Source organism: Cibotium barometz, chromosome 17, assembly GCF_041138505.1.
Source record: "Cibotium barometz isolate CiBa-2024 chromosome 17, ASM4113850v1, whole genome shotgun sequence".
Classification (NCBI taxonomy): Eukaryota; Viridiplantae; Streptophyta; class Polypodiopsida; order Cyatheales; family Cibotiaceae; genus Cibotium; species Cibotium barometz.
The window spans coordinates 35648645-35720733 of NC_141062.1; the positions used below are offsets into that span (position 1 = coordinate 35648645).

General features: G+C 43.9%; 1 protein-coding gene across 4 annotated transcripts; it reads left to right on the top strand.

Moving 5' to 3' along the window:
- Positions 1-8473: 8473 nt before the first annotated feature.
- LOC147629933 (Acyl-CoA N-acyltransferases (NAT) superfamily protein) lies at positions 8474-46777 on the top strand. 4 transcript variants are annotated; one of them, XR_015267770.1, is made up of 8 exons: positions 8474-8643; positions 37036-37138; positions 37277-37356; positions 43918-44262; positions 44518-44594; positions 44689-45222; positions 45320-46209; positions 46294-46777. XR_015267770.1 is itself a non-coding variant. In XM_086811465.1 (8 exons), the coding sequence occupies exons 1-8, from the start codon at positions 8593-8595 to the stop codon at positions 46321-46323; spliced, it is 801 nt and encodes a 266-aa protein (XP_086667591.1). In that variant the 5' UTR covers positions 8474-8592; the 3' UTR covers positions 46324-46777. The 4 variants fall into 4 exon arrangements, 3 of the variants coding, with proteins under 3 accessions (XP_086667591.1, XP_086667592.1, XP_086667593.1); XM_086811465.1 differs by having other exon boundaries at positions 44689-44731; positions 46141-46209; positions 46291-46777; XM_086811466.1 differs by having other exon boundaries at positions 44689-44731; positions 46141-46209.
- The last annotated feature ends 25312 nt before the right edge of the window (positions 46778-72089 follow it).

Here is a 72089-nt window from a genome sequence, read left to right on the forward strand (position 1 = left end):
GGTTCATTGCGGAGGCAAGTAGCTACAAGAAGTATCAACACAATAGAGAGGAGGCAGAAGTAGAAGTACCAACGTGTGTGAGACAAGGGTTCAAGGCGATCAAGAAGACGTCATGGAAGCTATACATAGCACTAGAAGTGGCCAACACATTTCACAAAGAAGTAAAGTGCATGGAGTCTGCAGGGGAGATCTACACAGCTTGGAAAAAAGTAGGCTAGCCGTCAGAAGAAGCACGTAGCTGTAGAAGGATAAGGGCTTGCAAGAGGTACTGTTTGCGAACACAACCCTGAGGTGTCCGCATGTAGAGCATTGCCAGTCTGCCAACATTGCTAATTCCATACATTGAAGGTTTGGCATTTTGCTGAATAGAGGCCACTCAAGGTAGCAAATTATAAGGAACAATTTGGTGCACAGTATGCGAATGATAAAAGACTTTTTGCAGGCTACCAGCGCACTGCAGAAAAGTCCTCTTTTTTTTAAAGGCTTTAGCCTTATGAAGTAGAGGGCACAAACAAAAAGGCTTTTTTCGCATGGATCTAGAACTGTAATTTAAAAGCCCTATTCACACACACTAGTCAACTAGATTGCTCGAGAATATTTTATCTTGAGCTAAGGTCACACCTATGATGGTACCCAACCCGGCTTCGATTAAAACAAACTTGTAACATTTTCTCACCCATGCTACGAGGGTAACGGTACCCGAGCTCACTAAGAAGCTCAAAATGGTTTTGTAGTACTGTGCATAGGTGATGCACATGCAAGGTGCATGCGCATGGGTTGATCTAGAACTGTAATTTTAAAGCCTTATTAACACACACTAGTCAACGGGATTGTTCGAGAATATTTTATCTTGAGAGATGAGCTCACACCTATAATGGGTACCCTGCTTCGCTTCGGCTAAAATGGAGTTGTAACATTTTCTCACCCATGGTATGAGGGTAATTGTACTCGAGCTCACCAAGAAACTCAAAATGGTTTTGTAGAAGTGTGCATAGGCGATGCACATGGGTTGGTTCCCTCTCGAATATTTATGTTCAAATTGGACTCAGTGGTTCCACTGAGTGGGCTCAAAATGGACTTCCTGTCTAGGACGATAGACAGATGCACACATTCTTTGGTTAAACACTCCAATTTTCTATTGAGGGGGAGTGTTGAGAGACATGTTACATGAGGGCAATGCTAAATTGTATGGGTGAGTGAGAACACCTTGCTTAAGAGGGGGTGTTGAAATATGTAAGCTCGGTTTATGCGTGTGTGGGAAAGTACCCTAGAGGTGAAAGATATCGTGGAAAGATAAGAATGCCATATATGATATTGTATGGTGTGTGAGTGTTGAACAAAAGAGTGGAAAAGAGTGTGTGAGTGTTGAACAAAAGAGTGGAAAAGAGTGTGCCACATAGATGCAACATGTAAAGTGAGATGAGGGCTATCTATATTAGAAGCCTCATTGTATGTTTCATTGTGATATGGTGCTGCTGACTAGATCTCTCTCTCTCTCTCTCATGGAGTTAGACCAAACAACCATACCCAAGTATTTATTGAACATACTTGGGGTATTTATAATGTGCATCTCCACATGAAATAAAACCATAGGAAATATAAAATATTTTAAAAAAGAGCCATTGTCGAGGGAGCCGTCAAAAGCCACTGCATCACCATGTCGTCACGCACATTGGGGGCGCCGCAAGCTTCACCAAAAAATATATAAAAGTACCAAATTAAAGCTATTAATTTTTGGCATCACATCTTTCCCCCTAGTAGATCTCCATGCATGATACGGGGTTCGTTGGCCATGGAACATGGTAAAATGTCTTCAATTGGTACACAATTGCATGTCCTAGTACTTCTTGACTACTTGTATATTGTAAAAGGTAGGTGTTATTTTTGAACTTTTGCTTCATCCTAAAAATACCTTGCCAATGTCAAAGAAGCTTTTTGTCCCAGTCACTTCTCTATGCATCCATCAAACCTCGCCTCACCAAGCTCCCTTTCTTAATCTTTAGCTTCTTCTTCTTCTTGGTCCAACATGTCATGCCTTGCCTTACACAATTGTTGTGTTGCCTCCAAATTTTAAAGTACTTGACATGCATACCTACAGGATGCATTGGGAAGAATAATGAGGATGAAGTCATAACATCAAGGGGAAAAGTGGCTTTTTAGTACCACTCCCCCCGATGCCTCTTGTTCCTAGAAGATAAAGAAGTTAAGGCCAAGTTGCAAGCAATCAAGGACAAGCGCAATGGAGAAGCTCATCAGCCCAAAATTATATGCAGAGTTTGTAAATTCTTATGATAAGCCTCGAGAAGTAACTCTACCACGTGGGACCAAGAAAAGAATCATGATTCATGAGGAAGACAAATAGGATCACACTTCGGCTCTACTTGGACTCACATTGTTTAAAAGAAGCACCTAGTTTTGAAGAAATGCTCACAAAAATCAAGTACAACAACAATGGGATGAAGTATGAGATTCAAGGTTCCAATAGATGAGAAGACATACATGGCCCTTTCAATGATCATGTAAGTAAAGCCCATGGATAGGTATAACTGCATTGACCTCCACAAATTGCAAAAGGTACACATGAAGTTGATAGATGGTTGGGAATATTACATGTACAAGGAGGAGAATACATACCTCCTTGTACAAGGAGGTGGATACATATCTCCAGTCCCACAAGAGTAGCACCATAGTGAACCCCTAGATGTTTATAGAAGTCTTAAGCTGCCTCCCAATACAAGAAGGTGACCGTGTTAGCCCCCAAAAAATTTGATGAGAAGGAACCAAAGGCTTCAATGGAGGAGCCTAGTGCAATGTTTGCAAAAAAACAAAGGAACTTCTAGCACATATAGCATGGGAAAAGAAAGAAGAAAAGACACATGAAGAAAGCCAAAAGGAGGCCAAACCACTTTGATCCAAAAGATATGTAACTAAAGTCATCAAAAGCAGCGGAAGAAGCAAAATGGGAGGAACATATGCCTTGCCGCTATAAGACCAACCCCAATGGTAAGCAGAAGTATTGATCCCACAATATTCCTTGAAGTAATGACCTTTCATGAGACAAATCCAGAAGCAAAAAAGGTTGAATTACTCCAAGCTAACAAGAAAACCATAAATAAAGTTCATGCCCAAGCCATCTATGCATTCCATGACAAAATCCGAGCCAACAAAGAAGAGATGGAGTTAACACTTCAAACACACCAACAAGTGGTCGCTCATCTAACCGAAGGCATGAAGGTAGTGCAAGATGGAGTTGACACTTCTAATGCACCAACAATTGGTCGCTCATCTAACCAAAGGCATGAAAGCAATGCAAGAGGAAGCCACCATAATACAAGCATAGCTTGTACATGCATATACGAATCTAGGATAGGCTACCCAAGAGGTACTTCAAATGGCAAATATGTAAAGCTACACACCACAAGGGGGGCCGCTCTCATTAAGAAGAAGCACTGTGGTGCTAAATGAAAATGATGCTAGGATTGTATAGTTGTAGCTTACATGAAGAGTGAAGCCACATGTTATAGACCCAATGACAAAATAAAGCAACTCATTGACCGATACGCCCCCTTCTCAAACTTTGACTTTATACTTTTATAGAACTCTTTTTTTGCAAGACGATATCAATGTCATTGAGGATATAACAAGGGGGATGTAGCACTAATACAATAAAAAAAGGGGGATGTAACACTAATACAATATAAAACGCATCTAGGGATGCTAAATCGAATTGTCATAATGGCCATATTTCATAAGGACTTATATCTTATTAATTATACGTCCATGTATACATGGGCATTAACCAAAAGGTGGGCCTATTGTGGAAGCTTCTTTTAGTGGGCCTGTGTAGAAGGTTCCTGCCAAGTTTGGGAAGGTTTAGGCGATGAGTTACCATGGGCCATGGGCCAAGCATGCGCCCCGGCATGGTCCCCCCATCCTAGTGTTACATTTTTAAGGAAACCTAACATCAATTCTTCTCACCATGGGTCGAAGAGGAAAAGGAAATTTTGAAGAATCATTTTCTTCATAATTCCATCCAATTACTACTATTTTTTTGAAAAATTGGAGGCATCATTTTTCCTTTTCTTAAATTGAGGTGGATTTTCCAAAAGTTGAGCATGCTCCATGATAAAACGAACCTGTCTCTTTGCCAGCCCCATCCTGAAATAAAAAGTGAAGTTAATGTCACATACGCCAACAATCCAAAGGTAGGTGGAAGACCCTTGATAAGAAAAGGAGGCATAGAGCCCATGCTCCGCATATGCTGTAATGCCACAGTAACCAATCCCCAATCTTGTCCCATAAGAATATCGATGGGAGGGGGAATTGAGGAAGCTCCCTATACTACTATGCAAGTCCCCTCCCTACTTGAGCACCTTCTACAGGCTTCTTGCCTTCTCCATTCCTACCGCTCGGCCTCTCTTGCCCGCCTTCTCTCTTGCCCTCATGCTTCTACCTGTTGCTAGTGCTATTGTTGGCTTTCTCCTTTCCTGACCGCCTTTTATATCTCTCTTGCTCACCTTCTCATCACCTGCCCGCCTTCTCATCTCCTCCCATCTACCATCTCCTACGCCCACCTCTCTCACCCACCTTCCGTCTCTTTTGTACCGTCTCTTTTGTAGTCATCCCACCTTCCTTCCTCTTCCACCCCTCTTCGTCTCTTTTCTAGCCCTTCTTCCTCCCCCCCCCCCTTTGTTGCCTGTGCCAGCTTACAAAAACTCCTATTATGTTCAAGTCGGCTGCCCATCCCTTGATTAGAATTATGGATTTTGCCCAAGCATATCCTTCTCCACTCCCACAGGTCATATGTCTCCCCCTACTGCCACTCCTACACCTTAACATGCTACACAATGATGGGTGATGGTTAGGGATGGCAGACATCCCCATACCACCATCGTTGAACACCAGCACCTATGCACTACTTAGTGGAACACCCCTTTCATCCATTGCTATACATGATGATGACTCTGAAGAAGATGAGGATTTGTAGTTGGGTTTTCACAATTATTTTTTTGATGGCCTAGGGAGTGTGGCTTTCACATTGTAGCATGTCAGTGATTTTTACCATAGGATGGCCTTACTTAGGAGACAGAAGGTCATTGACCATGAGAGGGGTATTAGATGTAGGTTATTAGCATTATAAAGGGAACATGAAAAGCACTTGGATGCCCAATGGATTGTAGATACCTTGTGTATTGTTAGGGTTGAGCTTCAACACTTCCTAGAGAAAAGAGAGGAGTATCGTTACCATGCACAGGAGTCCTTTTGGACTTAGATGCAATAAGAGAAAGTGTTAGGATACTCAAGGCACACACTTCGCTCAGATCCTACCATGGTAAGGCGGATTGCCTCTGACTTTTATTGTTGCCTTCTTATTGTAGAGCCCTATACACCCAAAGGGTCAGAGCACAACAAAAGGTTTGGGATTCTTTGCATTAGACGATCAAGGAGGACATGTGTACTTCACTTGATGCTCCTTTTCCTCTAGAGAGTTTAGGTAGGCACTCCATGCATTACCACATGGTGTCTAGGGGATGACACCACCTTTTTTGTGACATTTTTGGGATGATTTTGAAGAGGATATCACTATGGAACACATGGATTGTGCCTTCTTCTCTTATTGAGGGTCTTATTCACCTTATCCCAAAAGGTGGTGATAAGATGAATATTGGTTAATGGAGGCCTATCATATTACTTGGGATTGCCTATAAAATACTTGCCAAGACAGTAAGCATGAGGTTGGCCAATTTTGCAAGATGTGATTCATGATATGCAGAATGGGTTCCTTCAAGAGGAAGAAGCATCTTTGATAATATCTTCTCTTTTTAGGAGGCGGTTGAATGGGCCAAGGAAAGCAACCATAGCCATCTTACTGCTAGATTTTAAGAAGGTATATGATAGTTGATTAGGATTTCCTTGAAGGAACTCTTAGATGTATGGGATTTTCTCAGAATTGGATCAGATGTGTCTCATGCTTGTATCGAGATGCTCACAAGAGTGTGCTTGCATATGGTGGTAGAGGTGATTGCTTCCAGATCTCTCACTTTGTATGATAGGGATGCCCCTTAACCCCCATGTTATATCTCATTGTTGTCGAGACTATGAGAATTTTTCTTTGCTCCAATGTTGGAGTTTATGGTTTGAGTCTGCCCTTACACAATGAGGATGGACACTGAGCTTGCTGATGATACTGCTATGTTCCTCGAGGCCTCACACATATGTTTATGTTCCTTTCAGATTACTTTGGAGGAGTTTTGCTTGGTTCAGGGGCTCTTATTAATTGGCATAAGTCGGTTGGCTTTTGGATTAGTGACTCCCAAAGAGTTAATTGGGGTGTAGAGCCTAGGTTTACTTGGATTGATAGAAGTTATACTATTAGATATTTGGGGTGTTTTGATATTTTGCATGCACAATAGTTTGCACCAATACTTATGATCATTAGGAAGAAACTTCTTCCTTAGAGTTCGAGGAGATTGGATCTAACCTCCAGAGCCTTGGTGGTTAACTAAGTACTGCTTGCCTCAGCCTGGTTCATTGCCTCTTGTTTATGCTTCTCTCATGGATGCGTTGGCCAACTGCGGAGATTGGTATGTAACTTTCTTTGGTCATGTTTCGATGGTTCATTAGACACTCAGGCTAGAGTGGCTTGGGAGATTGTTATACGCCCCAGACACGAAGGGGTGCTGAACATTGTAGATCCCTATATACATGTAGGGCACTACTTTGCAAGAGCATTGCTTCCAGACACCGAGCCTTTGAAGGATTCTTTTATTTTTCACATTTCCAGGTGTACACCTCGGCGGTGGAATGACCTCATTAGAGATTAGGTTGGATGACCCTTGGGTGCGTCTAGATATATGCAGTGGCTTGGTTGGGAAAGATGTGCATCGACAATTATTTTGCAGAGAAAACTTTTAAAAGTATCCGTATGGATCGAAGGCTTGTATCTACCCAGTACCTGAGAGGGAGTCTTAGACGAATCAATTAAATTAATGCATCTATATCTCATGAGTGGATTACTGGCACATTTCACGAATCAACATCATCATAGGTGGCTGGGAGTTTTCTCCAGGATAGGAGTGCCATTATAGGTGTTAGCCTTGCTAGATCAGGATGAGGAGGGAGATTGTGTTTTTTTTCTATCCAGCCAAGATGGAGATCGTTAAAATGTGACACGTTGGAGATTATTCATAGCACTTCCCTTCATCCAATGAGAGTTTATAGCTGCTCAAGAAAGTAGGCATGTTGACCCTTTGCCTAATATTGTGACCCAAGGGTCTTGGTGGTGCTTATGGTTGTTGTATGGTGGATGTCCTATTAGATATCTTCATTGGGACCTCGATGAGTGAAAGTGGATTGATGTAGTTAAATTTATGAAGAAAAAGCCTTTTTTCAGCTACACTGTCCGTAATGCTAGGCTCCTTCTACTTGGGCAGATTCAGAGGACTCCTACACAGTTCATAATGCTAGGCTCCTTTCTACTTGGGCAGATTCAGAGGACTCCTACATTACGTAATGCTAGGTTCCTTCTACTTGGGTAGATTTAGAGGACTCTAAACTGTTTGTAATGCTAGGCTTCTTCTACTTGGGTAGATTTAGAGGACTTCTACACTGTCTGTAATGCTAGGCTCCTTCTACTTGGCTAGATTCAAAGGACTCCTACTCTCAGGCCGCTAGGAAAGCTATAACATCACCCCATTGGTTCAAAAGAGATTTTGGCACTCATACATGTGGAGCTAGATATCTCTCTTTTTTTGGTTACTCTTACATGGTGGCCTTCCCTGTATGGAGGGATATTGTTTTTGGAGTAGATCCCACTTGCCCCATATTCTGAGACAGTGCAACATTGTATTTTGGGGTGTAGAGATGCTTGGAGGATTTGGGACTCTAAAGCTTAACCTATGTACATATTGAGGAGAGAGACCATTTATGTTACTTGGCTTGGCTCACTTAGTCTGATCCACATATATTTTTTGAGGACAAGGATTAGGACAATGCCATAATGATATGCAGAGGTGTGGCCCAATGCTACATGCTATAGGATATTTCTCATACCTAGTATAGACAACCTCTACAAAGGATTTATACCACTTGGGAGCTCATTGTTGCTAGTATCATAGCTTGGCAGATTTGGAAGGCCAAATGCACAGAGGCTTTTGAGGGCAAACGTATATACGACACTTAGTGCATTTGTACTATTTTGGGAGATATTATTCACACTCTTATGGCCACATGGGCTCGTATACAGGGGCCTTCCAGATCTGCGCTCGCAAAGCACACTTTTTTCATGAGGTAGTACAATCAAGGGATATTTTTCTCGAATCAATGATCCTGAGAGGACTCTGTTGATACCTTTGTACCCGAGATCACATATAGAACTCTCCTTTTTCTCAAATCCACAACTAATTAATTAATGGAAGGATAAAAAACGTTTTGGTGGCTTATAGAACTCCCCTTTTTGTTTTTTTCCAAAAAAAGGGTGTCGTTGGTAGGAGCTTATACTGTTCCTCCCGCCATCATTATCATTATTATTATTATTTGATATATGAGTGTGCGTACTTACCGCCATCAGTCTTGTGTTGGGCTCTGCGATCCATGGATAAGAGGAAGCTTAGTGCCAAGGAAAAGAAGCTTAAGAGGAAGGAGGTAAGATCCCTCTCGATGTTCTGCTAATCTCACGCTTATACAGTAAACGAGTTGGTTAATATGACACTAGATGAAATTCTTGTGCCTTCTTTTCTCTTGAAATGGAGATATTATGCTAATTTTCCTGCTTATGTTTAATTTATGCGAAATGATGGAAAATATGACAAGATTTTGCTGGCTTTAACATGTAGTTATGAGGGAAACATGAGTCGATTTGGTTGATTTTCTGTGGTTTACGCTGGTGGGTTACTCCCCAGTGGCCACATGCATGTCAGCATTTGGGGTAAAATGGCGTATATATGGAGTAGGAGTGTCATGGCATCCAAGCTATGTTTTTTATGGTGGATTTTATTGTTTTAAGAGTAGAGACAAGTTTTTTTGCTCGAAAAAGATGTCCAAAAAATAGCTTCTTGTTTCTAGACTGGGAAAGGATTAGCAAGAGAGTCCGGACTCTTTTGAAACCCAGCAAGTGTGTGTGTGTTATTCACCGCTTCATAAGTCCTACTTGGTCACCAATGAGAATCCACTTCATAAGTCCTACTTTATTTTTTTGGGGTGTGTGTGTGTGTGTGTGTGTGTGTTATTCAGCACTTCATAAGTCCTACTGGGTCCACCAGTGAGAATCCAGACTGGACAGATGTGTTGAGTACTTTGGAGGTACAAGAGTGCTTTGAAAACCAAAATTGGACTTAGAAAGGTAAGGTTAATCTAAGGCCAAAGAAGCTAAGGGCAAGGAGCTACCAAAGCTAAAGATGGAAAGGGAAATTCTAGTGTGCTTCTTTGATAGAGACGCCAAGTGAGTTCCTTGGCAATGCTTTGAAGATCATAAGAAACATCTAGAGCTAGTGTTCTCTCTTTTGAAAGAAAACCAACTCTATCTCAACCCCATGATGTTTGGTTAAACACAATGCTAATCAATACACTTAAATACACACGGACAATAAGCACAATACAAAATGTAATTTGTTGAATTGACAAGTGACGGACAATGAGCCGGAACATGTCCCCCTCCCCCCCGGCTCCCTAAAATATTATTTATTGATCATGGGAGAATCAAGTACGTAGTGTATGAATACAATATTGCAAAGAATATGGTTTTCGGTGAAGGTCTTCATCTCACACTACTTTCTTAAGTGCCCATGTTCCCTACTATGTGCTCTCTATTGTTCTACCCAACACGGAGTCCTGCTCCTCCCTCTTGCTACTTGCTTCCATAATTGATCATTAAAGCTTACCAATTGCAAGTAGAGTCCATGTTGGCGGAAGTCTTTGCGATAGAAGCGTCTGGGATGCTAAAGTTTACAATTTGTCGCGATCCTTCGTGACAGAAGTCTTCAAGTGGTTGCAGGAAACCTTGGGAAAGCTTCCCCTATGGTTCAACTTAAGAAAGGAAGGCAAAAATTAGGATTTTCAGTCAAAACACTAGAAATATTAGCAAATTTAAGGATTGTTTTGTTGAATTCGAGTCTTTGGGAGTGTGTAGGAGGGTGAATATGACCCAGAGACAACCCTGGATACAAACACTCAAACAAGCTTGGATATGGTGTAAGGAAGGTGGAAGTGGAGAAAAATACATAAGGTCTCATGAAGAGGGCACCAACTTCTAGAGAAAAAGGGGGAGAGTGATGAGGTGTCTTGCATGGGTGTCAGGCAGAGGGGGAAAGTGAGTTGGGTCTAAGTTGGGAATGACACATGGTTGGTTGTTTGGGCGGTGAACATTGAGCTTTGTCCACCTCGGGACATTAGTGTGTGCGAACATAGGGCTGGTCATAATTTATAAGTGATTTTTGATCGCCCAAAACTTAATAAAGCTTGTACACACTCACTTATAAATTAATATAGATCCTAAGGCTCAACTTTGACTAATACTTGTCATCTGTCACATGCTACATAACCATGTAAGCGCACTCACATGCACGGTTTACGGGTGGACTTCTCCTTACCTTACACTACATATCGATCAAGTAGGCATGAAAACAGTACGCAAATTCAATTTACAGGCAATACATAAAGATGCTATGCAATGCAACATTGGTATGGATAATCCCTGTTCATGAGACTATACCAACCAAGTATAGGAGGTACCAGACCCAGTGGAACACCAATCCTCCAAGCATTTCCGGGCATGTACACACATGCACAAGTCCCAATTGAAAGCCACAGTATCAAATGAGTGGCATCGATCCTCTACATAATAGCCTTGGACACGAGTCCAATGTATACATATAATGAGAAAGCAAGGGTGGACCATTTGGGTGGCCAAATGGTGACATTCTCTCCGGCTTCTAAACAGTTATCTGCAACTGAAAAGCAGAGAGGGAAAGTGAGTTGGGGTCCAAGCTGGGATTGACACATGGTTAGTTGCCCTCTTTGAACAAAGGGGATAAGGTTTGGGTGTTGAACATTGAGCTTTGTCCACCTCGGGACATCAGTGCGTGCGAACATAAGGTTGGTTATAATTTATAAGTGAGATTTTGTCGCCTAAAACTTAATAAAGCGTAGACACACTTACTTATAAATTAATACTAGATTCTAAGGCTCAAGTTTGACCGATACTTACCACTTGTCACATGCCACATAACCATGTCAGCAGACAATTGCACTCGCACGGTTCACTGGTGGGTGTCCCCTTACCTTGAACTACACATTGGTCAAGCAAGCATGAAAACAACATGCAAATTCAATTTGCGGGCAAGCACATAAAGATGCTATGCAATGCAACATTGGTACGGACAATCTCCGTTCATGAGAGTATACCAAAATAGACGTGTTCCAGGCAAGTACAGGATGTACCAAACTCAGTGGAACATCAATCCTCTACGCATTTCCGGGCACACACACATGCATAAGTCCTAGTGTAAAGCCAAATCCACAGTATCAAATGACTTGCATCAATTCCTTGTATAATAGCCATGGACGCTATTCCAATGTATACACATAATGAGAAAGCAAGGGTGGACCATTTGGGTGGCCAAATGGTGACATTCTCCCCGGCTTCTAAACAGTTGTCCGCAACTGAAAATCATCCAAATACATCTAAAGCAAGTGTGGGCAATCTCTAAAGAACTCTTCATCTACCCATTTAGCATTAATAGTTCTTGAACTTCACAAGGTAATGCCTGATAAGTTTGCCTCTAGTAAGCTTGCGTTCCTTGTGATCTGTTCAGGTTGCAAAATCTCCTCAAGCTTATCCACTTCTAGTGGATTCTCAATGACCGGTTCACTGGGCTCCGGCCCTACGTACTTGCAAAGGAGACTCACATTAAAAGCATTGTGTATATGCCAATGACTAGGCAATGCCAAAGTTGAAAGCCATTTCATTGATCTTCTTGACCACTCGAAAAGGCCCATAGTACTTGGTTGCAAGTTTAGGGTATGCATCTTCTTTGCCAGGCCTGCATCTCCGGAGGTTTGACAGAAACTCAGTACGAAGGGCTTTGTGTGAATATATGCTCTTATGTGTGTGTGTGTGTGTGTGTGTGGAGTGCGTGTGTGAGAGCATATCTTGATACAGAGTTCTACACCCACTATTGGGCACTGATGATGTTAGTGGGGATGTCGTAGTATCTAGTCCATACTATGCATAATGGAGTTGATAGTTATATAGTCTTGTGGGTTGACTACCATGAGTATATAACATGCACGTTTCTAAAAGGTGAATTTGGGCATGTTCCTGGATTCATCTAGGTATATGCATCTTCTTTGCTGGGCCTCTTTCTAATTCTTGTTTTCTGAAATTTTAGCAATACCCAATCATTCTCTTTGACATCAAATTGTCTTCTATGCTTATCGGCAACCTTTTTTATGTTTGTCCTAGGACCTTACAATGGCTGTCCGCACATGAACAAAGGCAATATCCAACTCATGAGTTGCAAATAACTCATCCTTGTACGAAGGATGGGTGGCAAAACCACCTTACCATAAACAATCTCATTTCCCGTAGATGCATGCACCGTGTTGTTGTATGCAAAGGATTGCGAGCAATGGACAGCTTTAAAAGGCCTTGTTTGAACAGGAGAAAGCCAAGCTAGAGGCCCACACAAAGTTACTGGAGCGCCAGTTGAAGGTGGGCAAGAAAAAGAAGAGTGGCTTTGGCAAGATGCCGATGAAGACTGGTGTTGGCAACATGAGGAAGCGGGAGCACAAGGGAGGCTATGCCTCTAAGAAGACAAAAATTAGGACCTTGGTGGCAACCTGTTCCTGATTAACAGCAGCCTGTCTTTTCTGGGAGCAACTCCATCGGATAGGAATATTGAAGTTGATAGTTTTGGGCTTTCTGTTTGAAGATATGCAGAAGAGAATGTCACATGCATCAAGTGTGAGATGCATGTTCCACGACTAGTGAGGACATGAACAGGGGAAATCAAGCGAGAGAGATAATTGTGAGCTCTAATCTATATAAGGGCAGGTGATCTGTGAGTAGAGGTAGTACAGTTGCATGTGTGATGGGAGATATCACTGCTGGAGGCACAAAGGTCTATCAAGGAGAATACGTGCTGGGGAACAAAAAGAGCAAGATGGACATCAATAGCAGCCAAGATCATAGAAGCCATGGGCAGGAGTGTGCAGGATTATGCTGCCAGTGTGGAGGCTTGAAATAGCCCCAGCAGGGACCCGAAGCTTGGGCAGCCTCACAACCCCCCTCACCATACAATCCCTACAATGGTGACATGGCAGCTGCGCAGACGGCCGTACAACCTTGGTCGTACAATTCCAAGCGATGGGATGAGAGAGAGAGTAGGCGCCATCCAGTCCCTCTAGAAATGCTGGCAAAGCTTACAAGGTGACTCAGAGGTGATGCTGGGTCCCTTTTTCATCCAGTATGATGGCGATCTCTCTTGGTATGACAAGCCCCCAGTGTGGCTCTCCCCCCCCCCCTCCTCTGCCTACAAGGATTTAGTTCCCCTTTGAGAGTGGCCAGCCCCTCCCTCTCTTCTTTTACTATTATCTTTACCGTTTTGAAGGGTTGTAATCTGCCCACGGGCAGAAGTTTCTTTTTCTACTAATTGAAGGATCTTTTCTTGGAAAAAAATGAAAATGTAACATGCGGAAGCTTCGGGGGAGATCGGTAACTTCAATGCTCAAAAATCAGCACACTTGTCGTGACGAAAACAATGCACAAAACTGAATGTAGATGTGCAGAAAGAGAGAGAGAGAGAGAGAGAGAGAGAGAGAGAGAGGGAGAAGAGGACATAGTATTGGGTCCCGAATACTCTCTGTATGGCCCCTACCACGAATGGTGTATTTGCTTTTATTAGAATGATGCAAATCTGAAAATAAAAGACTGAACTTGAACCTTCTTGGCTGAGGAGGATCCTCTGCCCTTGACCTTCAATTCTTCACCCTTTGCGTTAGCTTCTCCTTGGCTGTCCTGGCCCTTGAGTTAGCTCCAGCACTTTGTGAATTATGAGATGAGTGAACTGATTTATGCCTTGGGTATTTATACCCGTAGAAGATGCTGGTTGGCTGGTTATTTTTCCCTCCACGACTTGTTTAAATAGCTTTAAATGCTGAAAAGTCATGCGCATTCACACCTGGCTGTCTGGCCAGCATGCGCTTTTGTTATGGGCTTCTGGGCAGCCTGTGTGGGCTGCCCCACACCTGGCCGACAGGCTTTAAAGGGTGTGATGCCCCATGCGGCTGCCTGTCCAGAGGCCCTAGGGCTGGCCGACAGCCCTTCCAGCCCATCCCATGGCTGGTGGGCACAGCCAAGGCCCTCCTGGCCCTCTGGGGGTGGGTCTACACCTCCCCCATGCCCACATAATTGTTCTTGGGGTAGCCCTATGGGCTGGCCCCATCCCTACATTCAAATCCTACATGTCTACACAAAGGTTTGGCGTCCAGTGTTATACCAGATACACAAAACCATTGACATCATTCCAGAGGGAGACTCACAGCACGGACTGGCATTGTTTCATGTGTAGGACGATGCACACTTGACCTCGGACGACCGGAGTGGAACTCTGGCTTACTCGTCTCGGACTGGGCTCACATGGGACCAGTTTTCCATCCCAGGTCCTGCACCTTCTGTACAGATATGTCTATGTGGCATCCAAGTGTGGGATGCACGTGACATCCCCTTTTGCTTAATTTGACGGAAGCTGCATAGCCTCCAAATAATCCGTCAATAATGCTGGATAGTTGTCGAAAAACTCTTTGTTAGGCCATACTGCTTCGTGGGTCCCTTGGTCTTGAAACTTTGTGAGGAACTGTCTGTGCCTTCGGCCTGAGCCATGCTTGAAGCGGTGCAAAAGGATCTGTTCTGAAACCATAACTTCAGCTTCATCAATGATATTTGGTTCCGCCTGGTCTTTGACTTCTAAAGGGATCGGACCTACGTATGGTTTTAACCAACTGACATGGAACACATCGTGCATAGTCCAACTCGGAGGTAGCTTCAACTTCATTGAAACCTCGTTAATCTTTCTCTGGATGGAAAAAGGTCCGAAGCTCCTGAATGACAACTTTGGGCATCGCCTACCCACATGTTTCAACCTTTGCTTCATAATCTGAAGATGAACCCAATCACCTTCTGAAAACTTCATATCCCTTCGATCTTTGTTGGCCTGTCGAGTGTAGGCCTCCTGCGCTTTAGCCAACCTGTCTTTAACTGACTCCAAAATCTCTTTGTAAGACTCCGTCAATCTGTTCGCTTCAGGTACTGAAGACGAGATTCTGGTCAATAGCGACTGGAATGGTCTTCCAAACGCTGCCTTATATGGTGTCCTGCCAATAGCTGAAGAAGAAGAATCATTCAAAATAGCTTGAACTAAAGGCAAATACGATTCCCACTTACCTTGCTATAACACTTCAGGACATCAAAGGCCAAATGATTGTAGATTTCTGTTTGGCCATTCGTCTGTGGGTGAAATGCACTGGAAAAATTCAATTTAGTACCAAAATTATCAAACAATGCCCTCCAAAAATGACTGGTAAACTTGGCATCTCGGTTTGACACTATGGTCCCAGGGATCCCGCCAATTGGGTACCAACGCCGAATGAACAAATGGGCAACATCTTCGGTGGTCACATTAGCCCTGCATGGAATAAGCGTAACAAATTTGCTAAATCTATCAACTATAGTTAAGCACTGAGTATTACGCTTACTTGGACTGGGAGGTAGATTCGTGACAAAATCCATTGAAATATCTTGGAAAGGTTCCTTAGGAATTGGCAAGGGCTGTAACAACCCTATCTTCTTCCCACGAGGAGCTTTCACCTTTTGACAAATATCACAGTGTTGAACATATGAAAACACATCTCGCCTCATCTTTGGCCAATAATATTGCTGTTCCAACTTCTCCAAAGTCAAATTCATGTCCCTATGACTACCAGTAATGGCGTCATGGGTGTCATGGAGAAGAGTTGTCCTGAACGACTTCATGACACACAGTCGGCCTTTGTAAAAAGCCAACCATCGTGTATCAAAAAGTGGCATGGTCCTGTGGCATCCAATGCTTGTTCTCACTGTGTACCAAATTTCTCGGAATCTGCATACATATGCTTCATGTCGTATAGTCCCATACCAACAAGGTCGAGTCTAGTGGTCTGAATCAAAGTCACTTGTCCCTTCCTGCTCAAAGCATCAGCCACTGGATTGGCCTTTCCCGGAAGGTACTCAATCATACCACCAAATTGTTGGAATATCTGGCTCCAGTGGTGCTTTCGGTCACTCCACTATGCACTTGCATTGTCTGAATCCAGTGTAATGCCTGATGGTCAGTGCGAATCTCAAAGTCACGGCCATAAAGAAAATGTTTCCAAAGTTTCAAGGCTTGTATAACTGCGAGGAGTTCTCGATCGTAGACTGAGTAATTCTTTTCTGCGGGCAATAGCTTATGAGACATGTAAGCTACTGGATGACCATTCTGTTGTAATACACCTCCAATTGTGATGTTACTCGCATCGGTGATCACCTGGAATGGCTCGTCCCACGAGGCAAGTGCTAGACAAGGCGCCTCTGACAAAGCCACCTTGAGGTTCTTGAATGCCTCCAACGCTCGTGGAGTCATTCGAATCCGTTGCCTTCTTGTCTTGACACCCTTTAGCAGATTGGTGAGATCCGCCGAGAGGTCAGAAAACTTGTCTATGTGGGTGGAGTATGCCTGGCATATACCCACAAAGGATCTGATGTCATAAGCAGTCTGTGGTGCTTCCCAATTGACAATCTCGGCCACCATGGCCGGATCAAGTCGAATGTCTTCTGCACTAATTATATATCCAAGGTAATGAACCTCGAACAAATAAAATTCCGACTTCTTCTCATTGACGTAGAGCTCGTTGCTTTCCAGTAACTTCAGGACTTTCTCCACATCAATGTCATGCTGCTCAACCGTAGCTGAAAATACCAGTACGTTGAGAAGAAATATGAACACACACTTTCCAATCAATTCCCGGAACACCCGTATCATCATGTGGTTGAATGTGGCTGGGGCGTTCGTTAAGCCAAAAGGCATGACCACAAATTCATAGTGGGTCCGTTCCGTACGGAAGGCTGTCTTGGAGATGTCCCCCTCAACAATCCTCACTTGGTGGTACCCACTCTTCAAATCGAGTTTCGAGGACACCTTAGCCCCATTCAGCCTCTCGAGAATATAATCTATTCGAGGCATCGAGAATCTACTCTTGATAGTCAGCTTATTGAGTGCACGATAATCGACACACAAACAAGAAGATCCATCTTTCTTCTTGATAAACAGGATCGGTGTTACAAAAGGCGACACGCTGTGCGCCTTTCCTGATTGTTTGTTTAGCCTACAAGTGGCTTATGAGCGGAAAGTTTGGAATTCCTGGCTCACACTTAATGGTCATTGGGGCGTTTGACACATTCCAACTAATCTGGAAAGTGTGCTTGTCCCACTTGACATCAGGAAGGAACTTGTGAAACCATTGAATGCCCAATATTATGTCTGCTTCTACAAGAGGGGCAACCATAAAATCACACACAAACCTTATGCCTTGAATAACTAACTTAGCACCTAGAGCTTCATACTTGACGCTCGTTGTCATGCCTGTGCTAAAACCCTCAACTTGCTTGTCCACCGAAGTCAAGATGAAACGGGCACTCTGAGCGGCCTGTTTCGTGACTACGTCCTCCGTGCTACCGCTGTCAAACAAGACAACAACTCTCTGGCCACCTATGTAGCCAAAGGTCTTGAGCAATTCGTTGCGCTCATACTCCTGGTCATGGGCGCCCTTTTGCTTATCTTCAAGCTCCCGGCTAACGATTGCTCCAACTGAAGCATTGGGATTTGAAGAACTAGGGGCAGCCACAGGAGTCTGTGTGGGCTGGGCTCACCACTGAAGCCGTGGAGGCTAAGGTGGCGGTCTTTGGAGCGGTAGTCTTCTTAGGACACTCCCGAGAAGTGTGTCCTTTTGTATGACAAAAGAAACACCTACCCTCCTCCTTGTACCAAGCAATCTCCTCAGCACTCAACTTGCCACCGGTCTTGCCTGCCTACACTTTCTGGTCTAGAGTAAGCTTGGGCCATAGTCACAAGGAACGGGGGACGGTAACGGGGGACGGGGACGGGGACGGGACGGGGGACGGCCATAAGTAGGGAACGGGGACGGGGGAGGGAACGGCACTCAAAAAATACTTTTTTTTAAGTTTTTCCACCCTCAGGTAACTACGCAGGCACCGGCTAACTCTACTTTGTGAGTCCCCCCTATATGAGGAGAAGGCATTTATGAGTAGCACGGGTCACCTGATAGGTCCCGGTTTAAACACCGGATGGTGGCCGATTGTGGCCAGATAGCATGAGACGATTCTGGAGAAGGTTGGCACACTGCCAACCAGGCTACATGCATATGCGGTGAGTTATTATACACCTACTGCATATGGGCTGTAAATTTTGAGTCCGTTGCGGCGCACAGTTTCACACCAGCCTACTTGGGGGAAGGTGCGGAGGGGGGCGTGAGCCCCTCTCTGCAGGGGGTCCGGGGGGGAGATGACTCCCCCCCGGCCCGAAGGGCCGTTTACGCTAAACTCCATGTTTGTAGCCTTGTAGCCTTGTTCTATATATAGATATTAGATAGGCAAGAGAGAGGCAAGGGCAAGTGAGAGAGAGAGAGAGAGGCAAGGGCCAAGCCTCAAGGGCCAAGGACTCCCCCCCGGCCCGAAGGGCCGTTTACGCTAAACTCCATGTTTGTAGCCTTGTAGCCTTGTTCTATATATAGATATTAGATAGGCAAGAGAGAGGCAAGGGCAAGTGAGAGAGAGAGAGAGAGGCAAGGGCCAAGCCTCAAGGGCCAAGGCCCAAGGCCCAAGCCTCAAACTTAAGCCTCAAGGGCAAGAGAGAGAGAGAGGGCCAAACAAGCCTCAAAGAGCCAACAAGAAATGGGAAGCGCAACGGCCAAAAACGGCAGGCGTCTCTCTGCCGTCCCCTCACAGGTCCGTCCCTCACCGGCGTCCCCGTCCCTGTGCCGTCCCCGTCGCCGTCCCCTGTGAGAAACGTGCCATGGGGGACGTCCGTCCGTCCCCGTTCGTCCCCGTCCGTCCCCGTTGCTGGTCCGTCCCGAATCGGCGTCCCCGCGTTCCAAGCTGCCGTCCCCTCCGTCCCCTGTGACTATGGCTTGGGCGCATTGGTCGAGTTCTTGGAGCCAGAGGCTCTCGTGCTTTGTCCCGGGGAAGACCCGGTCTGGTTCTGGCATTTTCTCCCCGAGGTGGTAGCCTTGGGAGTAGGGGAAGTCTTGGGCTTTCCGCCATTGTGCTTCATTTCAGCACTTTGCGCAAGCGAGAGTGTGTCTTTGAAGGTGGTTGGCCTAAACATACGCACCTCCCACTGGATTTGTGTGTCAAGGCCATACATGAATTGCCCTTTCTTATTCGTATCAGGTAAGCCTAATTGCAAACATAAGTTTAAAATTTTGTTGGCAAACTGAAGGATTGGTTGCGCGTTCTGACGCGCTCCCCTAAACTCGTCTTCAAGTTGCTCAAGGTAATGGGGCGGTAAAAACCGTTGCTTAAGGTCGCGAACAAACTCGTTCCAAACATAAGCTGCCATACCTAATCTGGTGTGGGCATGAGCCCACTGGGTCCACCAAGGAATGGCCTCACCTTCCAAGTACCAATTGGCTAAGATCACCTTGTTAGTATCATTTTTTCTAATTGCGGAAAAGTAAGCTTCAAATTGATGCAACCATGAATAAAAAGTTGTGGGGTCGAGTTTACCATTATACTTACTGAAATTCATTTTCTCGGGAAAATGATTTGAGGAAGCCGTTGGTGTCAGTCTTGCATCCAAAGCCGCAAGGTATCGCTCATGTTCCATGTGTCGCATGGCGTCGTCTTCTCGTTGTCGGATCTCCAATGCACGCATCTGCAACTCAAGCATCGAACTCGGTTGCGGTCGTGACCCTTCAGGAGGGTCCTTTGGAATCTGGGAAACGGAAGGAGAGGGAGGAGGAGATGGAAAACGCGGAGCTGGAGAATGGGTGCGCTCTTCGAGAGCGAGTATCTGTGCCTTCTGCTCTTCCAACTTGGTACTATGGTCTGCGATTGCTGGCATCATCTGTTGGCCAGCACTGAGAGATGGGTCGAGCAGCACTAGATCAGTCGGGCAGCATCTAGGGCAGCCGACAGCCCACACAGCTCCAAAAAAATAGGGAAAAATATGGAGAGTGAGGAAAAATGGGAAGACACTAAATACGGGCGGGCACACCCACAACAGAGGCCCTGACAGTGTGTACTGACAAGAGATGACTGAGATGACTGCTAACATCCCCTCTCAGCTCCTGGATGTGGAACCAACCCTAGTGAGTTGGAGTGCAGCTGGAGCATAGCCTGAGGTAGAGACTTCGTGAAGAGGTCCGCCGCATTGTCCTCCGTCGAACAATAAAGAAGCAAGATGTCACCATCCAAGATCTTCTCACGAACAAAGTGATATTGTATCTCTATGTGCTTGGTCCGGGCATGGAAGACCGAGTTCCGAGCAATAGCGATACAGCTTTGGTTATCGCATTGGATGACCGTGGGCTCCTTCTGTGGAAACCCAATCTCGCCAAGCCACCTCCGCAGCCACACAACCTCGCAAGCAGCACCACAAGCAGCCCGATACTCTTGCCTCTGTAGGTGACAAGGCAATAGTTGGCTGCCTCTTTTGCTGCTCCATGAAACAGCTCCTGAGCCGAGGGTAAAACTGTAGCCTGATGTAGATCTCCTCGTTTCTGGATCTCCTCCCTAATCTGAGTCACTCCAACCTTGGAGTCAAACTCGTTCCTTCGTTTCACCTCCAACTGTGTAGAAGAGTCCAAGATCCTTCGTACCTTGCAGATACCGCAAGATCCGCAATCCTGCGTCCCAGTGAGACTTTAACGGCGTCTGCAAAAACGAGCTCAACAGCCCCAAACCATTCCCTTTGATCTTGGCCTCCTCAAAGCTTGGAGGTTGCTCAACATACACCTCCTCCTGCAGGTCACCATTAAGGAACGCAGATTTAACATCCATCTGAAATACGGGCCACCGCTGAGAAGAAGCAAGGGCCAGAACGGTCCAAATCGTGGTCATCCTCGTTGTCGGTCCAAAGGTATCCTCATAGTCGATACCTGGCCACTGAGCATAACCCTTAGCCACAAGTCTGGCTTTGTGTTTGTCCATTGATCCTTGGTCTTAAAGACCCACTTGACACCAATGACAGACCGTTTTGACGGCCTTGGAACCAACTCCCAAGTGTTATTCTTCTCTATGGCATACAGTTCAACCTACATGGCTTTCCTCCAAGTATCTTGTGCAAGGGCTTCCTTGACGGAAGTGGGCTCTTAAGTAGACTTGAACACAGATGTTTGATTGATTGATTGAAATTGTGATACAACAGGCTCCTTATATAGGAGTTCAAGAGACACGAATGAAAAGACACATCCCATGACCAATAGTCATGACTCTAGGCGAAGGGACACATCCTTTGGACGAATAGCTGCAACCATTGGGTGAAGAGTTGCAACCCTAGAGCGAAGGGGTGTGACCAGTCGTCGAAGGAGTGTGGTTCTTGATGAAGAGGCATGTCTCTAGAGTGAATAGTCGTGACCATCCAAGTGTAGGGGTCCTCTGTAATCATGTCACTTCAGTATCTGTAATCATAAGGAGACTGTATAATGAACTAAGTCACAATCGTGACATTCCCTCCCATTTAAAATAAAACCCATGTGATTAAATGAGAGTCGGTCGTCTGCCAAAGAATTCTTGGAGGAGTTGAGGATATTGTTGCATTTCTTCATCTGTCTGCCAAGTAGAATCTGACTCATCCAAGTCCATCCACTTAACAAGAAATTTTGTAGTAATCTTCCGTCTTGTTTCTTTCTGACGAACGTCAAGAATCTTCTCAGGAACAAGAATAATATGATCATCTTCAATCTCAGGAACATAAGAAGATAACTCCGGAATAGATGAATCTCCTTGTATGTATTCCTTGAGCCAAGAGATGTGAAATGTCGGATGAATTTTTCCCCAAGATGGTGGAAGATCCAACTTATAACTAACAACTGAAATCTTCTTTATAACTTTAAATGAACCATAGAAACGCGGTCGCAACTTCGGAAAGACTGACTTTACTGTCTTATATCGATGCGGTGCAACATAAAGCAAAACCAAGTCACCTTCTTGAAACTCAGTATGCCTTCTGTGCTTATTCGCATACTTCTGATACTTCTGTTGAACATGAATCAGTCTGTCTCGAACTTGCACAAGAATATCTTGCATTTCTTGAATCAACTGATCTGCTAATGCCACCTTGTGTTGAAGAGCAAAGTTTGTGGGCACAAGCGGAGTGTGACCATATGCTGCTTGAAAAGGAGTCATTCCAGTCTGAATGTGGAGAATTATTGTAAGCAAACTCCACAAGAGGCAAATATTCTTCCCAAGAAGCTAATCTTGTCTGAATATAATGTCTAAGCATTTCTTCCAAAATTTGATTTACTCTTTCTGTCTGTCCATCTGTCTGAGGATGATAAGCAGAACTGAACAAGAGATTCGTACCAAGGGATTTGAATAAGGAAGTCCAGAAATGTCCAGTAAACTTCGGATCTCTGTCAGAAACAATAGATCTTGGCAATATGCTGTACGAACAACGCTGCAAGATCTGGAGCAGAAACTGTCTTCTTGCAAGGAATAAAATGTGCCATTTTGGAAAACCGATCAACCACTACTAAAATTTGAGCATTGCCTTTCTGCGAACGCGGCAAAGTAGTGATGAAATCCATGCTTATGCTTTCCCATCTTTCCTGAGGAACTGGCAAAGGCTGAAGCAATCCTTGAGGAAGTTGTCGTGAAGCTTTCATAATTTGACAAGAGTGACAAGCTTTAACAAACTTAATAACATCCTGTTGCATCTGAGGCCAAAAGTATGTTGCTGATAACAGACGATATGTCTCGTTAATTCCAGGATGAGCTGCAAAGGGTACTTCATGATGCTCTTGAATAAGGAGTTTCCGCAAAGATGCATTGTGAGGAACACAAATGCGATCTAAGTAATAAAGTAAATCATCTGCAATTGTATATGCGGCAAACATATTCATTTCTGCAACAGTAGGATGAAGAGATTTGAGAGCTCGAAAGACATCCCCAAAGTCTCTATCTGTCAAATACTCATGCTTAAAACATGCTGGAATCTCCATCTACACATTTGAGATGGCAAAGTTCGTAGCTCGAGGCATGCGGCTCAAAGCATCTGCTACCACATTCTGTAATCCAGGAACATAGAGTATCGCCATGTGAAAATTCGCCAAAAATTCAACCCATCGTCCTTGACGAGGATTCATCACTGGCTGAGTAAAGATGTAAGTCAAAGACTGATGATCTGTCTTAACCACTGAATCTGCACCAAGAAGATAATGCTTCCACGTTCTATAAGCATGTACAATTGCCAAAAATTCCTTGTCATAAACGGGATATCGCATTTGAATAGCCGAAAATTTATGACTATCAAAAGCAATAACATGATCATTCTGCATAAGAACGCCTCCGGATGCTCTATCCGAAGCATCCGTCATGACGTCAAACGGCTGAGTTGGATCCGCAATAGCCAAAACAGGCGTAGTTGTCAACGCATGCTTAAGATCATTAAAGGACTTTTCAGCTTCAAGTGACCATTGCAATTTATCTAACTTTGTAAGGGCCGTCAAAGGAGCAGCAATATCTGAGAACTTGTGAACCTTGGTGTGGTAAAAATTTGCTAATCCCAAGAAAGATCGCACATCTGAAATTGTAAGTGGCAAAGGCCAATCAACAATGACATGCATCTTCTTAGGATCAACTGCAATACCCTGTCCAGAGATGATGTGTCCAAGATATTCTACATGATCTTTGAAAAACTGACTCTTCTTCTTGTTGATGTACAAGACGTTCGTACGGAGTACGTCGAAGACAATCTGCAAATGCTGCTTGTGATCTGCTAAAGTCTTACTGAAGACCAAAATGTCATCCAGATAAACGATGACAAACTTATCCAAGTAAGGACCAAAGATGTCATTCATCAAAGTCATGAAAGTAGCTGGGGCATTGGTTAACCCAAAAGGAATGACCAAAAATTCATAATGTCCATACTTTGTTCTGAAAGCTGTCTTATATTCATCTCCAATTCGAATCCTGATCTGATGATAGCCTGACTTCAGATCAATCTTCGAAAATACCTTTGCACCAAGCAACTGATCAAAGAGCTCATCGATGCGAGGCAAGGGAAACTTATTCTTGATTGTCTGCTTATTAAGGGCACGATAATCAATGCAAAGTCGCATAGATCCATCCTTCTTCTTGACCAATAAAACTGGAGCACCAAAAGGACTTTTGCTTGGACGTATATGACCTTTATCCAACAACTCTGCCAATTGTCTCTGAATTTCTTGAGATTCTGAATAAGAAACTCGATAAGGAGCTCGAACTGGCGGTGGTTGTCCAGGGATTAGATCAATCATATGATCTACAGAACGTCGAGGAGGCAATGTCGTTGGCAGCTCGTCAGGAAATAAATCCTTATAAGGTTGAAAGAAGGGCTGTTGTAAATAAGAAATATCTGATGGCGAGGATTCCGATTGATCAACTGTATTGTCTTCTGCTTCTCGCAACATAACTAAGGCAGAAGTGCTGTCGCGTTTACGCACTAAGCGTTTGACTTGCATAGCAGAAACCACAGTAATTGGTTTAGAATTAAACAGACCTCGTAATTCCATTTCTCGATGATTAAAGTCGAATGGAATGATCTCGAAAGCTGATCAAAGGATCATACTCATATAACCAAGACTGTCCAAGGATCATGTCATAGTGTGACAAAGGCATAATAGAGAAGTTCAGCTGATCCTGATAGTCCTGAATCTGAAAATGCAACTGCTGAATCCGTTTGCTGCAATGCAAGAAAGAACCATCTGCAAGTTCCACTTGGAAAACTTCCGCACTCTGCTGAGTAGGTAATCGCAACTTGCTGACGAGAGTAGTTCCCACAAAATTAGTTGAGCATCCACTATCAACAAGAACATTGATAGGATGTTGGCCAATAAATCCCAATAAGCTCAAAACTTGATTGGAAAGGTTAACAGGCACTGAAGTATGGTTGTGGGCATTCAGCATCAAAGCACTGACGACTTTAGAAACTCGCACTGCATGAACCACCTGCTTGCCTTTTTCTGGCGTAGAAGGATGATGATGTCCATGTTCACCTTCTGGGAAACATTCCATGTTGGAATTCTGGCGAGAATTACGCTTTGGGCACTCATACCACCTGTGTGGTCCATTGCAAATTGTGCAAAGACCTGAAGGGTTGGCTTGAGAGGTTGAAGGTGCCGATGTAGAGGCTTGCTGACCTGCTGAGGTATCGCGGCGAAAATTGCGGCGATTGTTGGGTCGGCGATCTTGCCAAATGCGTCCTCGATTCCGATTGTTGTTGTTGGAAGAGGATCCTGTTTGTGAGGCTGCTGCCTGACCTGAAAATCTAGGCCGAAAGGGCTGTTGCCGAGTAGATTGCTGACCAGAGGATTGGGAATATTGAGACGCAGGTTGAGATAAATTTCCTCTGCGATTGGGCTGGGAGAAACGAGCACTGTTTGAGGACCGATTGCCAAAGAAGGATGTCCTGGGTTGTCGTCGTAAATCTCCAAGGCGCTCTGCGTAGGCAATAGCAGCATCTATGGTGAGAGGGTTAAACTTCTGCACATCTTTCTGTAAGTTGGGTTCAAGCCCATCGATGAAGCTGTGTAGCTTGTCAGCGGGGCTGAGGCTCTCAATTTCCAAAGTTAAACGTTGGAACTCTGTGATATATGCGGCTGAGGATCCTGTTTGCCTCAGGCAGCGGAGAGCAGACCGGGCATGGTAGTCCGCACTGGCAGGTTCAAAGGCCTTGCGGAGGGCGCGCCAGAATTTATCCCAAGTAGGAGTGTGTTTACCATCTGCAACACGTCGTTGCCACCATAGAAGTGCTGTATCCTTGAGTAGGGAACTGGCTAAAGCAACCTTCTTGCTTTCGACCAAATCAGTATTGGTCAAATATACCTCCATTTTGAATATCCATTGGTCAAGCACGCGCTTGTCGTGGCGACCATTATAAGGGGCAGGCAGTTTGACATCGAGTTTCTTTTTTTGTGCAGCAGTTAATATTTTATAAAGAAGTTGGAGTTCTGCATTGTTTACCTCGGCAGTTGGATCTGGTTCATCTTCATTTTCTGCTACCGAAGTCTCTGAAGAAGATGGTTGTGGATCACTGGCTGATGTGCGCACTGGATGGGGCCGCTGCAACTGGTCGAGTCGTCTGCTGATGGTAGAGAGACTTGTCGAAAAAGTCTGCTGAAGTGTCTCCATCTGCTCGCGTAATAATGTAATGGCCTGCATTTGCTCGTCTTGTTGCTGGCCCTCTTCCTCTGAGATAGATGGCATGTTGGATCTGCTAGAGGGAGTAGCGCGGAGAAGCCGGTGAAATATGTGGTACTGCTGGAGGAGAGAGTGACAGTGAATCGTCTCCCAATTCTGCTAAGAAATCGGAGCCTAACTCCGAAGGCTCGAAGTCTTCCACCTCGTCGAGAGGAGGTGTCTCTGCAGGGGTTAAGGGAGTGTAATCGGGCACAATGAGGGCTGGAGCGAGATGATCCGGTTCACTGCATCCACACGGCACTCGTCCAGGAAATATGCAAGATGTGGGTACCGTCCCAAAATAAACTCGTAATGAGCAAGATGGTGTGCTGGACACGTCAAGTAAATATGCCAGATCACCCACGCCTGGAACTGAGTAGCGTGGCGGTGACTGACGTATAATAAAAAGTCCAGGGGACCTGGTACATGAACTGGAGCCGGAACAGGTTCTGCAACAGGTTCGGGTAATGGGGCGGGCTCCGGTGTGGGTGTCTCGCGAGGATTTTCGGGCAATATGGCCTCCGGGACCTCGTCTATGTACGAGATGTAAGGCACGGGCTGATTGCTGTTGGGTTCCATTGGACACCTGGTTGAGAATGGAAATGCGTGCCAGAGTGGATAGAAGTCCCTGGCGTGGCAGAGTGGGAGAGGAGCGCACCTTCTCTCGAACGGCGTGCGAGTGAAACGAATAGGCTGGCCGGCGGATGAAGTCGTTGCGCTGGCCCCATTCGCTCTTTTATATTTTTTTTAAATTTTTTTTTATGCGCTGGTCGGCGGCTGGGTTTCCTTGCGCTGGCGGGCTTCCTTGCGCTGGCGCTGGCCGTTAGGTGCTGGCTGCTTTACGTGGCTGGTAGAGCCACGTGTAATAAGGCTTAATTGTAAGCCTTTAGTTAATAGGCGTTGGTATTATTTTTTTGTGTAAAGGTGACGGGCACGTCGCCATGAATCGATGCGCCTCTTCGAAGGGCCTCGCCGACTGGATTGCGCCGCGTTGAAGAGCACCGGCAGCGACTAAACGAGGAGAAGGTGCTCGTCGGCGGTGAGGGCTGCAGGCCGGCAACTGGCAGCGAACGAGGCTAAGAGGAGGGGGGCTCCATATTCAGCAGCGAAGGGGTACGTGGGTTAATAAAAAAAAGGGCCGCCCAAATTTATTAATGGGCTGGCCAGCTGGTCGTCTTTATTAAACCCACGAAGGCTGAATTATTGAATCGTAGCGCTTATGCGCTGGCGGCCAAGAGGTGCGCAGCCGTGAGGATCAGCGAAGAGGTGCCATGCGAGGAGGTGCCATCTCGTGGTGCCATCGTGCGTGTGAAGGGATGCGAACCCATACATGAAAGGGCACAACCCGATGAAGAGGCTCACGAAGGGCTACCAGCAGGAGATCGCTGCATACTCACCGGGTACGCCACACACACATCTGTGCATCTGTCTTCTATATGTGAATTGAGAAAGAAGGTTTAGGTTACCTCATACTCGTAAATGCAGGTTCCATCTTTCTTCTGCTTCCATACAACGCCGGGTAGGGGAGTAGAGCGGAGAGGGTGAGAGGCTCACAACCGTAGGCCCGGGAAAAAATTTTGCTCTGATACCACTGTGAGGATTACTGTTATTACTTAGTATTTCATCCACTATCTGTGTATTAAGACTGAAACTGAAAGTAGACTTGAACACAGATGTTTGATTGATTGATTGAAATTGTGATACAACAGGCTCCTTATATAGGAGTTCAAGAGACACGAATGAAAAGACACATCCCATGACCAATAGTCATGACTCTAGGCGAAGGGACACATCCTTTGGACGAATAGCTGCAACCATTGGGTGAAGAGTTGCAACCCTAGAGCGAAGGGGTGTGACCAGTCGTCGAAGGAGTGTGGCTCTTGATGAAGAGGCATGTCTCTAGAGTGAATAGTCGTGACCATCCAAGTGTAGGGGTCCTCTGTAATCATGTCACTTCAGTATCTGTAATCATAAGGAGACTGTATAATGAACTAAGTCACAATCGTGACAACAATGAAATCAACCAAGTCATAGGACTCCAAAACAGATTCCATCATTACCTTCCATATGCCATAGTTGTTCCCGTCCAACTGTCGGTCCACCGGGAACGTGGGGAGTGTCGGGATCTTCATGTGCTCTTCAGCCATCTCAAGCAAATCTGCCATTTCAAGGGTTCACAAGGTCTTGTGAAGGGAGGGGGGGTGGGAAAATCTGTCTCTCTCTCTATTGCACACTTTTGCGAGATATTGGTAATAGTTGCTTCCATACTTGAGACATTGAATACAAAAATGCAAGGTGGCTGTCCAACGGTGATGGCCGCCTTCTACCCGATCTCCAAGTCCCGTACAGCCTAAACAGTCTCCAATCAGCACCTCAATCAGCAAACCGTCGATGTCCCATTGTCTCCAAGCTTCAAGCCACCTGGGGTTTTGATACCCTGTCAGAATGCACAGCGGAAATGAAGACAACTGCTGTAGAGAGCAATACATAGATGAAAGAGAGAGAGAAGCTGTGTAACTCTGCTATATACACCAATAAAATCCCGAAAATATACAAGTGGGAGTGTGGGGGCAAGGGGCCATTTTATATGGCCACTGCCTGCTGGTTGGCCAGCCCAAAATCAGCCGACAGCTGCCTTGGCTGCCCACGACCAGCAGATGTCCAGTCGGCCAGAAGAAAAGCAGTTGGCCAGCACTGAGAGATGGGTCGGGCAGCACTAGATCAGTCGGGCATCAAGAAAACTCAGTCGGTCAGCATCTGGGGCAGTCGACAGCCCATACACAGCTCTAGAAAAATAGGAAAAAATATGGAGAGTGAGGAAAAATGGGAAGACACTAAATACGGGTGGGCACACCCACAACAGAGGCCCTGACCTGGCTCGCTCGCTGAAGCTCCCACCTCCCCTCTCCCTACTCGCGTTACTGCACTGCACCTGTCGCCCCCCCCCCCCGCCTGCTCGCCCCCCCGTCTTCCCCTCGCTCCTTCCCCCCTCCGCCTTCCCTGCATTGCCCGCCGCCTGTCCTTTTAGCCCCCCCCCCCCCCCCCCCCCCCGCCTGCTTCCGCTGCTGCGCCCCCCCTTTTTTCCGCCTGCTGCCGCCGCCTTCCTCTCCTCGCGCCTCCCTCCCCTGTCTTCGCGCCCCCCTACCCTCTGCAGCGCCTCATCCCCCCCCCCCCCCTCCGCCAGCTCGCTTCCTCCCATCCCTCTTGCGCGCAGCCCCCGCCTTCCCCCTTTTTTTGGGTTTTTTCTTTTTTTCTTCTTCGCCTTCTCCCACCCCCCCTCCTTTTTCTTGCTTCCGCCCCCCCCTTGGGGTTTTGTTTTCCTTTTTCGCTCCGTATCCCGCCTCTCTGTGTGTAACTCGGTTCCAGCAGGACCCCGCCTTCGCCTCGCCTTCGCCGCAGCTTCAGACTCTGATGGAGGCTCCTCCCGCCCCGCCTCAGAGGGACTCATCCGCAGCCCCCTCGCCCGCCCCCGAGGTCACCCCCATCAGGCTTTCTCTTTCGCCGGAAGAGGAAGCGAGCCTCACTGCAGAGGTGGAACGCCTCCAGGCTCATTCTACCATCTGCCGTATAGTCGGCACTCGCCCCAGCAGAGGGGAGATCAGGGATCTTCTTCAGGCCCGCCTTCTTGCAGATGTGGGCAAGATCCTGGATGTACAGCTCCTGGGCCGGGGACATTATCAGATCGAGTTCGAGGCCGCCCAGAGCGTTGCCAAGGTCCTTGCCATGAGTCCCCTTGACATCAGGGGTGCTCGGGCTTTCTTCAGACCTTGGCAGCATGGATTTGACCCAGCAGCGGCGGAGCAGGGAGAGCGCCTCTTCCATGTTACAGTTTGTTTCCCTGGTCTCCGCCGGGAGTATCTTCCGCTCCTCTCCAGGCTCGGAGCATTGGTGGGCTCGATACTAGAGACGGGCCCCTCAGCAGCTTCAGTGGTGGCCAGAGCAGCTGGACTACCTTCGGTCAGAGTGTTGGTGTCTGACATCTCCTCCCTTCCTAAGGTCATTCAGCTACCTAGGATGGGGGGGGGGTGGATAGATCAGAGAGTGGAGTTCTCGGGGCTCCCGAACCAGTGCTTCATTTGCAGGCAGGTCGGTCATCTGGCCAGGGCCTGTCCTCGTAGGAGACCCCGACCCTCACCACAGCAGCAGGCTACCGATGGCCCGCCCACAGATTCGGCTCGGTAGGCTGCCTTCGGGACACCTGCTCAGGCCTCAGAGACCTCGGAGTGGCAGCCTGGACAGGGGCGCCGCCGAGGGAGACAGCCACAGCAGCACGCCCAGAGACTGCTGCAGCAGCAGCCACAGTCTCAGCCTCACTGGGTCCCCGTGAGGAACAGCTTTTCTCCCCTCCAGGAGGAGACCCCCGCGGCGACGTCTGAGGACCAGGAGATGCTAGCACCCCCTCCTTCACCCCCCCCACCCCCGTCCCCTCCCACCGCCTCGCTTCCACCATCGCCTCCTCCCGTCTCCGCTCCGGTTTCGGCAGCGGCTCCCTCTCCACCTCCCTCGCCTCCCCCCCCCCCCCCCCCCCCCCCCGCCCGCCTCACCTTCCCGGGAGACCCTGGCAGTTCCCTGGTGCTCACCTGCAGTCTGGAGAGCGCTGAGCACTGACCTTGCTCGAGCATCACAGAGGAGACCTATGCCGATTAGGGCTTCACGGATTTCATCTATCCGGAGTCGGCTGAGTCGCCTTGGCATTAGACAGCGCTCGGAGGCTTTTGATTATACCTTCACACGGCTTTTTGGAGCAGAGGGCCCCCATGAGCCAGCACCCATCCGAGTTCATGTAGTGATACCTCCGGCCCGCGGGGAGGAGGCACTAGACTTAGCGGTGGCCTTCTCGTTCCCTCTATGTGGTCCTTGCGACCGGGAGTGGACTCTAGAGCTCGCTCTCAGCACTTTGAAGACTCAGGCAGTTGAGTTTTCTCATCACATGAGCGATCTGGAGGTGACAGATGTGATAGGCCGACTTTGGGAGTTGGCTCATTTTTTCTTGGATCCCGGGAGTGTGGACACCTCAGGGATTCGGCATTTGGTCGTGCGCATAGTGGCAGACTTAGCACGCGACCCTGGATATGTGTGTATACACGAGGTTGCTCTGTCAGAGCGGGAGGCAGTCGCCATGGGCCACAGCCACTGGCGCCTGATCCGGGATTCTTGCAGTACACCGGGTGGGCAGATTCGCAGCCGTTCGGATGGGGACTACTCTCCATCCAAGCCGCTTGCGAAGGCCCGCCGTACGGCTGAGACAGCATCCACCTCAGCAGGGCACCCATGAGGATCATCTCATGGAATGTACAGGGCCTTGGCGGAGCACACTTTATACGCTATCGTGGTTGCTTGAGGCAGGAGCTTCAGAGATGCCTGGTTGGTGGCAGCATTGATATTTTGATGATGCAGGAGCACCACTTGGGTGAGAGTAGGATCCGGAGATATGGTTCGGTGATGCCTGGTAGATGGGACACTTTTTGGTCTGCAGGGTTTGGTCCTTTGGGTGGACAGGGAGGAGTATGCATGGTCATTGCAGATGTATGGCGGCAGGCCATTGTGGATCGAGGGATCATTGTGCCTGGTAGAGCACAGTATGTCATTCTGAGGATGCATGATGAGCTATTGGGTGTGCTCAACATCTATGCGCCCAATCATGCTAGTGCCAGTGCAGAGTTCTGGACTCAGGTTACAGATGCATTGCCAGAGGCCGCACATTGGTGTGTCGGGGGAGACTTCAACATGCTTGAGGACCCGGCAGATAGGGTGGGAGGCAGTCATGTTACAGTGCACGGCACGGAGCTTGCAGCTTGGGACCGGTTTTGCATGTCACTGAGGATCACCGATGCATGGCAGCATGGGGCTTTCTCCCGGTCTCAGGACAGTCTTAGTTTCTCTCGGTCGGATCGCCGGCAGGGAGGGACTAATCTATCACGGATTGATCGCTTTTATGTGGGCGACTGGTTAGGGGAGCGAGGGGGCTCCGTCGGCATTCTCGCTGGCCCCTCATTTTCAGATCATGCGCCAGTTATATTGACATTGGAGGAGGGGACACGGGAGCCCAGCTTGCAGTTGAGGATCCCAGAGAGGGTACTTGCAGATCCCAGTCTCGCTGAGGACATTGAGAGGATCTGGCATGATAGTCAGTGCTTTGACCAGGATGCAGCGGGCCAGTGTGCCCAGGGACTCATTGATCTTAGCTCTTTTCTACACGCTGCAGCTTTGACACGACTGGGAGAGATTCGCGAGCGGGAGCAACGGCTGAGACGCAGCCTTGCTTCGCTACAGCGCCTTCAGGAGCAGCAGCCTGCATGTGAGTGGGTGGCGTCCCAGCTGAGCCAGGCACGCCAGGAGGTTAGAGAGGTAGAGGAGCAGAGACATGAGTTTTACTATCGTCGTCAGGCCTCTCAGTGGACGCAGCTTGGTGATAGAGTGACTGGGGAGTTTTTTTTGAGATCACTGGACCCCGTCATGCGCGAGCAGGAGTTCGCCAGCTTGGTAGACCGGATGGCTCGATAGCTACTGAGCTCGGGGAGATCAGAGCCATTGCCACTGCTTTTTATAGTGACCTGCTTTCAGCGGAGCCAGCCACTGAGGATCGAGATGTGTGCAGACAGACTGTGTGGGCCCATGTGCAGAGGAGGGTCACAGACCATATGCGCACAGTTCTAGGTGCGCCTCTGTCAGAGATTGAGCTTGCCGAGGCCTTGAGGGTCCTGCCGCGACATAGTTGCCCAGGGGAGGACGGACTGACGCCGGCCTTTTTTATGCGCTATTGGGACCTTTTGGGGCCAGGCCTCCGCAGGGGCTTTCAGCATGTTTTGGACACTGGGGTGATGCCGCAGAGCTTTTCAGAGGGCTTGATCTATCTTATCCCCAAGGGGGAGGGAGTATCGGATGACATTCGGCATTGGAGGCCTATTACGATCCTCAATACTGTCTACAAGGTCTTAGCAAAGGCCTTGAGTTTGAGGATCCAGCCCTTCCTGGGGGAGTTGATTCATGCTACTCAGACAGGATTTGTCAAGGAGCGCAGTATCCTTGACAACATCTTTACTTTCTGGGAGGTGACGGCCCGAGCTAGATTTCTTGGCGAGGACTTGGTCGTGATGCTTCTCGATTTTGAGAAGGCATACGATAGAGTTGATTGGGGCTTCTTAGAGGGCACTATGCTTCGCCTGGGCTTTGAGCCAGGATGGATCAGAGGGGTGGCAGCTCTGTATTCCACAGCTCGCAGCCAGGTGCTGATTGCAGGAGGACGGGGGCCGAGTTTTGAGCTGACCAGATCAGTCCGTCAGGGGTGTCCTCTCGCCCCTTTCCTTTTTCTCTTCTTTGCGGAGGCTATGAGTATGTATTTGACGGCAGAGGAGGTTGGTTTGAGAGGACTTCAGCTCCCAGTCCGGGGGGAGGACCTGCTTGATGCTGAGTTTGCAGACGACACGGGTTTATTTTTGCATGGCCAAGAGGCCAATCTTATTCGGGCTGAGCAGTCGCTCTAGGTTTTTAGTGCAGCTTCGGGAGCATTTATCAATTGGCGCAAGACAGTGGCCTTTTGGATCAGTAGTGCTCCCACTTCGGCATGGAGCCCGGACCCCGGTTTTAGATGGATTCCTCCAGGCACAGCAGTGCGGTATTTGGGATGCCAGATTGGCCTAGATTTGTCACCTGAGCAGCAGATTGCCCCGCTTCTTCTGAGCATTCGGAAGAAGCTATTGTATTGGAGTACAGCTCGATTATCCTTGGCTGGGAGGGTGGTGGTGGCAAATCAGGTGCTGTTAGCGACCATGTGGTACATTACGTCTTGCTGGATTTTCTCGAGCTCTTGCATCAGCTAGGTACAGAGGCTGATCAGGAACTTTCTGTGGTCTGGGCGGGACGGTCAGCCAGCTCGGGCAAAGGTTGCATGGGCAGTTATTACACTTCCGCTGGCTCAGGGAGGTTTGGGCATTATAGATCCAGTCGATCAGAGTAGAGCCTTATTGGGGAAGCTTATTGTTCGGGGGTTGCTTCCAGGCGTTGAGCCTTGGAAAGAGCTCCTCTTGCAGCGGCTGCAGGCTCGGGCGCCCCCAGCAGGGGGTACTTGGGCACCAGAGATTCCCTGGATCTTCATAGAGATGAGGAGGACAGGCCTCAGTAGAGGATGGGAGGACAGATTTGCTTTGAGTATCCTGAGAGCTTGGGAGCTGCTGAGACCGGGGCTCTCTCAGCGACCTCCTTCTTGTGTTGAGGAGCGGGCCAGACAGCCGCTCATCTGGAGCCCAGCGGTTCGCACGGAGCAGGGTCATATGCTGGGTTCTCGGCCTCGTCTAGCCTGGGGACCTTTAGCGGCAGGCCCAGCTCGTAGTTTTGGAGACTGGCAGGCTTTCTGCAGTCTACCAGAGGAGATCCAGGTGGAGAGGCTGAGTCACTTCAGAGGGGGGTTGATTATGAGGGATGATATTCAGGAGGCACTCACAGAGGAGTGGTTCACGCCTCTCGAGCCAGTGGCCCCACGGTGGATGGGAGCCTTTACACAGTTCGAGATCTTGATTGCTGTCAGAGCTTGCACTGAGGATGGCAGATGCCTCTACTATGAGATTCAGGATGAGGGCAGACTCCAGAGAGTGGAGGTGGAGTCGCCTTTGGTTGCAGAGTGCACCTTTCAGAGGATTCGGGTAGTGGCTGCCGCTTCTCGGAAGTGGCATATTGACCCCGACCCTGCTGATGTGCTCCCGGATTGGCGCATATGGGCATATGCAGCGCGCCCCTTGGCCCGGCTACAGTGGGACCCCGGGGAGTACGAGTGGCATGATCCTTATGCATCCCTTGAGGCCACCGAGATCACCTTTTTCCAGTATACTGTTCGGCTGGGGCGGCATATTTTGATGGCGAGGAGGACGGTTTCTCCAGCGGCAGCGGGGCATTGGCGACTACAGGGACTCTCACAGGAGTTCCTGGAGGATTTCTGGGCTTGGTTATGGGCTAGTCGACAGGCACGCAGGATCTCGACTTTTCAGTAGCTGGTCGCCCACAGGGGCCGAGCAATTGGCACTTGGCTTGTTTACAGCGGTCTTCCGGCGGCCTGCATCCGATGCGGCCACCCTATGGAGACACAGAGACATTGCCTTTGGGATTGCCCTCAGGCACAGCAGATTTGGCTGCGGATGCTGCGTATTCTGGCCCCCCTCTCTCCAGAGGGTATGTTTACGTGGGGTGCCGCTGCTTGGTCGACTTCGTCAGGGCCTGCTATGGGCTATGAGATGGAGCAGGGCAGTCAGGCCATTAGATTTATTAGGGGCCAGCCTCGCCTGGTTCCGGCACCGGATTTCTCGTCCGCCAGCTGGACACAGGAGAGGGATTTACGATGGGAGCTCCTCAGCAGCCTCACCATCTGGTTCACCTGGAGGGCCCGGTGCTTTACGGCCTTTGAGGGGAGATTGGAGCCACCAGCAGAGACTGTACGGGGGATCTGGCAGGAGTTGATCCACACCCTGCGAGGACAGTACGACCGCATCCGAGGAGACTCGGATGAGGCGATCTTACGGCGCCAGGCCTTTCACACCACTTGGCGCTGTGGCCCTTTCTACACCTTACACACGGGATCCCCCCGTTGGCACTACAGGCCACCTGTTTGGCTCTCCCCCCCCCCTATTGTATGATTTAGCCGCTCAGTTCTTTGTAGTGATGCTTGTATTTTGCAGCACCTAGGGAGAGTCTCCCGGGTTGCCATGCTGTATTCGCTGCTCTGCCTCTCTTAGGAGCAGGAGAGATCTTTTGTAGCCCTACGGGCGTTTTTATATAACTAATGAAAGGATCTTTTCTCGGGAAAAAAAAAACAAAAAAACAGAGGCCCTGACATAGTGTACAGACAGGAGATGACTGCTAACAAGCTTCGGCAGCCTCCCCCCCCCCCCCCCCCGCCCTCTGTTTTTTCTAATAACAGAATGCAGTCCTGTAGTGTTTCTTACATTTGTTTGATTAGGTTTCAAATACTTGTGAACTTGTTGTAAGAGCCTTCATGACAGAGCCAGCTTGGTACATTGTCATTTTAAATGCTTTGCTAGTATCCACCATACTTTGAGATGCTGGTATGCTTTAGTTGTGAAGTGAAACAGAAGCAGTTGTGTACCATGTACATAAAACTTAGTTGTGAGTGGGCTTTGATTTGACTTATCAATCCTATTCTATTTGAGTCAGGAACCTACCAAGTTATGTCCAGCTGGTTCATACTAATTCTTTCTATCCAAAGCAGTGCAATTGCCCAACCGGGTAGCGCATGTGAACGCGTGCCTTGGTCTTCTCTTTAGCGCTAGGCTTCATCATGGCTGGGTCTTCCCTTCACCTCCACAGAGAGAGGTGATTGAAACTCAGCATGGTGTCCTCTAAGGCAGACTTATCTTCATGCATGAATGTGCACCTACTCTTGAGCAGTGACAACTTGAGTGGGGAATGCCAGAACACGTAGTCTATGCTAATCCATGGAGTTGATGACTTGATGCTTTGTGAATAGACTCTCATGGAAAGATCACACTTTGATTTTTGTAAAGTTTGGGAACTAACCAAAACTTCCCTTTGGTAATTTACATATATATATGAGTCAGGAACTTGCCAAAAAGAAGGTTATTGATGAAGCTATAAGAGGGGCTTATATGAAGGAGGACCATCTTGTAGACTTTCCAGCTTTTGTTAAGTTCAATCGTAATGGTAAGGGATTAAAAAAACAAGTTATTTTTTGACATTGTGGTGGCGCCTGAAGTGACATGCACACCATGAATCATCATGTCCATGGAGTTTGGAATATATATTTTCCTTGCTTTGACTGGATTCGGAATACATGTGCAGGTGTTTCCGTTACCTTGGAGTCGAATATTGGGACATCCCTCTCCACTTCTCTGAAGCAATTCATTCAAGACCTTTTAAAGGCAAGTAAAAATCCTTCTCCAGACTTATTGCCATTTTTCTTAAAAAACAGTGATAACTGGTTTGTCTTTTGGGCATATGGAGCACTTTGGGTTTGTATCTTCAATGAGAAGTGATTATGAGTGGCTCATTGACCTGCTAGAGGCATTAGAACATAAGAACAGCTGAATGAAGAGTTTATCAGAATATTCTGACAGGCAGGAATTAGAGCTTCAAGAAGCCAAACTCATTTCCACCAAGATCCGGGGAGTTCATCCTGTCGAGTGCAATTGTGTCAACTGATTAATTTGCATGTTCTGTTTCAGTAGTAGCATGAAGTGCTTAATGGGTAAATTTGTGCCCATTGCAGCTGCCCTCAGTTAATACTAGGGCAGGTTCACCCTCTCTACATTAAAACACCCAATTTGGTGTGCCAAGAGTGGTGAAATTGGCTGTTGAAAGAAGGGGCTCCTTCTCTAATTCTAGGCTTCAATCCTGTGAACGTCCCTTGTCGATCTTCTCCGGATGGGCCCAAGCTCCACAGCAATGAGTCAATGCTCCTGCTGTACTTTGAAGGTGATTGAAAACAGAAAGGTCTATATACCTCAGGATACCACTAACCTCTCCATAAGATGCCTAACCCGCAATCGTTGGTTAACCTAACCTAAAGTTAGACCATTTAACCCTACTTAGGGATTAGGGACGTAACATATATCTTCCAAAGCTCTATGCAATGCATAGCTCTAGCTGCCGAGTACCCAGAGGATCTTCTTTTAATAATCGAGTCTACATTGATGCCGGACTTGCACCCAACCTCTACATTAAAACACCTGATTTGGTGTGCCAAGAGTGGTGAAATGGGTTATTGAACGAAGGTCTCCTTCTGTAATGCTAGGCTTCAATCCTTGAACATCCCTTGTCGATTTTCTTGACATGGGTCCGAGCTCCACTCCAATGAGTCAATGCTCCTACTGTACTATGAAGGTGATTGAAAACAGAAAGGTCTATGTACCCCTTTGCATCTCAGGATACTTACGACATATTGTGGTTTGATCAACCCAGTAGCAAAGTGTTCCATATCAAGGGCTGCTTTTGACACCTGTCCAAGGTGCTCAGAAGGTGCTGCAGTGATTCTGCCAAGATCTATAAGGTTGGGTGCAAGTCCAGCATCAACGGAGACTGGATTATGAAAAGAAAATTCTCTGGGTACTTGGCTGATGGAGCTATGCATTGCATAGAACTTTGGAAGATATATGTTATGTCCGTAATCGCTAAGCAGGGTTAAAAGGTCTAACTTTAGGTTAGGTTAAGTAGGAGATCTCCTCAGACTTGGACTTGAGGCCTGTGAGACTACTGTTTGCGTACACCGGAGGGGTGTGTTGTGGTGGTATGGGACGCTAGGGCTTTGCACTTGGAGCCATGTCTTGGATGCTACTAACCTCCATGCCCGGGGAGTGATCTTGATTTAGGCTCTATGGTTGGGCGGAGTCTAGTGAGCTTTGATACCAATGAAAGACCCCTGTCTAGCAGACACTTGTGATTAAGCAAAACATGGAAACACATAGACACAACAGAACGTCTGGGTGAAGGTGATGAGATTGTGCAAGTGTGGAGGAGATCCCTAACCTCGAGGACATGACTAGGTACAAGGAGGCGCTCTCGTACTAGAGCTTGGCGCACACCCTCACAGAGATTGTGGCTCAAGCCTCCCTGGTATGAGTACACAAACAAGTACAGGTACGCGAACAGGTACAAGTACACAAATAGGTACTGGTATGTGGTGTTAATAGCAGGTACTCAAACAGGTACACTTGGTGCCAATTCACAGCATGTACATCTGGTATTGTAGATGTAGGATGATATTTGCAGGTACAGTAGGGTTTTCAGTATAAGGGAGGGCATTGCACTATAAAAAGAGCCTCTTGGCACTTCATTTTTCCCACACCCCCTTCATGAAGAGTAATTAGGATTTCAGCATGTACTTGTAGGTACAATAGGTTTTTCAGTACGTACTTGCAGGTACAGTAGGTTTTTAGTATGTACTTGTAGGTACAGTAGTCGGGTACAACTGATACTGTAGGTACACAGTCAGCAAGGTGCAGTAGGCACCTACAATAGGTACACAGTTGGGTACAACAAGGTGCAGTAGGTACTGTAGGTACACAGTCAGGTGCAGCAGGTATAGGGCAGTAGGCGGGCTGTATGGCTGCAGTCTGGCAACAGGAGCAGGGTGGGCAGCTGTATGGCAGCCAAGGAAACACTTGTGGGAGTGTCGATTTGCAGATGCAGAGTCAGGGAGAGATGTGCCAAGTTCCAACTACCAAACATGTGAGAGTGAGAAAGAGCAATTGTGGGAGAGGTTCCCACCCCCCCCTCCCCCCCCCCTTTAATGAAGGTGGGCACCTCTATAAGGGGCCCCCTCATTAAAGAGTCCCACGAATGGTTTTAATGGGTTAAGAAGGTGCCCAAGGCTTGGATAGGCCATACTTTGGTCCTTGGTCCCCGGGGTCCTTGGGCCCCGGGCACTAGCCAATGGAGAGAAAGCTACCTGCTGCTGGTAAGCTTTCTGGGCGAAACCTTGTGAAGTTCAAGAACTATTTGCGTTGACGCAAAATGGGTTGATGAAGACTACTTCAATGAAGATTACCGATAGATAGCTTCTTGAGGTGTATTTGGAGGCTTTTTAGTTGAGGTCAACTGTTTAGAAGCCGGGGGGGGGATGCTCACCATTTGGCTGCCAAAGTGCTTGTCCCCTATTTCGTTCCAAGGTACGGGAGGCCAGGGAGCTCCGTGTTGCCCGTACTAAGGCCAGGACTCGCTTCACCTACGGGAGGCCGAGCCTCGTGTCACCCATAGTGTGGCCAGGACATGGAACCCATTGTTAGGTATCCCAGTTTAGGTTTTTCACTGAGTCAGTTCAGTGCGCCGGAGGACTTGCTGCATGTGCACGCATCTCTGCTTGCTTGAAACTGATTTCGCGTGACTTGTTTTCGTGTGATTGCCACTATGACGTGTCCAGTTCATGGGCAAGGACGCCCAACCGTGAACCGTGCGAATGCCCTGTATTCTAACATGGTTTGTGGCTTGTGAAGAGGTGGTAATTATTCATTTATACCTTTGTTTATTTCTCTAAGACTTTATAACCTTAGCAGTTCACATCCTTTTTAAGGTTGGGCACCAAACACAATCTGCTTAGGTTGAAGAACATCCTCTAGCTCATCAACCTCTGGCGGCTCTTCTGTGTTGACAGGCTTCTCTCACTCTGGCCCCACATACTTCTGCAATAGACTCACATGAGAGGCATTGTGAATCCTCCAATGCTAAGGCAATGCAAGCCGGAAAGCAACCTCATTGATCCGTTTGATCACCTTAAAAGGTCCGTAATACTTGGTAGAGAGCTCAGGGCATGCTCCCTCCTTTCTTGGCCTCCTATGGAGTCTTGCTTTTTCAAATTTCAGCAATACCCAATCATTCTCTTTGAGGTCCACCTCTCTTCTATGCTTGTCGGCAGCCCTCTTTTGCTTATCCTATGAATGAGCAATGGTTGTTCGCACTTCTGCAAAGGCAATGTCAAGATCTCTGATATACTCATCAACTGCAAAGATCTCATCCTTAGTGCGTAGGATGGGTGGCAATATCACCTTGATAAACAATCTCAAACGGGGCCTTTCCCGCGGAGGCATGCACTGTGTTGTTATATGCAAGTACTACTAGCGGTAGATACCTTTCCCAAGCTGTTTTCTGATCTGCAACATAGCATTTGAGGAGATCCAACACAGCTGAATTTGCAGCCTCACTTTGCCCACCCGTTTGGGGGTGAAAAGCCGATGAGAAGTCCAACTTAGTGCCCATATTGTCAAACAGAGCTCTCCAAAAGAGGCTTGTAGTCGTGGGATCTCTATCTCCCACAATGGACTTTGGCATACCATGGTGTTGAACACTTGTGCCACAAATATCTTGATCATATGCTCAGGCTTAATGGTCTCCTTGACGAGCAAGAAGTGTGCCTACTTGCTAAACCTGTCAACAATGGTCCAAAGAGCATCATTGCCTTGCAGAGTATGAGGCAAATCCATGATAAAGTCCATTGCAATACTTTCCCATGGATGTGAGGGAATAGGCAACGGCTGAAGCAAACTTGGAGCCTTTTGCATGTCAAACTTCTTGCATGTGATACATGCAGGTACATATGCCTCAATATCCTTGCACATACTTGACCAAAAGAAATAATGCTCAATCATTCGCGTAGTAGGTATGATTCCTCTATGTCCTACATATGGAGGAGCATGGCACTCATCAATGACCTTTTGCCTTAGGTTTGACACAACACATAGGTAGTTATCCTTCATGAGATACCCCTTTTTGATCACATAAGAGTCATGTGCATGTCCAGCCACTAAATCAGTCCATATGTGTCCAAAATCAGCATCTGTATGGTACAATTCACGCATGACAGACAAGTCCCCATGTGATTCAACTGACATTGTAGCCACATATGGCTTTCTGGACAATGCATTTGCCACCACATTCTTCTTTCTTGGAGCTAACATAATATGAAAATGAAACATAGACAAGAAGTTTGCCATCCTCATATGCTTCTCCGAAAGCTTTGTTTGCGTCAAGACGTACCCTAGGCTTTGATGATCTGTCTTGACCATAATCAGTCCGAAGAACGTGTTTCCAAATAGTCAAGGCATGAATTACAGCCAATAACTCCTTCTCATAGATGCCCAAAGAAAGTTCTGTGTCATGCAAACGACTGCTTTCATAAGCTATGACATGCTCCTCTTGATTTAGGACAACCCCAATGCAACTCTCGGATGCATCACACTCCACACAGAAAGGTTTCTGCAAGTCTGGGATGACTAAGATGGGCCCACTCATAATGGCCTCCTTAAGAAAAGCCTTTTTCTCATCAACCGTCCATTCGAAGATTGCCTTCTTCTTACTGAACTCATGCAATGGCTAAGCAGTCCCTACTTTTAGACCTCATTGGGAGACTCATGGGATCACCTTGACATTTAGAGAGATTTTTGGTGGAGGTTGTGGCACTCGTACAAGGAAACAAAGATTTATTTGGCTTTCTCTACATGGTGGCCTTGCCATCAACTAGTGGAGATTGGTCGTTGGTGCTAGCACAGCTTGTCTAAGATGTGCAGGAGCTTCAAAGCTAGTCTACCATTGCTTATGAGAGTGTAGGGAGGCACAGAGGATTTGGATTGCAATAGCACACCTTTTGGAAGGATGAGGAGGGATGCCTACATTTGTTGTGGTGCTATTGCTTGGTTGGTGCAGTCGAGCCCGCAACTCAGGTTTGAAGGGAACGATAGAGATATGGTCATGCGGGTTACCCAGGTAGTGGGTCGGCGGTGCCGTCTTCAAGACATGCCAGAGTCAGGCTACGTATCACCAGCATAGAGATTAGGCATTGCATGGGAGCTCATTGCTAGCATCAGAGCTTGGCACATTTGAAAAGCTAGATGCACCGAAGCCATGGAGGGCACTTTGGTTTATGATACACAACGCATTTGCAAGATCTGATGTGATATTGTCCACATGCTCATGCCCACGTGGGCCAGGATTCAGGGATCTTCGAGGGCTGCAAAGAGAAAATGTGGCCAGTTCATGAGAGAAGGCATCTTTTTCACTCTCTTATATGGGACCTTGCTGGCAAGGCACCAGATTGGTTGAGATTTCCCCCCTGCTTGATCTGAAATCTTCCTTCTTGTAAACTTTTTCATACTTAATAGAAGTCTCTTTTCCAGAGGAAAAAAAAGCCTTAAACTCATGAATGAAGAAGGTATAGAAATGTAGTCATGGAAACACTTCCAAAATGTGAAATAAAGAACCTAGGCCTGTCCAATACAGGGTTGTGCCCATTGAGCATGATGATGCCAATGCTCTCCCGTAGATCTTGGTGCTTCAAGGTGTAGTGTTTGCATCCACTCTGCATCCACCTGTTTTCCTTTGTTGTTGACTAGATGTGCTCTGTGTCGTCACATTGGCTAAGCTTCCCTTAGGTGGTCACAGTGTGGCTACCCATCAGCAAGGCAACAAATCTGATCTCTGCAGCAGCAGGAGCTGGTAGGGGTTGACCATGGCTATCTGGCAGTGAAGGGTGAGATGGCAGATTGAGGCTTCTTGGTGCAAGAAGCTGAACTCAAGTAGGGGTACACGCAGCCAAGGAAATGCCAAGATGGTGTTTTCCTCAGTCAGACAGGGAGTGGCTTCTTCTGCATATACTGCCCATATTTCTGCATTTTGGCTGTCAAATGTTTTGTATGAATCTGTCTCTCTTAAACTCAGCTATAGAGCAAATGTCTGTCGGCATAACAATTATTATGCACGTAACATTTTCTCTTGTTTTTATCACCGTGCCCTGGTGTGTTCAGGCTCCTTGTTGTGCATGGTGTTTGTTGTTGCTCTATCTGTACTTTTTTCCTGGTCTCATTTCTCTTGTTGAGCTGCCCATGTGTGTCAATCAGCATCCATGCTTGGATTTTTTCATGCTCATTTGGTAAATTTCAAGGTCTTTTATGTTCTATGCCTTTTTAGAAATTACAGCTTTTGACAATGCCCAGTAGATAAATATGGAGGGCCCATATGGCATAGAATGGCTGGAAGAGGAAAAAGTCAAACAGAGGGAGATGGTAGCAGCAGATGCTCGATACATCATTGCACGGCTGAATGAAACGGACCTACTGAAAGAAGAGAGAACTTCTGATGGTGATCTTCAGAGCAGAGGGAAAAGTCTCCAAGGCCTTTGGAAGGGCACTGGAGCGCCTGTAGTGGCCTTTGCACAGTATCGGTTTCTCGTGGAGGAGGACTTACCTGTTCTGTATGTATATGAAGTACAGCTAGAAAACAATGTTCAAGGAAAAGGCTTGGGGAAGTTTCTCATGCAGTTATTGGAACTTATTGCTCGTAAGGTGTGTGTTATATCATAGCTTGCAACCTAGATATGTCTTCTAAGGGTGCCAGGGGCTTACAGACATTATCCCCGCAGGATAAAATGGGAGATCTCACCTGCCTGCTGTCCCTCACGGGCAGGGGATTTCCCCCATCCAACCCTCACCCATTGAGCTGGGGGAGGTGTCTGCAAAGACTCTACCTTACAGGGGACACTGAAACTTGGACAGATGAGCTCAGTTAACAGGTCGTTTGATGTTCTGGTTGTATTGTAGAATAACATGAAAGCCGTGATGCTTACTGTTCAGAAAAGGAATGTAGCAGCTATGGATTTCTATAGAAGAAAGTTAAGGTACATCCTTCTCAAAACCCCCTTTTGATATTTTGCTTAAATGCAACCAATACTTATTGCCACACCACTAAATGACACTGTTTTCTTCTTGCAGTTATAAGATTTCAAGTGTCTCTCCTTCAAGAGTGGACCCTGTGGTAACCATTCTTAGACCCAAACATACACAGTTGTGAATACTTGACAAGCTATGCATGTGTGCATGTAAGATCAAAAGAATTCACTTCAACTTTCTGATATGTCTGCAAATGCATGTCACTTCATGTCTCTGAATACATGTTTCACTGGATGTCTATGAGTACACGTTAGTAGGAAATCTGTTTTGCATTTTGAAGAGCTAGACCAAGCGCCTTGCCTGATACTTTTGCCTAAGACTTGCATCTTTCCACCATAGCCCACCTGTCCAAGTTTTAGGATTACAACATAGCATGGGCATGATCCACTCCTAAACTCTAAAGGTTATTCCAAAAAGAACTTTTCAACCAAAGGAAGCATTCATGGACCTGGCTAAGGGCTTCACACATTCGGTCCTTGTGGGGAGGAGGATGGAGTTATAGTTGAAGAAATGATTGTGCTTCTGGCGATCATGAGGAGTTATAAGCTGCAGGCAACCAACCTATGATCAAAGGAGGTAGCGTGTTGTATAGGGGGTTCTTGGCCATGCAGGGACAAGATAGACTCTAGCTAGCCTTTCCTATGAACTCAAGACCTTTCTTTTCTTGGTGCAGGTCATGCAGCATGGGGCATCATCTTGGGGAGTCTCGGAAGGTCCATCTTTGCAGGAGAGCATTGAAGTCTGTGGCTAGAGCATAGTTTTTCGAAATGGCAAAGAGTTTGCAATACAGATTCGTTGCAAAATAGAAAAACTAATTGTCACAGCAAGGCTAGGTGCTAAAACAATCAGTGTGTATAAAAAAGCTTGCCTCATTATCCATCTCTTGCAAACACATAAATTTATCAATGTAAGTGTTGATGCAACTATTGTGCGGGGACAATCATCTCTCTCCCTTCATTCCGCAAGGGGGGCAACAATTGAAATTGCGCATCGAAGCTTGTCATGAGTATTCTTGGTGGGTCATTCAGCTTTGAGGCAGTTTTTGGCAGGTGACTTGGAGATTTGGAAAAAGCAAAGTGCTGCTGATTTTGGTTGTAGAAGGCCAGGCTGTGATAACCTAGATCTTAGTTGAGGGAGCAACCTTTTTGACTGTGTTAATTAATACGCAGTTTTCACAGGTAGGAGAGTTGGCCTGAGAGAGGACCTCAATTGATACCCATGTGAGCTTGCAAACAATATCTCACTTGTGTATGCAGCTTGCATACTCTTACCAAGTTCAAATATAAAGAGGCTTTGTCTCTTCATTGATGATGAGAGACTAAGAAGATATCGCCAATGTAGCTTCAATTTTGATTTGCAAGACTGCAATCTTTTGTGTCCATGGTGGTAGAGGGATAGGACTCGGGGGGCAGGAAACCAAGTTCAATCTACCCCCTGAATGCTTGGTCTAAATTTTTTCTCTCTCTCAAAAAAATTCCTCTGTTTTTAATGCAGGTTTGGGCTGATTGTACCTATGAAATTCTGTGCAAGACCTTTGATTCTCATGCCAAGCTCATATTGGAGGTAACCTAAAGGTTTGGTCTTAAAATCTGGATATTTTTATTCTACCGATAAATAAATTGTCTTTTCTGTGGGCATCTTTAGCAGGATAATAATGTTAGCCCCGAAGTGCTGTAGGCTTGGGCCAGCATACACCGAGTGTAACATCATATAACTGGTTGTGAATTGCTGTCTAACAAGCAAGAAGAGATGGGACAACACCATGTGGCCGCCTTGTGTTGGGTGTTGAAGGGTATTGCAATCCCATCTTCAAATTTGAGGCAGTGGCATTGACATCCTGGTGGATTTACAATATAGTGCAAGCAAAAACATGCAGCAGAAGTACTTACTTCATCATTTATGCTATACATCAAAATGCTACACTTGTATGCACACTGAAAGCCTGTGTGTAGCACACCATTGAAAGCCATGTGTAGCACTGTAAGTACATGAAAGAGAATCTAACTTTATTATATTATGAGGATTTTGCATGTTTGGCACCTATGCTTATGATGACACTCCCATCAAAGCAAGATGGATACAGGCTCCCTTGTCTTCCTTTTATAAATGGAGAATCCTGAACATGATCTCTAAATTTTTTTTTTGAATGGCATGCACATGCACATCCACTTTCAGGCGGTCACATATGACTGGACCATGCATGACAGCATTTTTAGATGTTTGGCCGTATCAAGTGACCTCCATCATGGTTTTGTAGTTTGAGTATATCTTGAACTATGCATGTGCTTGTAATCTTGAGTGACCAAGTTCTACTCTTGCTCAAATTGATATTTTTTGGGTGCATGCACATGTACACTCACTTTCAGGTGGGCGCACAGTATATATGACTGGACCATGAAATTTTGATCTATGTATGTGCTTGTAATCTTGAACCACCAAGATTTCTCTTGTTCAAATTTTGGTCCCCCGTCCCCCGGCCCCCGTCCCCCAAGCGTTAGGTCCAGGATTCTCACGTAGTTACCACATTCCATTCGCCCGTAGGCGATGCCGCTAAGGAAGCACCTTGTTGGGTGTTGAACCCGAGACCTCCAGCTTCAAATTGATATTTTTAAGAGTGCTTTTCCTTGTTTCACTTCCCATTAGATAGTGTATTTATGCACTCAAGGAAGTTAAGGATGCACAATAACCTTGCCTTACAAATGTGTGGTTATTATAGAGCAAGCAAGTCAATCATGGATTGGTCAGATTGGTAGGTCTAATTTGTCCTAACTGTGTAAATTGTACAAATTTACTCCATCATAAGAGCTTGTAAAGTTGTTTTTGTCCATGTGGGTGCGTTGTGGCTTTTGTATGTAAATGGAAGTGATGTGGAGGTAGTCGATATTTGTATTTGAGACCATGGAATCATTGCGTGGAAGATAATGTAAATGAAGGCCTTATATCAAGACCTATTGAAATCCTATTTTTCTATGAGATTTTTTGAGAGCACTTTGGACTTGCATATCGATTGGCCAAGTGTCCCTGGATCACAAGAAATCATGCAAATGCAATTTCATTACTAGAATAAAATTAAAAATCTCGACCTTACTAGGGAACTACTTTATTGAGCTTTATATGAGCTCTTTTGACCATGGTTGAAGATATGAAAATGTAGTTTGTTGGTTAATGTCTAGTCTTTGGGATGCATTCATGAGGCCATTTGTACTTTCAAATACTCCCAATGTAAAGTAGACATTTTTATTGTTGAATGCCCCCCTCCCCCCTCCCCCCCTTTCCCCAAAGAAAAAACATGTAACAAAAGACTATCGAAATTCTTTGATTAATTATGTTTAATTAGAAACTTTTACGGATTTAATAACATTGAACCCATTGGCTAACACAGTTTTCTTATAGCACTATCTATCTATAGAAACAACCATTTTATAACAACCTTTATGCAATTCCCTCTTGCCTAGCAGGAAGTATGTTAACTCGCTTAACTCCTTGATTGAGTCAACGAGGGTCAATGAGGCCAATGGTTAACTAAGGAAGTAGTCACCAACAATGCCAAGGATGCATGGGCCAACCATATGAGCAATGTGTACAAAAGTCAATGCTTTAGCAAAGAGATTAAGCACTAGGGTGGCCTTTGATTTATGGACGCGTGCCCAAGACGGGTACACATAGTAAAAAGCACCAATCAAATATGTTGATTAGTAGTGGATTGATGGTCTACATCGACCCAAAGACGTGTTTCCAATGCCCAATGATTGAAACCGTAGAGAATGATGATAATTCCTTTTCAGCTTGGAGTTTCAATTGAAGTAGGTAAATGTACTAATAAGACACCCGTGAAATAGGTAAATGTACTAACAAACACCCGTGATGGCAGTAGGGTATGCACAAGGAGATGCCTAGGTTTTATTTCCTAAATTAGGAACTTAGCAAATAAGGAGCTAGAGACTAGACTAGTAAATGAGTGAATGTACTAACAGACACCCCTGTAATGGAATGGCACTAGGGTATGCCTAGGTTTTATTTCCTAAATTAGGAGCTTAGCAAATAAGGAGCTAGAGACTAGACTGTGAGTGAGTTTTGGGCACCGAACAAGTGTGAATACCTTAAGTTGCAAATAAGTTAAAATCTCATACCTCAATACACTTTTACATGCTATTTTGAGCTTGGGAGATCTTTTTGTCTCTTCTCTCGTTGAATTTCTTGGTTTCATGCTTGTGTGCACTTTCTTGTGCTCTCATGTGTTCATGGTACTTCCGAGTTTATAGGGTTTCATTGTAGCTTGTTTAAGTAAAGATGTTACCTTAGCCCTACCGAATCATGTGTTGTTGGGGCTTGCTTTAGAGCCACAATTGCAACTTCTTGATGTGTCCATAGCGTCCTCACTCAATTGTCACACCAGAATGCTTCTCGCTAATGGCGTGAAAGAAGAGTTCTCTATGCCTAGATGGAGGCAAAAAGAGTTTCGTCGTTGCTTGTGGTCTATCTCTCTCATAAAAGGTGGGAAAAGAAGAGGAAGCTAATGCAAGAGGAAAACATACAAACAAATCTATCTAGCATACACAACAAGTAAGATTTAATAGCATACAAGCAAGCAAGAGTAGAGAAGAGAGGAGGTCATCAGTATTCTATTGCAAGGGAATGATTGTGTATTGCTAAGTGTCCAAAAAGACTTATATATAAGTGACTAGTTTTTCCACTAAGCCAACCAAACTAAAAAATGGTTCGGCCTCTATTACTAGTTTTAAGCAAGTATGCACACAAAGTCCTTAGACTTTTTCTATTTGACATTAAGCTAAAGGTAAGGCACCTTTATATGTTCGAGAGCCATCTTACAAAAGTTAAGTGTTCATTCGAGTGAGTAAGATGGCAAAGCACCTTTCGGCAGTAGGTCGAGCGAGTGAAACCATATTAACCTACGGAGTGGTTAACATACCCTCTTTCCTAATGGTGATCGCATCCTTGTATCATCCATGTTGGTGGTGAAGTTTCAACAGGATGGAGTGTGGATGGTCTAGGATACACAATGAAGTTGGCATGCGAGGCTAAGTGGTATGGTTAGGGACTGATCCATAGTCGGATGCATGGCATATTAGTGAGAAGCTTTGGTTAGCCCTGGTGTTATAGGTAGCTTATGGCTAGGATTCTTCAAAATCAGGTAGTTAGTAGAAGCAGTCTGCATCGTGTGAATGGTAGAATGAGCACCATGACCACCATGGAATGACATACATGGGTAGATGGTGGTCTAGATCCTCTTGGCGCAACATGATATTATATTCTAAGCTCCTAGCGTGATGCCTAGAGATTGGGCTTCTTTGCGGAGAATACCTATGGGAAGCCCTGGTGCCATCATGGAAAGAATGCGCGGAACAACTCAATGTCGTGGGGCTTTGCCCAACTACACTCGGGAGCACAAATAGCTTAATCGATACCATGGTCTAGCACACAAATGATAAATTGGGGAGTGTCACTTACCTTGTGGAAGTCGGTTGCCTAGGATTCTCGTCTCAGTAGCGATGTTGTCGCATAACCGCAGGTGAAAGCTCCACTCCGCCACCACTGCCGCACTTCAACTGCTGCACTCTAACGGAAGCTCGGCCCTCCACATAACTCAATCTCACTCACTCACTCTCTCACACACATGCAAGCTAGCACACATAAGAGCTCAAACAAGCAAGTAAGCAATATCATAAGAGAGTGGAGAAGAAGAGCACTATTACATTATGTATAAAAGAATGAGAGGTTTGGGTTATAAGAGGCCTTATCTAATTTGTTTTTAGGGTTTGCACCCTTGGGCGGCCAAAGCTTAAAAAATTAGGTCTTTGGGCATCTTAGACTAGTGTAAACACTCATCCAAACTTAGTAACCTAAACTCCTTGATCCCATGGTGTGCCTTTCATAGACAAGCGGCGAGCACACATGTAAAATATACAATACATGGCTTTCAAGTGAATTCCGACCATTCTGACGCATGTCCCAAAGGAGGTGAAAATGATACGATTGGCCAGAATCGATGCCATAGAGGTCTTCGGAAAGGGTTAACATACCTCCCTTCCTTATGCAAATTCCGTCCTCAGAATATTTCAATGAAGATGTGTGGAGGTTGTATGCTGCAAGGGTGCTGGCATTGGAAATACGGAGGTCCTGTAAGATCTACAAGGTAACATGGTATAACCCGTAAGGTGTTCCAGTGAAAAATAATTGAACTTTAAGCACAATGCAAACACCTAATCAAGCAGTAAGAAAATTTTTGTTGTGATTGGTCAAATATTCCTAGTTAAGACAAGGGTGATATTAAGGTTGGTCCAAATTCTATCTAAACCAAAACTAAGTAAAGAACATGCCTTGGGATATGACCATAGTCTCTACACACTATCACTTTTGTGAAACCATGTCTAGCTATCATCTAGCCTCATAAATGAAATTGCTAAGTGATGTATTTATAAGCTTTTTGCCTTCTTATTCTTTAAAAAAAAGGAAATTATATCTTTTAATTCTAAGATAAAAAGATAAGAGAAGGCCACCACCTTGCAAAGACCCAACAACTAAAGATCTCCTTTAAGAGTATCTAAGAACAACTAAGTACCTCAATAGCGATGGTTTTTTAGCCCTTTATTGGTACATTTTTAGCCACAAGGTTCCATCCCATGAAGATCAAGGATCAAGGCTAGAGTCCCAAGGCTCTATCACTCACTAGGATCCAAAAGTCCTACCAAGATCTCACATGACGATGGTTATCTTCTTATTTCTTTTTCTTTACCTTACTTTTTTTTTTTGGTTTGTTTGTTTGTTGTCTTATGTTTTTTGTGTTTTGTGTTTTGTGTTTTGTGTTTTTTTAAATTTTTTTTAAAATTTTACTACTTTCACTTTCACAATTCACCTAAAAGGCTCTTATCTAACTAAAGAGAACACACTAAGGAAGGTAGCGTACCTAGCATACTCCTTTAGCATACTTCAAGATCGATCTAAGTAAAAATTTTTACTAAGACCAAATCCTTAATGGTTATCCAAGTAATAACTAGGAGAAAGATAGACATCACATAAAATGATACAAGAAAGCACTTAAACAAACGTTGAATGGGAAATTTATAAAAAAGATTGAAATTGAAAATAATAACATTTGAGGATGGCCTTAGAATACACTTGGTTATTTGTGTGGCTGGGAAGTCGATCTTGTAGAATTGTATTTGTAATGTTGAGAACATCCAGTGTTGCTTTCTGCGATCCTAGAAAAAATCTTCAAAATCATCGAAACATGTCATCATCAGATAGCCAGAACTCATACACTGGATCGGACTTAGTGTCACCAAGTTCATTATTCTCCTCACGGTTTGATTCTAATACATATGCCTCCTGTAGTGTATGAGGTAACGGTCTAAATGCATCCTCACTGTGATATGGCATGGATACTACAGGCAAGTGAGCTAAGTAGCTAGCTAAGCTATCAAGGAAATGATCCACCATGCTCTAGAAAGGGACAAGGAGTCAGTAACATGATTTCATAGAATGATGGTGTAAGTGCATAAGCTCTTGTCCTTCTCCTGTGCTCTACAAGCTCTTCATATGGATTTCTTACTTGATAGGGTCCACCCGCTTGGGTAAAGTACACTCACGTTATCATGTCATTGTGGGGTCTCTCTTACCATGGACTACAAGAGTCTTATCCCATAGTGTCTAAAATAAGTTATACAGTACCATCATAAGTAGGATGTTGTGGATAACAATGTGATGCTCACAGCTAACACACGGGGCAAGGAGATGAAATTATAAGGAGAATAGGTCCACAAAGGTGGCTCTACAACATCGATGTCCTAATGGTGCATCAAAATATTGTGAGTTGGTTTGGAAAAGGAGGAATACTTAGCTTCCCTTGATAGTACCAATCCAGACAGTTTGGGCCCAAGATATGATCACTCATATCAGTCCACGGAAAGTTCATGCTCAAGGCCTATAGTAACAGCATAGACGTGTGCAATCTCAACATATAAGAGGAAGAATCGCATGTAGTAGCCTACATGTTCCATATTTTTAGACTCCCTTGTGGTTTGTTGGTGGGGAAAATTCCAAGATAATTTTGGTTTTACGCTCCACAAATGTGGGGAATATGTCCATTACCAAAGACATTGCCCCCTTCCTAAAGGAGCTCTACCCTACAACATTGTCTAGAATCCAAGGATCATTATACTCGGGATTGCCCCAAGCAAAGGGCATCTGGTTCCTCCGACTTCACACTTCCAGTCCGCTGACAACCCACTTAATCTCCATAGGACATCCTTCATCCACTTGCCCCCTTCCTCTTCCACCCTCATTAGGAACTCAATGGAGTCTTCTTGGGCCCTTTTATTTGGCAGTTTAAGGAAGTCAAACCTTTTCTCTTAAGTAGAAACGTTTTCTAATTTGAAGCTTCAAAACGGCTACTTTATTTGAATTTGAATTTGGAGGAAAAAATAGAATTTAAAATCTAGCGGATAAAACCATATCATGTAACATATCTATGGAAAGCTCTTGATGCGTAGATCACGGATCTGTAATCTCCGCTCAGATCGGAGCTTGTATGTAGAAGTTATGGAGGTCCGAAAATTGTAAAATTGCCCCCCTCCCCTTTTTGGGGGAAAAAGTGCACCCTTTGACCACTCTTAAACCTCTCTTACAAACCAATGGTTTTTGCTTACATGGCGGGCTCCTATTTGTCAAAAAGTTAAACGTTTCCATAACCTCATGGCAAATTAAAGGGCCCAAGAAGACTCCATTGAGTTCCTAATGTGGTGTGTCTGTCACACCCACAACACCCACTCATGAGGTTCCACCATCCACCATCCACCATAATGGTTACTTGATCACAAAGGAAGGCCATGTTTAAATAGCAACATGGGGATGAACCCAATGATAACACTCCTCCACTCCCCCACACAATCATAGATCCGTCCCTCTTGCAAGACTTCAAGGACCTCCACAACCAACCCTCTGTGTCAGACAAACCACCTACCCCCTCCCTCCCACATCCCAAACCATAGCTTACACCTTTCTCCATGGACGATCTACTTAAGAAAAATATAATGACAATGAACCTCTTTGATCTTCTCTGGATTAGCCCTAGTGTTTGTGACAATGTCTCAATGCACTACTAGAGCAACTCAATGGTACGATAACAATTTCTAAAGGTGGGTTTCTGCTCCCCATCGGTGTTACCAGTTGCATGGGTATCAGCCGTCCCTCCCTTATAAACTATTGGAACCCTCGCTTCTCTGTGGAGATTCATGGTGCCCCACTTTTTGGGGCAATCATTTGTAACAGTGGCTTTGGGGTGAACCTCATGCTAGAATTCACACTCCATGCAGTAGGTCTCCAAGGTGACACAACTAGCCAACTTCTGTGTTTGCATGGCCGACCAATGGGAGGTGACCTCCATCGACGTGGTAGAAGGTGTCAATGTAGTTATCTAGGGGATTCCATTCCTTTTGGACTGTGGTGATCTGGCTTCTTGAAGTTAGCTACTCATTACTCATTGGTTGACCATGGCTTCAAAGTACAGGTGTGAAGCACGACTGGGGTTTCAATCGATTGTTGTGATTCCTTAAGAGAATGGCATAGAGGAGCTCAAATTAGAGGAAGGTATGGACCGAGGGATCTGTGGTGCCACAGTAGCCCCCACTTCATTTCCCAACTCTTTGACACACACCTCTTGGCCTATGAAAGAAGAAGGCCTTGTTACCCATAGTGAGTCAAAACTCCTTGATCGGCTCAAAGCAATGGCCTGACATCCTACACGCGGTGGACATCATGGAGGTACCAAACAACTCCACCAACCCTTCCTCCAAGCACTATGAAGCTGTTGGCCTAGGAGAACCCATCAAGGGTCACCACAGAGGGTGCAAGATGGTTAATCTCTCTCCCATAAAGGCTGATAAGTCCCGAACAACAAACCTGACCACTACCCCACTGACTCAGTAGGGAGCACCACCATAGGTGTCTGTGGAAGCACCAACTTTTCTAGTGGGGGAGTATCCTAAGTCTTGGACAGAAGGCCACACGGAACCTTCCTAATTTACCACCATATCCCCCATAACCCCACTCTCCTCTCTCTAGAGCAGTTGAGAAAGGGGAACCACTTAACCTTCCATCTTGCCAAGATCTCATCCCGGAATTCAATCTCTTGAAACTTCAGAGGAGCCTCATCCCATCCTGTTAGCCTCTTGGCTATGGGATCATCCCACCCTCCTTGAGTAAACCACTATCTTCTTTAATCCTATAAGGATTTTTTTGCTTGAACATACAAGTACTTGGAAGGTGTTCTAGCCGGCATTTGAGAATGTGTTTGTGTGTTGACCACCTCGAAAGCATTAAAAAATATTTATGGAAGCTGTGATAAAAAACCCTTAGAAATTAAGATATTTGCACCCTTGTATAAGGTTTGGAGATAAAAGGACTTGTATGGTTTGAACCGTAGGCCTACACTTAAGGGCATGACCACTTACTTGGATTCACTCTTTTTAAGAGCGCATAAGTCAAATAGGCTATTTTATGAAGGCCTACACTTAAGGGCATGACCACTTACTTGGATTCACTCTTTTTAAGAGCGCATAAGTCAAATAGGCTATTTTATGAAGGCAATTTATCTATCCTTTTTCATGACTCATGATGATCTAGACTAATCATATCAACTTCTCATTCTAAAATACAATTTAGACTTTTTTGGGAAAGTATCGTAAGCTCGGATCCACCGTGCTACCCATTTAGAGTAGGAAGACTAGACACCTTGTCCTGAAATTGCAAGGCTTGAATGGGGCCCAAGATGAGCCCGGATGGCCGTGGTGGGAGGTGGAGTCTACACCATGGATGATGGCACTGACTGTGACTATAAACCTATGTGGCCAACAAGTCGTGGCCAAGTCGTGGTCGCCCCCTGTATACATGCCTATATAGATACTAGATCAACCCCTTCTCTAATGGTTTTTCAGTCTTCATCACTAGCATATAGCGTCCACCTTAGTAGTTTCCAAATCAAATATCCCTTTATAAGACAACATGGGTGTGGGGATTTTCCATCTATTGTGTCACTTCAGTAATCCATTATTCTTCTCTATCTATGTTATTGTTCCTTTTTTACACAATGTTGACTGATAAAAATTACAATGAATACATGGCCAACTCAACCTTCATGTGAACACCCCTTTTATGTATAGTTATGGACTGTGAATCAAACTGAATCCATGTGTCCTAGCTGTTGCCGCACCCAACTTTTCAGATTAACTTGCTCAGCTGCAAATTAAGGGTGTTTACACACTTGGGTGGAAGCCCATGAAAAAGTTTTGCCTAACCAATCAAATCACCACAATCACCCGCCTGTCTCACATTTCTTTACAGACTGTGACCATGCCCATGCACCCTCAACACTGATGTGTTTGTTGACTAGAGCCCAACAATCACCGTTTGAGTTCTCACATTTCTTTACAGACTGTGACCATGCCCATGCACCCTCAACACTGATGTGTTTGTTGACTAGAGTCCAACAATCACCGTTTGAGTTCTGGGTGAAATAGCCTGCCCACAACTCTTAGTTACAGGATGCCTTTTTCGTGGGTATGCCTTTTTCGTGGGTATGCTCGCAGTCTATAAAGGATATTGTCACCCAGCAATTATTTATCAAAAAGGTGCCTACCCACAACTCTCAACCTTTTTTGTCGGCAAGGCCGTAGTTTGTAAACACCCTAAAACCACCTGCGAGTTGCTGCGCGACCAACTTTGCAGATTACCTTGCTGGGCTGCGAATTAAAGCCATCAGCTAGCTATGCCTAGCTTTGTAGATTAGCTCATTGAGCTGAAAATTAGAACCACAAGCCAGCTATAACCATTACGGGCAGCTACGATTAGTGCCAACCTTCAGTTGTGAGATAGAAGCTCAAGTTAAAAGAACTTAATGCAAGCTTGCACCTCTTCAGTCCCTGATTTGGAGCAGCCCCATGAGTTGCTTAATGGAGTCTTAATTACTCACTAGGTGAGTCAATTATGAGTTGCTTAATGGAGTCTTAATTACTCACTAGGTGAGTCAATTATGTTGGTTATGAGCTTGTTAAGCTATACTAACCTTTGTTAAGGCCCTAGAATCTTCTAATCAAGCTCTGCAAGCTTGTTACACAGCCTAAATAACTCTCCTTTATGTGTGTATTACCCTCCTCTAGCAACTCTCCATCATGAGAAAAGCCATTATTTAATAGAAATGATTTAGAGTTTATAACACGTCTAATCACTCTTTAACATAATACTTATCCTCTTTAAAGCTTTTAAGCACCAAGCTTAAATAGTTATAAGGATAATAATTATCTCCATTTAAGTGTAACCTTCTTTTTGAATGACTTTATGGAGATGAAGGCTTGATAGAACTTTGAAGCTCCCCCTTCAAAAACAAAGTTTTGATTCTTCACTTGCTAAAACTCCTTTGCAAAGTTTTGATTTAAAAATTCCTCCACTTTTGTCTTCCAAGTTGTAATGCCAATCCACTAAAGATATGCACCAAAATATGCATTAATGATGTAATTACTCTCTAATCTAACCTCTTCCATTGAAATGCCTTTCCATTAATCACTTTATTGGAAAGCCCCTCTTAATGAAAAGCTTAATGACTACTCAAATAGAAAGCAATGCTTCACTCAAAGATTCTTCACCCACCTCATATTCATCTTATATTCAACAGGAGAGGTTAATTAGCTAGTAACTCTAGCAAATCATAGAGCTTACTACTAAAACTCTCCCTCTTGCTCCTAGTCACATCACTAATGTGATCACACTCAAATGCCCACTAAAACTCACTCATCATAATCCTAAGTTCTGATACCACATTGGAGAATCAACAAGATTCTAAGTGGACACACAAGCCACTACACTACTCAAGTGAGTGCTAGATTAATGGACAAGTGCAAATAGGTGGTTAGGCAACACTTAATGAGCTACCTTAAGAGAATGAATTGTATAAGTGATTAGTATCACAATTGAACTCTTAAGTGGAGATATTAAGTAACATAATGACCCAACAACTGCTCCTTAAAATCCTTGATTTTTGTAAGGAAATTGTCCATGGAGTCTCCCTCATCCATATGCTCTAACTTTAATTGCTTGTGTAGATAGGATAAGAGTACCATGTGTCATCAATTCAGTGTGTGTGTGTGTGTGTGTGTGTGTGTGTGTAATTCTATAGGTCAAAGATAAGGCTTCAAGTCTATAAAAGCATGTACAACACATCAATCAAATCATGATTGAGTCCTGCAATCTAGCTCTTACTCTCTCTCTCTCTCTCTCTCTCTCTCTCTCTCTCTCTCTCTCTCTCTCTCTCTCTCTCGTAATAGAAGATATATTACCAACAATTACTCTACAAATGGCCACATGGCCGCCATGTGATGTACTAGCTTTCCCTCCCTAATTACTTCAAACCATAGGTGTAGCTTTGAGTACCCTCATCCAATATATAACTGTGTCATTCTCCACCAAATGAGTTGACTGCAAGGAAGAGACTTGCCATAATAGTAGCCCTTTTATACGACCTATGTGAGCTATAATACCCACTTTTGCATCAAATATGAAGGCATTCCTAGATAACCAGATATGCCACAAACTGAAAAAATGAAAGAAAAGATGTAGCCCATGAAAGACTAGGCACCTAGCCCTTTTATTCAAGTGCTAATACAAGAGTCATCTAAGATGATACGTCTAAGAGCCTTTGTGACCTCCCATTATATATAGAGAGGGGTTGCATGAAGGCAACTTATTAAGGAAACTGTACCCTAAGTGTGTTGTGGAAGTTGCCTATCCGTCGAGCTCGAGTATGGCTCAAGAGCTCCATCGTAGCTACTCGTCTCACCGCCATCCTCCCACACTCGTTGTCACCATGAGGTAGTTGCTCTAATCTAACGGGTGATGCAAGATCTCTTGCAAAGATCGTGTGGGATATCCATCGTGAAAGAGGATCGCATTCGTTAGCCTAATCACTCAAGAGAGAGAGATAAAGCAAGAGGAAATAAGTGATTACCATTAATCACTCCAAACCCTAACCCTAAGCACACCACAAATGTTAGATTAGAGTTGCAAGAGAGAGGGAGAGAGAGAACGCTCCACTTCTATTGCATGAAAAGATGCAGGGGAGAAGAGAGCTTGAGCTCTTGCAAGCACACACACACTCACAAAAGCCTAAAAGAGAACACACAAGGTGAGAGGCTGAAAATCTTCTTCTTCTTCACACAACACTCAACACACCATCTACAAAGATAAGAGTACACACATATGAAAATGTACTCAACCAAATATATACTAGGGTTCTCTATAGTGTGAACCCAACTAAATGAGCTGGCGCTATAACTATGCTAGTCTCTAGAATGGCTGTCACATAGCCTGTCATCCCATTGGCCGCATATCACCCATGATCTCACCAACCATGCTAGTGGTGTAAGTGTGGGGCCTATCCCCTAGGCGGGTCATCAGTGTCCACCACCTCACTAGATGAGCTCGATATCTCAACACTCCCCCTCGAGCTCAACTCCATGTCATGTACACCAAGCGAAGCCCTGAATCTATGGAGCTTCTCTGTACCCAATGCTTTGGTGAAGATGTCAGGGACCTGATCCTGTATGCTGACATAAACAAGGTCAACGTATCCTGCCAAAACCTTCTCTCTAGTGGACCTCTATATGCTTCGTGCGAGCATGAAAAACTGGGTTCCTGGCCAACTGTATACTGCTAATGTTGTCACAGAAAATGACAACTTGTCTATCCACACTGATAGACCCAAATCTGCAAAAGTAGCTTTCTCAACCAAGCTACCTCACATGCTGCCATAGCAACACCTCTGTACGGCCTCTATACTGGATAGAGCAACCGTAGGCTGCTTCTTGCTGCACTAAGTCACAGCAGCACTCCCCAAAGAAAACATGAAGCCACTATTAGATCTTCTATCTGAGATACTACCAGACCAATCAGCACCTGTGTACCCATGTACACATATCTCTGTCCCAGTTTCATAAAATAGTCCACAATGCAAAGTAGACCTAACATACCTCAATATGCGTCTCAATGCATCCAAATGCGGCTTCTGAGAAACCTGCTTAAACTGACTCACCAACCCAACAGCATAGCTCAAATCTGGCGGCCTGGTGATTGTCATGTAGATCAAGCTTCCTACTATGCGCCTATACATAGTAGGATCCTCCAAAATCTGTCCTGAATCTGCACTCAACTTGCCATTCTGATCCAATGGCACTGAGATAGGCTTACACCCTGTCATACCATACTTGGACAACATGTCCAAGCCATATTGTCTTTGTACAGTAATCCAATACCATGTGGTGACCTAATCTATCTTGTCAGACCATGCTCTTGGTGCTTGTTTTATGCATCTCACACTCTGATAAGTATCGTAAAAACATAGCCTAGGATCTCGGACTCGTCGAGCCCGAGAACCTCATGAACTAGGGACCATGAGTTTGTATAGACCACATCCCCGTGTAGGATCCATGGGCCACTTCTCTGATCCCTTATCTAAACTATGCCAGGGGCATACCCTGTGCCACTATAGGGAAGTGTCACTATCCCACAATGCACCTTTAGACCGGTCTCCCATAGAAGTGCCCGCCTTGAAACTAGTTATTCATGCTCAATGCTCATTTTAATGATTATGTAATAAAATGCAATGCAAATAATACTTTTTACAATAAAAGGAAAACAACTTGCAACAAGTAGTCTAACTTATGGATTTCTCTTCTCATAATTTCTATAACTCCAAATAGGGTATACCTTGCCAAGATGTAAAGATAGGGAATAACATCCCATCGCTCAATCATGTACATAATCTTGGGAAACAATATCCCAATTCTCATTCTTTCTATTTCATAATGGAGAAGAAAATCTCCAACTTCGAGTTAAGATCTTTTTGTAATACTTCCATCAATGCTAATATTTGGAAAATGAATTCTTCTAAAATTTTACTTAGAGTTATGTTACTCCATAACAACTATTTTTGAGTCTTGATCTATTCCTTTATAAGATCTTGATTAAATTTCTCTCTTAAGATGATTCTATTTTCCTTAATCAATGAGGACTAGATCGAGTTCAACTAACTAGACTTGACTACACTCAAACTATGTATTGTATAACTCTTTTCCATGAAATTATCTTTTTCTTAATAACCTTTGTTCAAAATTGATTTTCACTTATCCAAAAGGTCTCACTTAATTATTTAACCCTAATTATTTGGGATTTTAAATAGTTTTTTGAGTATTTTTTAAATAGCTTTTCAAGATATTATGGTTACTATTCTTAATCTATTCTATGATAGATATGGCCATGACAGTGGTTCTAAACTCACTTTTCTAAATCTACAACCTTTGCAAAACCATCAACAAATTGACTTGTGGTTTTCTACTATTTTAAAGGTTATTTCTCCTAATTTTTAAGGGTCTTCTAGTGTATTTTTGGCCTAAATAAATTCATTATTAATCTTGAAAAACTCATGATGAACCTATTAGGAATAAAAATAAAACATCCCGTGGAGCTAATTAACCTATTTTTAGATGCCCAAAAATGCGTTTTAAGCTCAAAAATGAATTTCTTATTTATTAAAAATCTAATAAGATTTTGAAAAATACTTTAAAGGTTAGGAAACTTGTAAGAATCTCTAAATCTTTGTTTTGGGTGATTTTTGTAAGCTTAGAAAATTACAAAACAAAGTTTTAAGAGCAAAAATAGGATTTTAAACTAGTTTTTAAGGTTTTTTGGGAGATTAAAAATCTATATAATTATTGAAAATTACTATTTGTTGTGGAGAACCCTTAAGAATCTCAAAATCTTTGGTTGGGTGTTTTTCTACAGCCGAGAAAATTTATTAACCAATTTCATGGATAAAATACTGAATTTTCAGCTATTTCTAAGCATTTTTGGACCCAAATATTCATCAAAATTGCAAATTAGGGCACATGGGCTGTAGGCACATGTAAGAGGGACATTTTTGGGCTAAAAATACATTATAATGCTGAGGACTCCTTAACAACTATCCATTATAGAGATCTAGCAATCACTCCAAAAACTAAAAATAGCATGCTAATGCTCTTAACTAGGCACATGTAAGAGGGACATTTATAAAGATTTAGCATGATTAATCACTCCAAAAACTGAAAATAGCATGTAATGCTCTCAACTAGAGGATTAATGTGTGATCCAGTTGGATTATGTTCAAGATTAAGATTATTAAAAACCACTTTTGCTCATAAGTAGTTTCTAAAAGTAGTTTTGAGGGTGGAAAAGGTTCTATATTAATTTTTGTTGCCTCATTATTTTCTATTACCCATAAATTTCTACATTAATGTATATTACTCCACCAATTCTATTGCCCATGAGACAAAAGCCTTGTCCTCTACTGTAGACATTGCAAAAAAATCTCAAGAACAATTAATTTCCTATTCAAGAAAAGAACTTATTTCTTTATGGAATAAATCATCAAGTTGTTTCATACTTCCTAAAATTTAGAGAGTTCAAAAATCCATGAAGCACTTAAGCATACCTTAAATTTATGCTCTTCCTAAATTTTGAAACTCTAAGATAATGTTGCCTCTTCCCCAAAATATTGTAGGGGAGCACACCTCCTTATATAGGTGAGGAGAGTACATGTATTTAGCTAATTTTTAGGTTTTTTTTTTTCTAAAGGAGGGATGCACGACACCCATCTGTCCTTTTCCTAAAACCACTCTTGAAAAATGAAGGCCCACCATGTTTCTAGCCTGTTCAATTCCCTTATCTCAAGGGTACACACTTACTTTTGATATTTTTAGATTACTCTACTCCAGTTCACTCTAACCCTTACATTTAATAAATCCCGTGGCAATTATTCTTTCTACCAAGTCTACAACATTTGAAACCATTTATTTATACTGTCTTAATTTGTGAACCTAGTTTAAGGAGTTTATCTAAGGTGGATACTTGGCTTGGGTTGATCACACTTGGGGACTCGGATTTTAATTATGTCACTTTTGTTGGTCTTAAAAAAATCCAAACATGAAATTTTAAGCTATTATATGATCCCATTTGGATTTACATAGCTCACTTTCTGTACTATTAGCCAACTTAAACCCTATTTTATACATTTCTCGTCATTAACTTGCAGCTTAAAAATCTCTTACAAGGGAGATCCAAGTTGAGATCTATTTTTGCACATGACTTTCTTTTATAAAAAGGAAAATTTCTATTTAAATAGATTTTTAAAATATAAATTTTCTCTCTCTAGAATTCAATCATGGGAAAAAAAATATTTTTGATATAACTAGGATAAAGGTAGAGAGGTACCTTATATCCTCCTCCACTTAAGGACTCGAGATTTCCTACATTTAGCTTGTCCGACCGCTATTTAATATCAAAGTGAGATTCTTGCAATGTCTGTACCACCTCCTTTGACTCATATTGAGGTATGCCTATGTGAATATCCATTTAAGGCTCTGGTGATTTGTTATCAAAATGAATTTGTAGCCAAAAAGATAGTGTCTTCTCCACACTCTTAAGGCATGCATTACTGTAAGTAGTTCCAGATCATGGGTTGTATAAATTCACTCATGATGCAGCTTGAGCTTCTTGGATTCATATTCTATCGGATCCTTCTTTGCATGAGTACTCCTCTAATTACAAATCCACTAGCATCAGTGTGATGACTAGTTCAAAAATGACTTACTAAAATCTAGAGACTTTAAGACTCGATTGCAAACCAAGGTGGACTTTAGCTTATCAAATACACTTTAGCACATAATAGTCCATTTGAAGTAAGAATCCTTCTTTAGGAGAGTAGTCAATGGAGAAGCAATCTGGGCATAATGGAAAATGAAGATGCAATACCATCCTGTTAGTCCTAGAAATCCATGAGCCTCCTTAGGTTTTGGCCAATCTATGATTGCTTGCACTTTATTGGAATCTATGAAAAATTCCATCCTTAGACACAATAAATCCCCATTAACTCAACCCTGTTTGTGAAGAAGGTATATTTACTTTTCATGGCAAAAAGTTTATGTTTCCTTAGGGTTGCTAGTACCCTAACACATGCATCTCATGGTTTGTTGCATCCTTGGAGTAACCTAGGATGTCATCAAAGAAAACTAAGATAAATCATCTAGGTGCTCCCAAAATATCTCTTGCATCAATATTACTTTCCCCTTGATGCATTAAGAACTAGAGTGCGTATGCATTGCATAGAAATAAAAGGATATGTACTTCCGAAATCAATTAAAACCTTGAAACTCTTACCGTGGTAATTGGCATAGGAGTTTTAACTACCGTTATAGCTGTCGATTCTAGCCTTGATGTTTAATTGTAGCATGTATCGGCTTTGTCTATAACTACTACACATTGAAGGAAGTTGCTTGAGTTATGCCTTGCCTCCTTTGGTTTCCCCAACTCCTCAGGTTTGGCTTTGAGCTTTCTTGTACTGATGCTATAAGACTTGGGTTTCTGGGAGCCTTGCCTCCCATAAGCAACGGCCCTAGGTACATTTGTACAATTAATAGCATGGTGCTTAGGCTGCCCACACTTGTAAATACTTACCTATTCTAGGCTATCTATTTTATTGCTCCTGTGAATTAAATAAACCTGTAGGAGCCGAGAACTAAGGGTATGTCTTTTTATCAAATTCCCTTATTTTAGGTGCTTGAGTGTGGGTTATATCTATGCCTTTATTCCTCTTTGATAAGGGTGATTTTGGGATATCCATGGGGTTATATTTCTCTTATTAGGAGTCCATTGTTTTGTTGAAGTTTCCCCTAAGAAAGCTTCAGCAAATCCTTTAGCTATTTTCATAACCTTAGATATAGATAAGGGTATGGAATGCTTTACTAAGAAGTTTAAGGGCTTGTCAAGCTTTCAAATAAACCTATTCAATAGTGCAATTCCATCCATTGGAGGAGCAAATCTGAGGAGATTAGAAAAATCTTGATGATATTTTTCCATAGATTTTCCCTCTTATGATAGTTTTAAAAATTCATTCATCTTATCATCCTTAAATCTTGGAGTACATAATCTTTCTTGTAAGAAACTCTTCATATCTTCCCAGCTTGGTTGATTTTGATCAAAATGGTCAGAGTCAATAGTTCCTCCAATTAGTCTGGGCATTGCCCATCTAAGACATCCAAGAGTAATTTTGCTCTACTCATTATATCTTGCAACTTTAAAGTATTCATCCATCAAATCAATCCAAACTTCGATGGATTCGGCGAGGTCACACCCTTCTCCTCTAGGTTGGGTTTGATGGAGCGCTTGCGCTTGACATCGTCATCTAGCTCTTTAATCGATAGTCTAGCTCTTGCCTTATTCTCATAACTCATCCTTCCATGGACACGAGAAGAGTTCATTTTAATTTCTATGATATGCGTAATTTCAATTTCTTCACATGGAACGAGAGAAAAAATAAGGTTCTATTATATTGCTCGAAATTGTATTACATCAAATGGAGTCTCTATTTCATAAATTAGAGAGTTCCTAGGCTTTCATTCCAAATAGGGTAAATTATTAATAGCTAACTCGATATATAAACTTTTTGGGAGGAAGATACAAGCTAAGATGATTAACCCTAGAGAGATGTTGTTCTAATATACGCATAACATCTCCTAAAATCCTATACTCTTGCACTATACTTGATTCTTTTGTAAACATTGCTAACTTTAAGTTTGAAGCATATTGGGGATACAATTCTAAATCTATAATTCTATAACATCTCCTAAAATCCTATACTCTTGCACTATACTTGATTCTTTTGTAAACATTGCTAACTTTAAGTTTGAAGCATATTGAGGATACAATTCTAAATCTATCTCTATAATGTATTTTTGACTTTATGGGTTCCATAAATGCGGCCACATGAAAACTTGTATAAGAGTGGTTCACTGATCTAGTATTCATGAAGTCTTTCATATTGCTGGCAAAGCTTCTCTTCAATTATTTCTTCAATGTTTGAGTGCAATGGGTATTATTTTTCTTAAGTGTAATTTACTTCTAAGACATCTTGCAATTTACTCTTGAGACATCCTGTAGTTTACTCTTGACACATCTTATTAAACATCCATCTACCATGTTCACATACTCATGGAAATATCTGGGTTGACAGTACCCATATATCTCATAGCGGGCTACTATGTCAAGTTTCCCCATGATTGTAAAAAGCTTAAGGTTCTCTCTAAAATATATATCTTGATCTAGACAGGCATTAACGAACCAATTTAGGAGGGGTCCCATCTTCTCTATCATCGGCCTCTCTCTGCACCCTGGAAAGAGGTCTTCAAAATGTGCAATCAACTATTCTTTCTCCATCCATTCCTTGCAATGGAAGTGGTTAAAGGTAAATTCAAGGGTGAACTTGAGATCACCCCACATATTTTGTCTCTGGGCCATATTCATGGGGCCACAACAACAAACTTTTAAATTATCAGTTTAAATCTCTAAGGTGTATAAATTTAACCTACTACCCAGAATTCTCTCTATGTCTTTTATTGTAAGTAGTAGATCCCCCACTTAGGCCCTCATCAGACCCACTACCTAGAATTCCCTTTTTTTGTTACCTAGAATTCCCTTTTTTGGTTATATTCTAGATCCCCCACTCTACGCCTCATCAAGCATCCGTGTCAGACTTCTAGTCATTTTGCCCAAGGAAGCATTAATGGTGGTTAGAGTCGATGATTCCTCTTAGGAGTTTCCCTATGGATATGTTCCCTCCCATCAAATCTCACAAGAATGCGATCAACTAGAAACTCAAATCTCACAAGCAAGCAATGAACTAGAAACTCAAGTAACTATGTAGCCATACTCCTCGCTTGATGGAAGCGAATCCTATATCTATAGAGATTGTATCCTTTTCTAACTTTCTAACTTCAATTTCCTAATAACCCTACCCATTTGTTGTTTCTATTTAAAATTTACACACCAATGTTTTTCAAAAGAAATGTTTCATTTCCATCTTGGAAAGTACCTAGATCATTCGGGTCCACCCTACCACCCACTTTCTAGTTTATATATCCTTTTTTTAGCTTATGCAATTCAAGAACCTAGCCTAACCCCGATCTCAACACCATGTGGGTTAGCTCACCTGGCCCAACCATTGGGTCACAACGGATCCGGAATTTACCCATGCACCTAATCTCCTTTACTCACCCACTTGTAAAAACAAGAATATATTTCTTTCTAAAAGGGTTCTTTATGCTCCATGTGAATTACGATAACTTATTTGATGCTAAATGATTTGTACATATTGCTATGCAAGTATGCAAAAGTACTATGCAAGTGACTAATTGGAAAGCCATTTGGCCATTTTTGAGTGCGGCCCACACCTCAATAGATGACACACATCTCCGACCATTATTAGGCATGGCTCACACCTTGATAAATATCCCCCACCAAAACATAGCCTAGCATCCCTAGATGTGTCGAGCCTAAGCACCTCATGAGCTTGGGGCCATGGGGTTGTATAGACCACATCCCCCCATAGGACCTAAACTATGCTAGAGGCATACCCTACACCACTACGGGAAGGGTAATTATCCCGTAATACGTCCTCAAACCGATATTCCCATGGAAGTGCTATCCAACTTCGAACCAGTTTTACTCGTGATCAATGCTTATTTTAATGATTGTGCAATGCGATGCAATGCAGGAAAAAAAACATGTAACAAGTGGTCCTACTCATGTATTTGTCTCCTCATGATTTATATAACTCTTAATAGGGTTTACCTTGTTAGGACGTAAAGAAAGAGAACAACATCCCATCACTTAGCAATGTACATAAGCTTGGGAAACAATAGCCCAATTCTCATTCTTTCTATTTAACAATGGAAAAGTAAACCTCTAGCTTTACGTCAAGATCTTTCTCTAATGCTTCCATCAATGCCAATTTTTAGAAAATGAATTTATCTAAAATTCTACTTAGAGTTATGTTAGTCAATCACAACTATTTTTGAGTCTTGATCTATTCCTTTGTAAGATCCTGATTAAATTTTTTCTTAAGATGATTCTATTTTCCTTAATCTATGAGGACTAGATCAAGGTCAATTAATTAGACTTGATTACACTCAAACTATATGTATTTTAGAACTCTTTCCCATTAAACTATCTTTTTAATAACCTCTTCTTTAAACTTTATGTTCCCTTATCCAAAAGGTCTCACTTCATTATTTAACCCTAATTTACTGACCCTAGGACCATTTAGGAATTTCTATATTTTTTGAGTATTTTTGAGACTTTACAGTTACTAATTTAATCTATTCTATGATAGACATAGCCATAATAGTGGTTCTAAACTCAATTTTCTAAATCTAAAACCTTTTCTATTTTAAAAGTTATTTCTCCTAATGTTTAGGGGTATTTTGGTATATTTTTGGTCCAAATAATCTTAATTCAGTGAGAAGCTCAACAAGAATAAATTCCATGCTTGGAAGTTCAGAATGACCAATTTCCTAATGGTGGGTAAAGGATTTTGGGACTATGTCAAAGGAGACAATGAGGAGCCTCTAGAGTTGTTTGAAGAGAATGCCACTCCAGCAGATATAAAGGCAGTCAAGGACTGGAACCAAGGTGCAAGGAAAGTCATGTATTGGCTTTTGATTAGTGTCACAGACACAATGATAGGACACATACATGATGTCAACACTCTAGTAGTTGCATGGAAGAACCTGGTGTGCAGATGTTCCAAACTAATACAAAGGCAAGGAAACTGCAGTTAAAACAAGAGCTGCATATAGTGGAAAAGAAAAGCATGTCTATCAATGAGTATGCTTTAAAGATCAAGGGAATCGTTGAATCCCTTGGGTTTATCAATGTATCGGTGGAAGTGATGATTTGGTGAGTGTGTGTTGGAATGGGATTGACAAAGAGTACAAGCCATTCAAGACCTCCATTGCAGTCAAAGGGAATATTCCTAACTTTTGAGACATAGTGTCTATGCTAATAATAGAAGAAAAGTCTCTAGGTGAGGACTCTTCTTCACAAAGAAAGAACACATTAGAACATGCCTTCTACTCTAATTCAGGTAGAGGCAAGGTAGAGGTCGTGGTGGAGGCCAAGGTGTAATGAAGCAACACCTTTAGTTTTTAGGTATAGGACCTTGGTCATGGGCTCAAATATAAAAGGATGCTCATGGACTATCATTGTACCTTTCTAACTTTTGAACCCTTTTTAACCTCTCTTGACATCTTGGCTCCTTTCTTGGAGATGGCCACTCATGGTCTAGGGCTCATGGCAAGCTTGATAGCCATCCTCTTGGTGGGAGGTTAACTCACTTAGGCATCATGGCCATTATATAAGACTATTTTTAATCTTATATTAATCTATGATGATTTTTCTCTAATCTGAGCTTAATGATCACTCCATTTCAATTGGTATCAGAGCTCTTGGCTTAGATCCTTGCTTAGAGAGTGATGAGTGATAATCGTTTTCAGATTATGCTTAATCCAATTTTTAGAATGAATTTTCTTGATCTTGATTAGTGATAATATTTTTTTTGGATTACTGTTAATCCAATTTTTCAGAATGCATCATCTTGATCATGATTAGTGTTAATCATTTTCAGAATTGATTTTTACATAGTTTTCAGATTTGCTGATTTCTTATTTTGATAAGATTAGTAATGAAATTTATGTTAATCATTTTTGAATTCGTATTAATCACTGTTTTCAGAACCCTAATTCACTTTATTGTTTGATTTCTTGAACTTCTTGATTTTCTTAATCTTGATTTCTTGAAATTTCCTTGATTTGCAAAATTAGGGTTTGCAGAGATTTCAGCAACCAATTTTGAATGATTTTCTTGCATTATCTTGGTTAGAGAGCCTACAGTTTCAAATATCAATCCTTAAAGCCCTTATTTCTTTAAGATCAAACCCTAGATTGCCAAATCTTTGAGTTCTTGGAGAAATATTGCAAGAAGAAGATTGTGGTGTAAAAAATCAAGGTTGTTGTGCAGAGTTTTTAGATTACTGTGCAGAAATTTGGTGCATTTTAAAGAAAGTGTGTAGAAATTTGATACAGTTTCAAGAAAGTGTACAAAATCTTGGTGCAGATTTCAAGATTTTATGTGTAGTTGATATAGTTTTTTAAGGATTGGTGTAGATTTTCAAGAACAATACAGAGTACAATTCTATTTTAGATCTACAGTGTATAACAAAGTAGTTAACAGATTATGCAAAGTTTATTGTGCTGAAATCAAATCTTGATGCAAAAACAGAGTAGTAAGTGATTCTTGATCAAATCTTTCTAATCTTGTCACAAAAAGTTGGACAAAGCTTACAAATCTGTTGGAATAGTACAAATCTACATAGATTAGTATAAATCTTCATGTATTGCAAGTAAAGGAAACAAGAAAAGTGTTGAGAAGACACCGTTTTGCAAGAACATATCTTGGATTAAAACATTTTAGCACATTTCCATCAAGAAGATGTATAGCATGTTCTATTACAGATCTAGACATCAATATTATGCAGAGAGCATATTGATAACTAGTTGATTACAAAAGTTTACAAGCTTTACAATTTTGAGTGCAAAAATTCAAAAAGTTTGTTGGTTAACACTGTGTTTGTAAGTATGACCCTATTGGGAATTGAACCCAGTCCACTGGTGTGAGCCAGTGTGCCACATACACCATAGGGTTCTCCTAACTTGCATATAAGGTTTCTTGAGTGTGAAGATCTCCAAGCAATAGTGCAGAGTTTGGTTGAGAAAGCAAATAGTTTACAACTTGGATTTTGGCATCATTGAGCCTTGAGTTTCCAGTTCCCTTCAAGGATTTATAGTAAGCTGGGCAGCCTAGGGGTCTTCTAACCTAGCTGGCTACAGGAGAAACAAAGGATCTTGATAATAGCAACAACAAGCTCCCACATAGTCTCTTCATTGAGCTTTTACAGCTCTTAGACAGTGATTGCATAGCACCATTGGAATAATGAAAAAAAGGGCAAAGCATCATAGCTTTGTGGGGCTCAGTAAGCAAGCAAAAGACAACAAGCAAGAGACTAAAGGATCTAGTCCCAACAGATTGTTGTTGCCATGGATGTTGTCCATAATCTCAAGCACCAAGATTGGTGTGGCTATGGTGGTTAAGCCTCATCATTGCATTCACTCAGATGCTGTGACTTCTACATGCAAATTAGGAAGAACTTTGAAGGCCATCATCGAGCTTCACCACAACCAGGCCATAATAAGCTCTTAGCACCAGTAAGAGATCGCTATTTGTGTCCCATTAGCTAGAGGCAAGGGGCTTAGCAAGCAGAGAGCCAAGTCATCAGACATTTATTCATTTCATTAGATTGACGTTGGACAACAAGGCGACTTAGACATTTCTTCATTTCATTAGAGCCATCACCATCATCACAACAACTACACAAAAATGCAACATTTGTTAGCATCGCCCATGGTGGACACTAATAGAGGAGAGTAAGTGCACACACACACACACACACACACACACAAGGTGAAAACCATGGTAAACCTTGAAGAAATGAGGGAAAGGCAAGGGGGGGTGGAAGGCTTACCTTTGACCTTGTTTGGAGGTAAATAGAGGCAAATGAAGAAATAACAATCCGATACCGCGTTCTATAATTTTACATGCAGTGGTATGAGCATCGGTATAAGTGCTTCATCAACACTCTAGCCAGCTGCTTCTTGGCCTCCTTCACCTTGCCCTGCAACACCGGCCCCATCAACAAGCCCTTAATCTAGCTCAAGAATTTGGTTCCATCTATAAAGGGAGTTTCCCCACATCCTCTAACAAGGTGATTGGGAAGTGGTGTGGAGAGGATCATCCTAAATGCCACAGTCAGGAATGACAAGGTACTCAATCTTCTTTCACCTTCCATATTAACAGAGCTAAATATAAAGCATCTTCTAGATCCAATGTAAATCATAAAAAATGTGGCATCAAACATTTTGGATAACTTAATTGAAAAGATAGATTCTTTTCTAGTTCAGGAGGACTTGAGATCATCTCCCAACCACTTGGTCGAGCGTTGAAGAGAACAAAAAGGTAGTTTTGCCCCAATATCTTGGATCTTGACAAAGCAAGAGCATAAGAGAGTGAAGGATCAAATGGCATCCTTTTGTACACCCGCAGGTGTCATGTACTCTTTAAAAGGGGCATTTACAAAAACAAAGGAAAATAGGAGTACGCAAGAGGATGCAAGCCTCAAGTAAGTGTGCCTCTATATCTCGTAACCCAAATAAAATCACATTATATGGTTATTCATTTTCATATATATATAATTCGTTTGTTGTTGGTAGCAGTATAAGGTTTACAATGCCATGTGGTCCAAGGGGGAAGGCACTTTTGCACTCATTTTCATATATATATAATTCATTTGTTGTTGGTAGCAGTATAAGGTTTACAATGCCATGTGGTCCAAGGGGGAAGGCACTTTTGCACTCAACATATATAGATATAAAGAGAAATACTCAAGATTATAGAGT

What these genes read in the sequence shown, in the direction of transcription:
- LOC147629933 (XM_086811465.1), top strand. Translation starts at nt 8,593, where the DNA reads ATGGATAAGAGGAAGCTTAGTGCCAAGGAAAAGAAGCTTAAGAGGAAG. An exon ending in CTTCAAGAGTGGACCCTGTG is followed by an intron (nt 44,732 to 46,140) that starts GTAACCATTCTT and finishes TTTTTAATGCAG; the next exon opens with GTTTGGGCTGATTGTACCTA. An exon ending in ATGCCAAGCTCATATTGGAG is followed by an intron (nt 46,210 to 46,290) that starts GTAACCTAAAGG and finishes GGGCATCTTTAG; the next exon opens with CAGGATAATAATGTTAGCCC.